This window comes from Miscanthus floridulus, chromosome 16, assembly GCF_019320115.1.
Source record: "Miscanthus floridulus cultivar M001 chromosome 16, ASM1932011v1, whole genome shotgun sequence".
NCBI lineage: Eukaryota > Viridiplantae > Streptophyta > Magnoliopsida > Poales > Poaceae > Miscanthus > Miscanthus floridulus.
Window position 1 is genome coordinate 55,666,520 of NC_089595.1, and position 72,089 is coordinate 55,738,608.

At 43.6% G+C, this 72,089-nt stretch overlaps 1 protein-coding gene and 1 pseudogene across 1 annotated transcript; one reads left to right on the top strand and one right to left on the bottom strand.

Moving 5' to 3' along the window:
* Window positions 1-23,858: 23,858 nt before the first annotated feature.
* Window positions 23,859-29,559, bottom strand: LOC136513050 (TATA box-binding protein-associated factor RNA polymerase I subunit B-like; annotated as a pseudogene).
* A 1,874-nt stretch (window positions 29,560-31,433) lies between these two features.
* Window positions 31,434-39,201, top strand: LOC136513051 (SAGA-associated factor 11-like). The gene is made up of 3 exons (XM_066507051.1): window positions 31,434-32,651; window positions 32,738-33,082; window positions 38,607-39,201. Exons 1-3 carry the CDS (start codon window positions 32,610-32,612, stop codon window positions 38,796-38,798), a joined length of 579 nt encoding a protein of 192 aa, XP_066363148.1. The 5' UTR covers window positions 31,434-32,609; the 3' UTR covers window positions 38,799-39,201.
* The last annotated feature ends 32,888 nt before the right edge of the window (window positions 39,202-72,089 follow it).

Genomic DNA, 72,089 nt, shown 5'->3' on the forward strand with positions numbered 1-72,089 from the left:
AGTAAATATAAAAATAAATCTTTATGCATGTAAGTAAATATAGAAAGATAATATTTATACATGCAACATGACTTGGGGAAGAAATGGTAATTCAATGGAGATGGGTATCCACCTGAGGATCAAGAATGAAAGTTACGATCAAGACACAAATAGTATTTTTCTTAAAAATAGTTGTAGTGATCACAAGTTCATCATTCAATCAAGTGGAGTTCAATTTGTTGCATTTAATTCTTAAAGGAGGTTGATCTCACCTCTAGCAATTGTCTCTTCATGGACAACTCTATCAATTTCATCTATTGTAATTCCTAGTTTAATTACACGAGCAGCTTGTAACACCCCGGTGTTATGACCAGCATTTAGGCACTGCAAATCATGCATATTATGCATCATCAAACATCCTAATCATACATGCCTAATCATGTAAATAATAACTGAAATCCTGCTTCGAAACATATGAAACATGCTCACGGAACATGAATGTTGCATACACTTGTTTGGAGTTGCTTTTGCCCAAATTATGCTTGCTAGGTTAGTAAAACATGTTTGGCTATGATTGTAAATCATCTAGAATTATTTAGCGCAATTTTTAGAGCAAAGTTTGTATTCAAATTATTACCAAATTCTGCTTTAAAAATAATTATCCAAAATTAGGGTTTTGAGTTAAAATTGACTTTAATTTTATAATTCAAAATCTATCAAGAATTGGACTTTGGTCATAAAAGCAAAGTTGTAGAGGATTAAATTCTAAGCAACTTTTATTTTTGGGCCATTTTCAAAAGAAGTCATTTTCTTGCTCAAAAGGGTATTTGAAAACTGATATTTGAAATTTCCTTAAAAATCAAAAATTGAAAAATGCTTTTCTTCTTTGACGGGCCATCGCCTCCCTTCTCGGCCCACGGCCGAAGCCGGCCCGGCCTGCCGCAGCGCCCGCCGCTCGCGCGCCCCGCGTTCGGCCTAGCCCAGCGCCGCGTCCGGCCTGCCCCAGCGCCGCGCCTTCTTCTGCCCGACCACGCTGCCTCCTCCTCATTCCTCCTCCCGCTCTCTCAGACGCAGCGCCAGCAGCAGCGCGCGCCCGCACTCGCCACGAGCTCCGCCACCGCGCGCCACGCCTCTTTGGCGGCATACCCCTCCCACGCCTCCATTCCCCGACTCCCGCCATCAGCAGCTCCGCCTAGCCTCCCTGCTTCGCTTGCAGCCGCCATCGTCGAGGTAAGGACCAAGCTCGGCCGCCTCCTTCCTCTCCGGCGAGCGCGCTGCCGCGGCCAGGTGGTTCGTCACGCCGCCGGCCCACCTCCACCATCCCAGCCGGTGCGGCTCGGCATGACATGCACGCTGGCACCACCCACGCCACCGGAAGGGGCTCGCCGCCGGTGAGCACCGGCCGGCGGAGCACCTCCCCTGCTCTCGGTCGCTGACCCACAGGGCCCAGCCGCAGTGGCGTGGCCTTTGCCCGGCCGAGCTGGGCCAGGCTGGCTTGGGCCGAAGCCCCGAGCCAGGCCGCCGCCCTCCCCTTCGCTCGGTCTGAGCAGGCCGAATGTGGCCGTGGGCCAGTTGGTTTCCACGGGCCGGCCCAGTAGTAATAGGAAAATTTCGTTTTCAGTTTTCTTTTATTATTTGGAAAGAGAAATGATTTGGAAAATGGTTGTATACTCAAATTTGCTCCAAATCTGTTGAAACAAATTTTGCTAGGTTCCTTGTCACAAGTTCTACATGATAAAAATATTGCATGTCATTTTTGAAATACTTTTCTGTAGAGCTTTATTTAATCCTTGATATTGCTGATAACTTGAACAATGTGTAGAAAAACCTATAGGCTTCAGAAAAATATGATTCTAAGTTTGTTAATCTTCTTATATAATGTACTTCCTAGGAAAAATATGTGTCATGCATGTGCTGTAAAAAAATTATGAGGTGTAGTTCAAGTGCCTTTAATGACTGATTTTTGTTATTTTTGCTAGAGAGCAAAATTTGTATAAAATATGCATGTGATAATTTTTGTACAGTGATTATTTGCTGTGTAGAACATAGGAAAAATATTTTCTCTGTTGTTTGACACTTTTCACAGCACAAAGTATTTTTATGTTCATAATCATGTCATAGCTTGTTATTTTTGTGTAGGCTAATCCACTCATTCAAATACCATGAAAATCTGATGGTAGACTACTTAGGGTAGTACTGTGCTATGGTAATTTTCTAAGATTTTTCTAAGCAATAAAAATAGATGTTACTATTCAAACCTATTATTAATTAGGGTTTAATCAAGTGTTGCTTTATGTGTGATTAAGAAATTAGTAAAGCTTTGGTGTATCTTTGAAGCATTTAATAAGATGTGTTGACTTAGCATATTAGTAGTAGAAGAGAATGCAGTAGATGACATGTGCTTGTAGTATATGTTCTTGGATGATGTTGACTACCTTGCATTCAAGCATATCCATTGTATTCATCTCATCCGATGCACCGTTTACATAAGCACTTACGCACATTGCATCATACAGGATCGTAAACCGAGAACCCAGTCATCATACCCGAGGAGCCCGAGGAGCAGCTCGAGGTGCAGCCATAGGAAGTGCCCGAAGCCGACGAGGAGGACGTTGAGGAACTTCTGGAGTGCCCCGATCACCGCCCGAGCTCCTTCGAGAGAGGCAAGCCCCGGAGCATTTTCTCCCCGGTTTGCAAATTGTTAATTAACTGCTTTACTTTAATTGATGCATTACGTTTAGGAGTTGTTTGCAACCGTTGCTGCATTATACCTTGTCTACCTTTGTTTTACTATATCCTTGTTACCCTGGTATCCATAGTCGAGTCAATGCTTAGCTAGCTTAGACCGCTAGAAGTCGGGTGATTTCCTGTCACCTATGAGCTATAGGTGTTTACCTGGATCTGCTTGGATAACTATGTAGTCATGGTATAACTAAGTGTTAAATAAAGTTGAGATCGGATGGAGACTTACAGAGTTTTAGACTGTAGTGCTTTCCGTCTGTGTCGATTAAGGACCGACCGTTGTTGGGCCTCGAGTCATGTTGAACGCATGCCTTACATTTAGCTGGCCAGATAAAGTACCTTCCGACCATGAAGCTGGGAGATTATTCGGGCCGAGTAGATTGCCCGCAGCGCACTGTGCGGGAGCAGGTGTGGTAGGACACGGAGGCGAGATGATAAGACCAAAGTGCAGTCGGTCGGCCCCCGGGTACATGTGGTTCCTGGCAAACTCGAGATACCTGTATAGTTGACTCGGTGATCAATACCTCACTTTAGCGGGTGAGTGAGGTTTGTGTAAGGAATAAATCACTAGCTGGTTAGGAATCGATTCGAATCGCCATCGCTCCTGGATAGTGAGCACTTGACTTGAGTGACTTCATCGTAGTAATGTTGATGGAACACTTGGATAGTTATAATGAATATGACAATATGGAAGTTGTTAATGATCATGGGTTATCATTATTTGCTTAATCGCATGTTGGCTCTAGTATAGGTGCAAATCTAGTCGATAGGTTATAAATAATTAACTTGACAATAATGCTTTTAGAGAGGTTCTTAAAATGCTAAAAATGCTTCTTTTTGCAAATGAGTCAGCCACACTACTATAAAGCCCTTCATAATCCTTGGTGTCACTTATTTTTGGTTATGTCGGGTAAGTCTAGCTAAGTACCTTCTCGTACTCAGGGTTTTATTCCCACTTGTTGCAGATGGGCAGATGTATTACAGCTACTGTATCAACTGCCTTTATCCTGCGATGGGTGATGCTTAGGACCATGGGCATGGTCATTCCTTACATCTCGTCTGATGCTTTTGTTGGAGATGATCATTAGCTGGCACTGTATTTGAACTCTGTGTGAGTGTGTGTGGTTTTGAACAAATGGCTTCCGCTACTTCTATTTGAACTCATTTTGTAATAACTATGTTTAAACTCTGATGTATCTGAGATGCAAACTTTTATGTAATATGCGATGGTGACCGCTAAACTTATTACGATCTTGGCTGGTATGTAAGTTGGTTTGAAATCCTTCGTGATTTCACGGACTACCGGGTTATACGGGCTTAAGTTTGCTAAATCGTCTGCTCTGGCGGATGATTTTCTTACATAATTTCATATAATTGGTCGGTTCTGTTACACAGCTGCATCTAAAACCTCTCTTGCAATCTATAAATGATAATACGAGATAAAGCAGAAAAGATTAGGAAAGTGAAATTATAATGTCATAACTAAGCACTCATTTACACATGCTGGGAACTTACTCGACATGTTTCTCGCATCCTTTCTATGAGTTTAGGGGTCTTAATCTACAGAGGCACAAAGAAAGCAATAGTCATCAGAAATTTGTTCATGGAACATATGTGATACTCAAAAACCTCTGAAGGATTTTACCTCTACTCTTTTCTGCAAATCACTATCTGGTTCAATCTTGGGAATTCCCTAAAAAGTATTACAATGTCAGGGAGATTTGAAAGAGCATATTGCAAGAGATATCACTTCAAGTGGAATGGTGAGATGACACTACATGCATACTGTGAAGGAAGAGACCCTTAAAACAACAGGAACTTACATCAAGCGTCCAATCAGGCTTCTCAATTTTATCTGGCACCACACGCATCTTTGATATTGGATATGGTATCAATGGACTGAAAGACATAATCATTCAGTAAATGTGAGAAAGGTACTACCCAAATAGCTCATTCCTCCCACCCTAGATTATTAACAAAGAATAAAGGTGCATTTATGTTCAAAATTTTCAATTTGTCAATGCTCTATTTTGGTGTGAAACTGTGAATGGAAAGAAATGTTCAACACCATGTTTACTTCATCCATGAAGCCACTTTGTTGCTCAAATATACTAGAACTCTCAAATGCGCAGTTTAATGCTAAAAGACCCATACATGGACAGTGCATAACCAAGTCAAAAAACCTATTGTGGCTATCCAAAAGACATTGGTTCAGTGCACATATATGTTAGATTCACTATCGATAGTTAACTTTTTCATAGCTCATTTGCTGCTCTAAACCTTTTCCATGCTGCCCTAAAACAATCCTGTGTGCTGCAAATGATTTGTGGACACAAAAGAATTTAACTTTTTCACTAGTTCAAAAAGGTGAAGGAGCACACATGAAACATAATTCTACCCTGCACTGGTGTGCCAGCACTTCTAATGGATACTTTGATATAAAAAGATGTGTTTCCTTTAAAAAATCAAAAGATCAAGGATATGAAAAAAATACCATTTCCACTAATAGAGGTATCTACAGATACTACTAACTACATACTGTGATGAAGTTTCCACATAAGGCCATAACTAAATGATACATGCCTTTAAAATATGTAGAAGGTTTTATGCTCTATGTTGTTAAAACAATCAAATTAGTTGATACTCATTCATCCAGAGAGCTTCCTACTATCATGATGTTCCAATGCAGTAAAACGAGAGAGAGGAGCTTGCCACTGACCAGAAAGCTGCGTTCTCACAAGGTAGCTTAAGTTCAGCACACTTGGTGCATCTAAAAATCAACACACCAGAGCATAAGCAATGACTTGAAGAAACCAACATGTCTACTATGTGCTACTTTCCAAAGTATAACTTTGCTTTTCCAGCCATATATATCATCAATGAACAATCAGAGCCACCCAGGTTCTGCTTCAATGTTCTAACTACAATTTTTCCAGCCAATATATCATAGCAATGAACAATCAGAGCCACCCAGGTTCTGCTTCAATGTTCTAACTACAAGCAAATGAGAGCTAAAGACCCAATTTCTATAACTTAAAATAAATATCGTCACAACAAAGCCGCGTCAAGCATCAATTCCTATTACTAGATGGACAGGTGTAGGGCGTCGAAGCAAAACACAGCGGGTAAAACTCGATAGCAGATCACTGGTGGAGACAGGAAGCGATATGTGCACTGGAGCTGAGCGGGCTTGCCGCAGCGAGCGCAGGGGGGCAACGCCTCCGGGGCTCCTTTCTCCATCCCGGCTACCTACACCACGCCAGTTGGATCAGGTAGATCAGTAGACTGCTGGACCCGGGCAGGAAGGGCGCGGAGAACAGCAGAGAAGAGTCCCATTCGGCTCACCTATGGCGGCGGAGGCTAGGGTTCCGGCGGCGCGGGCGGTGGACACGAGGGGAAAAGAGGAAAAAGGAGGTGGACGAGTCAGCCGAGAGGGTTTGCTCGCTGCCTACGTGCTGAGAGTCGATCCGGGCCATGCGCGCGGCTGTGTCCTGTCAGACATGGGCGATGAGGAAGAAGAGAGGCCGATGATGAAGCAAGAACACTGAGCTCAAAGTAGCTCGGGCTCAGGGAGGAAGAAGGGGTATATAGGAGCCAGAAGGGGTATATAGGAGGGGACCTTTAGTCCCGGTTGGAGACAACAACCGGGACTAAAGGTCCCTTTTTAGTCCCGGACGGAGCCTCCAGCCGGGAGTAGACTTTTACTCCCGGTTGGAGGGACCAACTGGGAGTAAAAGTTAACCTTTAGTCCCGGTTGGTAGCTCCAACCGGGACTAAAGGCCCCTGCAGCAAAAGCCTGCCGTAGTAGCCGTTGGGCAGGGATCTTTAGTCCCGGTTAGAGCTACCAACTGGGACTAAAGGTTTCTCTAGTCCCGGGCGCGAAAAATACCGTGACTAAAGCCAAATTTCGAAGTGGATCAAAAGCCGTTTCTCGATGCTAAAAGGCATTGTATCTCTTTGAAACATCTAATTTAGGTGCAACTATAGCATAACATCTTATGCAACTGGTAACCAGGCAACATCATTGTTGGGAGGCTAGATATGGATGCCGAGGAATCAAATCTGGCTACCGAGGGACAACCCTGCTAGTCAGAAACAGATCATATCATGCCGGATGTCGCTGATGATTCTTTTGATGGCAACGATGGTGATGAAGAAGGCGGTGACGATAATGAATATGCATAATTATTCGTGCCATTATTCGGAGCCCTCAATGTTACCTACGAAGGGTATAGAAGACTTGAAGAAAGCAGCAAGAAGCCTTTATACGAAGAGTCAAAGAGTTGTACCAGCGAGTGGATGGTATTTCGATTTGTTCTTCAATTGTTGATGCTAAAAGCTTGATAAGGTTGGTCTGATGCTAGCTTTAATGATTTGATGCATCTTCTAGCAAACCTCCTGTAGAATGAGAACGAAGTGCATACAAATATGTACCATGCAAAGAAATTTATCAGTTGTCACGCTCGGTTGTAAGAACAAAATCAAATGTACACCGTATGTGTACCAGGAAATCAATTTCCACACATGCAACAACGTCATAAGTGAATAATAAAACAATGTTTATTAAATATACGAATAATACATATTTTATTGTCCCAAAATAATTTATCCCCATAAATTACAACACATTCGAAAATAAACATCTTGCAAAAGAGTCTTGCGATAATTTAGCAGATTGACTCACTATTAAGTCCCATACATACATCCACATTTCATAGAATTGGTATTTAGTGACTTAGAGATGTGCAAGGTTCAAGAGGAGTTCTCTCCTGAATAATAACATGTTCAGACATCATGTTGTAGTCTTTTTCCTCTATCGGCATATCGCCTCCTCTCTGATGATCAGCACCGTTTTCAGGAGGAGGAGAGGGCATCAACTTCAGGAGATGTAACATGGATGAGAATCTAGAAACTCCGTGTTCCTCCAAAGGTCCGAGTTTTTTGGTGGCGGGTGGTTAATGGTTTTCTTCCAACTAAAGGGGTTTTGCATCTGAGACATATTGAACCAACTGCGAACTGTGAAATCTGTGAGGCGGGAGAAGAATCCATCAAGCATGCTTTGCTAGATTGCACGGTGGCTAAACTATTCTAGGAGCAGGTCAAATTGTTTACTGGTGTTAAGGTGCCGCCATTGCACCCCCACTACTAGAGAATAGACTTTAGAACAATGTCCCAATTTGGCATTAGCCTCGGCATTTTTTGTCCCCGGGACTAAAGGACCCTTTAGTCTCGGTTGGTAATACCAACCAAAACTAAAGGTCCCTGCCCAATGGTCGTCTGCGGGGCAGGGATCTTTAGTCCCAGTTTGGGTGATGCTCCGGAAATAAAGATTAATCTTTAGTCCCGGTTTGGACCCCTAACCGGGACTAATTATCCCAGTCTATAATTCAGCTCATTTTTCTCCCCGAGCCTGAGCCATTCCATTCAAACTCACTGTCTCTGTTCTTCAGCTTGCTGTTGTTCTTGCTCTCTCTCCCTCCATTGGTGTTGCTCTTCGATTTTGGAGGTAACAAACTTAATCCTCTTATGTTTTATCAGTAGCTTATCTCATTTTGCGATGTAGATGCATGTGTAACTTTATATGTTGGACTTTATTATGATTTTATATGTCATTTTTAGCTCAAAATCACATGATGATTTGCATATATGTTTGGATAAACAAAAGTTAAATTAGTTCATCAAAATCACGCCTCGCTCGTCCTCGCTGGAGCACGCGCCATCCTCGTCCCCGGTGGCTTACGTGATCTTAGAATTAATTTTTCCATAAAATGAAAAACTTAGAAAATTATTAGAAAATTGTAGAAAATCCGTACTAGTTGAACTTGCGGACCGTGTTCAGCTCGGCAAGCATGTTCTCTGCCGAGCGGTAACGGACGTCAAGGAGGAGCTTTGATTCTACGAGGGAAAGCGGCAACGGTCATGGAAGACCGTGTTCCCTTTCTCGTAGAATCGGAGCTCTTCCTTGGCCAAGTACGGTGCCGTCCGGTGGAGAAATGCTCACCGAGTTGATCACGTAAGCAAGGTCAACTAGTACGGATGGTTATTTATTAAAACATGTTTTTGAGCTATAATTTGATGGATATTTGATAACTTCAGACCTATAAATGTCATCTACAAATGTTACTATCCTCGGCAACCTAAACGTCCGTGAGCTCGCTGATATCGAGCAGGTCACTTAGAATTATTTTTTCCATGAAATGAACTACTTAGAAATCATGCCTTTTTTTTAGAATTAAATTTTCCATGAAATGAAAAACTTAGTAAATAGTTAGAAAATTATAGAAAATCCGTACTAGTTGAACTTGCGGACCGTGTTTAGCTCGGCCAACATGTTCTCTGCCAAGTGGTAACGGACGTCAAGGAGGAACTTTGATTCTACGAGGGAGAGCGGCAACGGTCGTGGAAGACCGTGTTCTCTTTCTCGTAGAATCGGAGCTCTTCCTTGGCCAAGTACGGTGCCGTCCGGTGGAGAAATGCTGGCCGAGATGATCACGTAGCAAGGTCAACTAGTACAGATGGTTATTTATTGAAACATGTGAAATCTGTACTAGTTTTATTTAAATATATCATTTTAGAAAATATGAAATTTACACTAGTTTGCAAAAATAAGTATAGAAAGTAGATGACAACTGGTACCGGATCCTCGGCCTCTCGTTCGGTTGCGAAACGACTGAGGCCAGAACTCCCTCTCATTATCTGCGGCAAGTGTAAGCAGAATATTGTGATGGAGTACCGAGTCAAGAGACAGAGACCCAATAAGGGTCGTGTTTTCTACAAGTGCCCGGATCGCGATGTGAGTTTCTTACGCATTTTATAATTATGGCTATTTGACCTGCTTTTCTAGAATATTTTTGACTAAATATTTTTTGGCTTTAATTTTAGTGGGAGGGTAATGGATGTAATGGTTGGTACTGGGAGGAAGATTATGCTACATACGTGCAAATTTGGGTGTGCTTGAGGTAGCGGCTGCTGCTGATGAGTCAGTGAGCCAGCAGGAGAAGCTTATTGATATTCAACAGAAGAATGATTTATCTGTTTTAGTTGCGTACGATCATGAAATAATTATGTTACTGAAGTGCATTGTAGTTTTAGTTTGTTTAGTGATAGTTGGGATTGCTTACGTTGTAGCAAGGCTTAGTTAATTAATCAACCGTGTGTGTGTCATTTATGTTGTGTAATAAAATACTTAATTATGTTCAAGGTTTTCATAATTTGTCAGTGTAATACAGATTATGTCACTGCCATTGGATGTACAATGCCGATCGCCGCTCCCAAGACTTTATTGAGGGCTTGCACTATTTCTTAGGTGTGGCCGAGGCAAATAAGCGGGATGGTTTCATGTGCTGTCCATGTGCCCTATGTAAGAATTTAAAGGAATATTCAAGCTCAATGAGTCTTCATTCACATTTGCTTAAGTCAGGTTTCATGTCAAACTATATATGTTGGACTAAGCATGGAGAAAGCGGGGTAATGATGGAAGAAGGTGAAGGAGAAGATTTAGACATTGATGACATTATTGCTCAGTATGGTGCCTTTGATGATACTACAATGGGGGGAGATGAAGAAGAGGTAGCGGTAGAAGATGATCTCGGTGATGCTCTTGGTGATGCCATTCGTGATGCACAACAAGAATTAGAAAGTGAAAAAGAGAAAGTTAAGTTCGAGCGCATGCTTGAGGATCATAGGAAGTTGCTATATCCGACGGCCTGAAGAGGGGCAAAAAAAGCTAGGGTACAACACTGAAATTGCTACAAGTGGAAGAAAAAGAATGGTATATCCGACAAGGCATTTGGGAATTTATTGAACCTCATAAAGAAGATGCTTTCGAAGCTAAATGAATTGCCCACCACTACGTATGAAGCAAAAAAGGTTGTCTGCCCATTGGGATTAAAAATCCAGAAGATACATGCATGTCCTAATGACTGCATCCTCTACCATGGCAATGAATATGAGAATTTGGATGAATGCTCGGTATGTAAAGCATCGCGGTATAAGATCAGGTGCGATGATCCTGGTGACGTCGAGGGTGAACAACGTCCTAGAAAGAAAATCCCTGCCAAGGTTATGTGGTATGCTCCTATAATATCACGCTTAAAACGTTTGTTTAGAAATAAAGACCATGCAAAGTTGTTGCGGTGGCATAAAGAAGACCGTAAGGTAGACAATATGCTGAGACACCCAGCTGATGGGTCCCAGTGGAGAGCGATAGACAGGGAATTTCCAGAGTTTGCAAATGAGGCTAGAAACTTAAGGTTCGCCTTAAGTACAGATGGTATGAATCCTTTTGGGGAGCAGAGCACTAGTCATAGCACTTGGCCAGTTACTCTATGTATCTACAACCTTCCTCCATGGTTATGCATGAAGCGGAAGTTCATTATGATGCCGATCCTCATCCAAGGTCCGAGGCAACCTAGGCAACGACATTGATGTCTATCTGAAGCCATTAGTTGAAGGAACTTCTAGTTTTATGGAACAAACCAGGTGTACGTGTCTGGGATGAGTACAAACAAGAACACTTTGACCTACGAGCAATGTTGTTCGTAACAATCAATGATTGGCCTGCTTTAAGTAATCTTTCAGGTCAGACAAACAAAGGATATAATGCATGCACACATTGTTTTGATGACCTTGACAGTATATATTTGAAAAGATGTCGAAAGGTCAGTGTACCTTGGCCATCGTCGATTCCTTCCTTTGAATCACCAAGTAAGAAAGAAAGGTAAGCATTTTAAAGGTAAGCCAGACCACCGGAAGAAGCCTCATAACCGAATCGGGGAAGATGTACTCGCAATGGTCAAGGATGTGAAAGTAGTATTTGGAAAGGGACAAGGCAGCGAATCTATTCCCAAAGATGCTAAGGGGCACGCACCCATGTGGAAGAAGAAGTCCATCTTTTGGGAGCTACCCTATTGGCAAGTCCTAGAGGTCCGCAACGCAATCGACGTGATGCACCTGACAAAGAATCTTTGTGTGAACCTGTTAGGATTCATGGGTGTGTACGGGAAGCCAAAGGATTCACTTGAAGCACGTCAGGACTTGCAGGGCATGAAAGAACGAGACAACCTTCATCCAGAGAAGACAGATGATGGACGTCATTACTTAAGTCCTGCTAGCTACACGCTTAGCAAAGAAGAGAGGGACAGCATGTTCGAATGTCTAAGCAGCATCAAGGTCCTATCGGGATTCTCCTCCAATATAAAGGGTATAATAAATGTGCTAGATAAGAAATTCCTAAACTTAAAGTCCCACGACTGCCATGTGCTTATGACAGCAATTGCTTCTAGTTGCTTTAAGAGGAATTCTACCTCCACATGTACGTCTAGCCACCGTGAAGCTATGTGCATTCCTCAATGCAATTTCTCAGAAGGCAATCAATCTAGTGGAACTAGCTACTCTACAGAATGATGTGGTTCAATGTCTTGTCAGCTTTGAGTTGGTGTTCCCTCCATCCTTCTTTAATATCATGACACACCTCCTAGTTCATTTGGTGAAGGAGATTAGTATTCTTGGACCTGTGTTCTTACATAACATGTTCCCCTTCGAGAGGTTTATGGGAGTCTTGAAGAAATATGTGAAAGTCCATTCTAAGCCTGAAGGAAGCATCGCCCAGGGCTATGGAACAGAGGAGGTCATTGAGTTCTATGTTGACTTTATTCCTGACCTTGCCCCGATTGGCGTTCCCGAATCGCGACACGAGGGGAGACTCAGTGGTAAAGGAACTTTAGGGAAGAAAACATATATTGGCATGGAAGACGATTATTTCAATAAAGCACACTACACAGTTCTTCAGAACTCATCATTGGTGCATCCGTACATCGAGATACATAAGGAGTTCTTACGATCCAAGTTTCCAGGGAAGACTGAAGCTTGGATTAGGCGTCAGCACATGGAAAGTTTCAGTGGTTGGTTGCGAAAAGAATGTCAAGGCGATGACAATATTGATGAGCAACTGTATTTATTGGCTAGGCAACCATCATGGCATATCCTCATGTACCAAGGGTACGAGATAAATGGGAATACATTTTACACAGTTGCCCAAGATAAAAGGAGCACCAATCAAAATAGTGGTGTTCGCATAGATGGCACAGATTCCAAATGGGAATATACAAACATATTATGGCCGCATAGAAGATATATGGGAACTAGACTACGCACCTAATTTTAAAGTCCCTTTGTTCTGGTGCCAATGGGTGAAGCTGACCGGAGGAGGGGTAACAGTCGACAAAGAGTATGGAATGACAACAGTGGACCTCAACAATATTGGGTACAAAGACGAACCATTCGTCCTTGCTGCCGATGTGAGTCAGGTGTTCTATGTGAAAGACATGTCTACAAAATCAAAGAGAGGAAAAAACGAAGACATCAACTCAATGATCAATGAGCCAAAGCGCCACATAGTTCTTTCTGGGAAAATAAATATAGTGGGAATTGAAGACAAGTCAGACATGTCAGAAGATTACGAAAGAAATATCCGAATTCCACCCTTCATAGTGAAGAAAGATTCCAAGCATCATGTTAAATGATGAAGACACTCCATGGTTACGACAAGATCATAACCAAGGGTCATACGTCAAGAAGAAATTCACTGTTGTGCCCGCATGATACAACGATGCATGTTTAATATATTATGTTTTAGAGACGGATATTATGTAATATGTTATGACTTCACAATTGTTTTTTCATCTGAGGTCATTTAGTGTCTCATTTGAGCAAGTTTGACCAAGTTTGTTAAACTAAAAAAGATCTACAATTGTTGTTTTGGATCAACTTTCCATTTGAGAAAGTTTGGACGGTTCAAATTTGTGATTTTTAAATTTCAACGCCTACAAACTAGTTTTCGGGACCCTAGATTGTCTCAAATTGAAAAGTTTTGAATACCAAGTTTGTTAAGCTCATCAATATCTACAATCCTTATATAGGCCATTTTTTCATTTGAGAAAGCTTGAATAAAATGTAGTTCAAATTTCACAAGTGTGTGACATAGTTTTAGAAAGTCTATATGAGATTCAAGAAGTTGTGACTAGTGTTTGATAAAAATTTCTCAAATGGGAAAATGAGCTATGTAACAATTGTAGATCTTGCTGAGATGATCAAACTTGGTATTCAGAGTTTTTTCATCTGAGGTCATTTAGTGTCTCATTTGAGCAAGTTTGACCAAGTCAAATTTGGTCAAATGAAAAAACAACACTTTGACTCTAGTATTATGAACTCTAAATGACTTCAAATTGAAAAGTTTTGAATACCAAGTTTGTTAAACTCAAAAAGATCTACAATTGTTGTTTTGGTCAACTTTCCATTTGAGAAAGTTTGGACGGTTTCAAATTTATGATTTTTAAATTTCAACAGCCTACAAACTAGTTTTCGGGCACCCTAGATTGTCTCAAATTGAAAAGTTTTGAATACCAAGTTTGTTAAGCTCATCAATATCTACAATCCTTATATAGGCCATTTTTTCATTTGAGAAAGTTGTAAAATAAAAAATACTACATTTTCTTTATTTTTATAGGTTCAACAAAAATTTTCTAGTCAATTTTGGTAAAAAACTGAGACAAAATTGAAACATTGACGTTACAATAATGTGATAATAAATTTCCTATCGAATAATATTAGTTTTATTAATTTTAAGTTACAAATATATTTTTGCATTAACAAAATACTTAGTATTAGTAGCATTTATATTCTATATTCATAAAAGAAATTAAAAACTTTAGGTTACAAAATTTTTCTATTTACAATAAATAATTAGTTAATCAATAGTATTTTTTAAAATAAATATTGCAAAGTATTGAAGTTGCTATGAAATTAATTGATTAACCTAGTATTAAACAAAATCAAAATCCCAGGCCTTTCCAATTAAGCTGGCGGGTTGCCAAAATTTTCAGGCCTTCAGTCCCAGCCCAGACCAAGAACCGGGACTAAAGGGTTGGCTGCAATTTCGGTGCCCGCCCAAAAACACCTTTAGTCCTGGCTGGAAACACCAGCCGGGACTAAAGGTCCAACCCTTTAGTCCAAGTTGGTCTTACCAGCCGGGACGAAATATCCTTTAGTCTCGGCTGGTGTTACAAGCCGGGACTAAAGGGTCCCGGCCTATATATATCGAACGTCTGTTCTATTCATCTTCGATCTCGCCTCTGTCGCTTAGCCTCGCCCGGCCGCGCCATCCGCCGTCGTCGAGCTCGTCTCTGCCGCGCCGCCGTCGTCTACCCCCGCCCGGCCGCGCCATTCTCCCAGCCCACAACGCCGCATCCCGTCTCCGCCGCCGCACCCGACCACACCCTCTGTCGCCGACGCTTCCCGCGCGCCCACCGTACGGCCTTCGTCGAGTACTGCTTGATCTGCTGCATGCTCTCGATCGGCCATGCTTTTTAGATTTTTTTTACAAAGTCTTGGCTGTATGTTAGATTAAAATATATTAAATTTTAATTAGTAGTTTATTATTGTTAGTTTTTTAGTTATTTCTTAGGTAGTTTTTGATATATTAGATTAAATGTATTAAAATTTAATTAGTATTTTATTTAGATAGTTTTTTAGATAGTTTTTTATTATAGTTTTTGATATATGTTAGATTAAAATGTATTATCTATTACTAGTTTATCTAATTTCATGTTAGATTTATTTAATTGGATTGAGTAATTATATATTCTATATATCTCTCTCTATATATATTATATCTAGAGAGAGATTCTATATGTATACATATGTACTTAATTATTTCTATATGTATATATACATGTACTTATTTTCATGTGTTGAGAGAGAGAGAAAATTGTATCTAGAGAGACATTCTATGTGTATCACATGCATATCTAGAGATATAGACATATGCACTTATTTCTATATGGTGAGAGAGAGAGAAAATATATTGTATCATTATATGTGTATATATATACATGTACTTATTTCCATGTTTTTGGATCGAAAGTGTTTTTCATTCGATTCCAAAGCCTATACCTTATTATTGTTTATCCTTATGAAATATTATGTGTTATTATATTTAATTGGATTTAGTAATTCTATATGTGTTATCACATGTACTTATGTTATGTACCATAGTAATTCTATCTATGTGTTATCTTGAAGATACAAATGGCTGCTCCGGATGATAACTTGAGTGATGACATAATGGCGGATATTATCAACGCCGGCACCAATATGGATGTAGATGACACGAGTCAGTACTTTGCTGATTATGAGGATATCCTGAATATGCCGGTGGTTGAAGATCAACAAATTGTCGCGCAAGAAAATACTGGCGAGGTATATTCGATTATCTATCATCTCTTATAGATGCATGCGTACGTATATTTGTTGTTAATCATTGTGTTTCTACTCATGTAGCCAGTCTCTGGATCTACATCAACCACCGACAAAAGTAGGAAAGTCCAAGGGCCAAAAAAGCCATTAGAGGGCCGTTCCATAATATCAGAATTCGATACCGACACTGGCAAACCATTGGGACCACATGCTCAGACATATGCCAATCAATGTGGGTTCATTATAAGGGATAGGATCCCAGTTAGTGCTCGTGAATGGAAGCAGAAGATATCCGCTCCTAATGTTAGTTTTGTATCTGATCGTGACAAGAATCTAGCTTGGAGAGATATCACTCAACATTTCACATTACAAGCAGATGATGCTTTGAAGGAGCTAGTGAGGGATTGGACAATGAAGAAGATGGCAACATTGTTCCAGAGTTGAAAGAAGACATTGTATAAAAAGTTTATCTTGAAGAATGCTACGCCGAATTTCAATGCTAAGACGTTTGTCAAGTTGGAGTCTCATTGGGATGCCTTCGTAGAATACAAGACATCTCAAGACAGTGAGGAACATGTGATGAGGAATCGACAGAATGCCCGACAGAAGCAATACCATCATCGCATGGGATCAGGTGGTTATAGGAGTGCTATTTCCAAGTGGCAGAACCTAGAAGCAGAGATTACTACCAAGGGAATCATACCTGAAACAATAGAGAAGAACTGACCTCAACGCGCGAAGAATTGGTTCTACGCTCATGGGGGAAGCCTAGACCCAGACACTGGCAAGCTAATTTTCAGCCAAAAAATTGAGAGAGCAACACAGAGACTAGCTCGTGCTAGGAGAAAAGCTGATAGTAGTGTTTTCAAGCCCAACGGAGAGAAGGATGAATTGACATATGCCCTAGAGAATCCTGAACACGGTGGTCGAACAAGAGGCTATGGGGCGGTTCCGTGGCTACACGCATTCCTAGCAGACAAGGATACCTACAGAAACCGCCAGAGAAAGAAGGATGAGGAGGCAGAACGAATCCGTGCATTAGAGCAATTTGTTGATGAGTCACGACAAGCATTGCTTGAATCACGTGAACGAGAAAAATCTCTTGAGGCAAGAATGCAGGAGGAGATCAAGAGGCAAGTGCAGCTAGCAATGAGTCAAATGCAATCGCAATCAATGCCGGGAGTCACCATTAGCCCCGTTGGTCAGATGAAAAGCAGTTGTGCTTCTACGGAGCTGCCAGTTATTCAAGATGACGCTGGGTTGCGCTTCCTTGTTGATGACATTACCGAGCCTCTAACAACATGTGAGCTGCACATTCCAGATGGTAATAATGCATCAATCATGGTGGTTGTCGGGGTTGTATCTCCAATAGACCGAACGAAGACACCAAGAATCCATGGGTCAGTTATTCAACCTGGATATGCTAGCGTCTCGGTCGATAGAGTGCTCAAAGGTTACAACAATGTTCCTCTTGACATTGAAGGCGGTGATGGGGAGAAGACACTAGGAGAAGCAGAGAAGACATTTATTCAATGGCGCAAACGCTTCATCATCATTCCTGGGGTGCCACCGCTTCCCCTACCTCACCCTAGGTACGAATGAAAGTGAATGAAATATTATTTTCCATTAATTTTCTATTGGCTTCAAAAATAATTGACACACAACTTGTTTTTGTAGCAGGGTCTCCCCCCAGCCTAGCCTAATCATTCATTCCCTATCTCATCACAGCGTCGCGGGGGGCGAGACGACTTCATCCCCACGGCGATCGCCAACTCCTACACCGGCCCCATCACCTCCACAACGATCTCCAACTCCTACACCGACCCCACCGCCTCCACAACGATCTCCAATGCCTCCACGCCGATCTCCACCAACACCGGCCACATCGCCTCCACGCCGGTCTCCAACACCGCCCCCACCCCCTCCACAGCGACGCACTACAAAGACGTCTAAGGTCCCGGCGGCAAAGAAGACCCCGAGAAAAAGAGTTATTTCTCAAGAAATACTTCCTGAAAAGACTGATGAGCAAATAGCAGCTGAAGAAGACAAAAAAATGAAAGATTTTTTATAGATACCAAAAACAAGAGTCAAGCGAAGCTTAAGGAGAAGCCATACTTTTACCTACCACGAGAGGTGCTGAGGCAGAAGGTCGATGCTCACAAGAAAAAGATGATTGAACTTCATAAGCCTTCGCCACTATCAGACTATGACCGCTCCCTCGTGAAGTCACATGATGCAGGTAAGAAAAGGAAAAGAGCATCAGGAAAGGATGTCCCACAGCTCGGACAACAGAAGCAACCAATGCAAAATCTTGTTGTTGCTAATGAATATGGTTCCAACATAGAAGTCTATCGATCAGACAACTCTGGAGAAGTATCGGTTTAAGCCCTTAATGCTTTTTTTAAAGATACTGGTTTAACCTTGGATCAATTGACAGGCAAAGCTCCAATCCAGAACCAGGAAGTTGATACCTGGAAGACTTATAAATATGGTAAAAGTCTGTACAACCCTGCGGCTCTGAATGAATTGGATACGCAAATGTACTTGCTCAACAAGTGGTACATGCAGACGTGTGGCAGGAGTGAGTAGTGGATCTTTGTCAGATTTAGAGACCATCATTACTTCCGTGGCGATGACATCTTACATATTAGTTTCGAAGAATTGCATCAACTATTCCACTTAGACGCTCTGGACAAATCAATCATTAGCTCCTTTTGTTTGTAAGTGATTCTTACTTTTATTTAATAAACTCACTTCCATGCGTACGTGTATATAATTATCCTCACATGTAACTTATATTTATATACAGATTCCAGATGTCAGAGCTCCAAAGAATACAAGACACCAGTGTTGGCTTCATTGATCCTTATATCGTATTCAAAACCGGTATTATTGTCAAGGAGCGGTGGGTATCTGAAGCACAGGAGAATATCATGATGTTCTTCGTGAAGCAGCACGACAAGACAACAATACTTTTCCTGTACAACTTTGAGTAAGTGTTAATAATAATGTAGTCTACACATTTTATGTAATATCAATACAACTTATATGCATGTACGTGTGTGTATAAACCAATGCAGGTTTCACTGGATACTCATTGTCATTGAGTTAAACTCAAGTCGGTTAGTAATATTTGACTCGTTGAGAAAAGAGCGGGCACTATACCAAGATATGATAGACATTATCCAGGGGTAATTTCGATCTCTCGCGCACAACTATTATTGAATAGACTTTGCCATAATTTATTAACGATCGTACATTATTGGTTGCACAGGGTTTGGAAAGAGTTTATTTGACAACATCGCAAGGATTGCAAGGCACCACTTAATGTAGTTGAAATACCAGTAAGGTGTACTATATACACTTCCCCACGTGTTTAATTACTATATCGTACTTCAATTTACGTGTGAGATGATGAGAATAATCTTCTTCTCGTACAGTGGTGTTTGCGGCAGGAACCAGGTAATAACTTGTGTGGATACTACGTTTGTGAATTTATCACTGCGCACATAAGAAGAACTCCTAAAGATATCCTCAGAGTACGTATATATCAATTTTTATTTATTTTTAAATGAATATATATATATGTATTAATACTTTTCCTTTTATTTCAAATGCAAGACTGAATGGTTGAAACGAAGGGTCATGCAAAAAGACCATCTGAAAGCAGTTCAAGAGTCAATAGCAGGATATCTTCTAGAAAAAGTGCTAAATCCCAACGGCGAGTTCTACTTTGATGCTAAGGAATAAATGATGTAAATTAAATGTTTATTGATATCGTTATTTTCGAGAACAAGATTATGAAAGTGTTGTATATATACATATATATATATATCTATAATATATATAGGTTCATACTTTATTCGAATATAATAATGCTCGAGATGAGAATTAGATGTAATTATATGCGTGCGTGTATTTATATTAGCAGCGTAGAATACGTACATAAAAATATATTATATATTAAACAAATACGTGTAACTGAACTGAAAACAAATTAAAAAAAAGAAAAAGAAAAGGAACCTTTAGTCCCGGTTGGAGTTACCAACCGGGACTAAAGGATGCAGCCACGTTTGCTCGACTGGAGGGCCTTTAGTCCCGGCTCGATGACCCGGGACTAAAGGTGGCACCTTTAGTCCCGGGATCGTTGTCCCGGCGCGGTAACCGGGACTAAAGGCCGTTACCGCCCAGGACAACAAGTCCATTCCGTAGTAGTGCCCTCACCTGGGCAAGGGATCTAGTTGACCCCGGAGTGATCACAGCGAAGGATGCAGCAATCATCTTGTGTGGTATAGTACGTGGTCGCTGTGGATGACACGGAACAGGAGGCAACATGGTGAACAAGGAGTGCCTGTGAAGGTTGCAGTCCAGTGGGCGACGGATACGGCCTATGATCTTCGGACGTGGTCGCTGTGGATGACACGGAACAGGAGGCGACATGGTGAACAAGGAGTGCTGGTGAAGGTTGCAGTCCAGTGGGCGACGGATACGGCCTATGATCTTTGGCAATTGAGCCATCCGATGAAGGTTGCTGTAACTACAAGCTCTCAGCAGACTTGGCAAAGACCGGAGCTGGGATGGGTCAAGTGCAACGTTGATGCCTCCTTCTATGCCGGCGACGGGACTGAAGCATCAGGAGTGGTACTTCGTGATCAAGATGGAAGAACTTGTGGCGGGAAAGCAGTCTGGTATGAACACTGCTTGAGTGCGCTAGCTGCGTAGGCTATGGCGTGTCGGGATGGCCTCTTATTGGCATGGGAGCGAGGCATCAGGAAGCTGGAGACTGATTGCCAAGTCCTTGCTAGTCTATGGGCAAGCCGCACTAGTCAAAAATCAGAAATTGATTCCCTTCTGAAAGAGATGGATGCTCTGAGCCGGAGTTTCGAAGCCTTTGATTTAACTTTCATTAGACGAAAATGTAATAGGTTAGCTCATGAGTGTGCTTGGTTAGTTTTCCGTGATCATCAGGTGGAGGAGTGGCTCTTAACCCCACCAGGTCTAGGGAATATTGTAATCTCTGATTGTAACTTACTCATGGCTAGTATATGATGAAGCTCCGGCTTCCCCTAAAAAGTCTTTTTCCTCTATAGATTTTCCTTCCGCACAAAGTTTTCTCATAAAAGATTTTTAATGAGGTAATATCAATACAAGAATGTGCTATATATCCTATTTTCTCATCGGGGTTTTTAAAGGGGATATTCTAGATATCTAGTATGTCATATCTTCTATTTTTCCCAAAGAGGTTTTTGAGAGGATATCAAAGACGTACATCCCTCCTCATATTTTTTCCATTGGGTTTTAGAGGATGTTATTCCCATTGTGATCTACATATCATACTATTATTCTCTAAACTTATTTATGAGTTTTCCTGTTAAGGTTTTCTCATGTGAGTTTACAATGAGGTAATAAAAATATATGTTGTATCATTTTCTCCTGACTTTTCTATTGAGTTTTACAGGTGTTTTGGAGGGGTTTTGATATTACATGTTGTATCTCTAAAAAAAATTCTCACAGGGGCTTTTAAATGGGATACGGAAGACAGTGATTTACAAATCACACCTATTGTTCTTTAAACTCATTTATGGTTTTTCTTTCACCCGTATAAGTTTAAATTGACCAATAACATATATATATATATATATATATATACACACACACACACACGTGCTTCTGTAGCCGGCCGCAGAACAAGTTATTATGTGGCCACTTTGAGTTACGATAATTACTATACTAATTTACAAGATTATGGTAACTCCCTTATAAGTGATTTACTATATTATTATGGTAAGTATCATCTTGAATTATAGTAACCCATGTATCGTAAATGTGTATTGTCATTATCGTAAATTGGTACAAACATTATCGTAAATCAAGGTGGCCATAGAATAAGTTATTCTGTGGCCAGCTGCAGAATAGCCTTACACTATTTTCTTCTTATTTTTTCCACTGGGTTTAAGAGTTCAAATGGCACAACAATATATTGTTCAGATTTTTTCCATAGGGTTTTTGTGGAATTTAAGCTACATAATTTCACCTGCATTGATCTTAAAGGAAGATTCAATTAATGGGGAGTGTTGTGAAACATGTGCCTCTTTGAATAAACATCTCTTCAAGATGCCTCCAGAAATAGACACCTCAAGGTGCAATAGCCTGCTAGACAAACATACAAACATTAACCATTGAAGCCTACATCTCTAGTGCAACCAATTTCTTGTCACCTTTGAAACAGTCAGCTCTAGTTGCGGGAGGCCCTATATCTCAAGTACTCCGCAGCTCTGTCCAATGTCTAGTTGGAACAAAACAGATGTTGCCAGCAAGAGGCTGCAGCAGCCTAGCTCGCACACCAGATCTAGACCCAATCACCATGCTCAATTATACCAAGTGTTGGAAGGTACATCAAGCTGATTCCATTGGAAGCTGTATACACTTCAGTCAACAGCAAACAAATACAGATGAGAAGGCATAGGCAATTCCACCCTTGGGTGTGGGCAGGGCATAAGATTCTACCCATGGGTATAGATGCAGGTATGTTGCCTCACCCATTAATGCTAAAAATACAAAGAACTCCATTTATTGTAGTGATAATCTAATTCGCAGGTGAAGGTACCCATGGATATCGTACCCAACATGTGAGGGTGCAAGTTTAAAATTTTACCCGCAGGTACAGGTGCGGGTTTCAGTTTTACGCAATATGCATGCAATTTGCCATAGGCAGCTCTTTACTCCACCTGCAACTGATCCGACCCGCTGCCCCCTATATCTAGTTCCTCGAGCTGCATGCCTGCATCAAACTCCACCACAACCTCTGCTGGATTAGTAAAAAAAACCTCTGCTGGATTTTTTAGTTCTGTCAGCAGCTTTGACACTACCAATTGTCTTAACCCTGACAATGTCATAAATGGAAGCAAAAATGAAAACATCAGATAGCAGGTTAGTAGGTCAAAAAAGCACCCAATGGGAGAACCATCAAACAATTTCATTGTCTTCTGAGTAGCTACTAGATAGGACGGAAAAAGTCATCTAACTTCTGCAATCCATCAAGGACAACATTTGTGTTTCTGTTTCCCAAGATGCAAAAGTGTAATAGTAAGATAAGCGTTCAGTGCAATGTGATGTTTTCTGGTCAACTCAAAGTTTAGTTTCAGATTCAAAATCATCATTGTGCAATTGAAGGCATGCAAGTGAACTATTATTGTCCAATGATTCAGAAAATGGTTGCACCAACAATCTCTGAGAAATCACGTAAACACCATGGTCTTCAAATTAATGTTGAAATTTGATTTTGCAACATAACTAGAGAACAGAAAAGGTTTGTCAAATTCACTTGTTAGGTTCACCCATTTTCTTTGCTGTTTGTGCCACCCAACCAGTGGTCCAGATTCCAGCCTTTTTTTTTTGAAAGCCCAGATTCCCAGCCATTTTCCTCTTGCCACTCCAGTTCCCAATCTGAAACTGGCAAACTGCCTCATGATTGCAGATCCCGAAGTATCATTGCTGCCAAGCAATGAGGTCTACTACTGGAACTGTTGCTGAATCCACCACAGTACTGATTAGGACCCTGACATAATTATGTTAATTCTAAATAAGGGGAGCATAATTCTTGGTACATATTGCTTCAGCAAATAAAGACCCACATCCTGCCCTGCCCTTCTTGTGCTCGGGTTGCTTACCAATGCCAAGAGGCCACAGAAAGAAGCCCTTCGAAACCACAGCTACACAATGTGACTCTTTTTTCCAGAAAAGGAATGGAGGGGGTATTCCTTTGTGTGACATCAGTACACAAACACATTCAAATAATACTCAAAAATCACATTGTATTCCTGGATTGTTAAGTGCATGAAACTAAATTCTTGTATACGTAAAAACAGCAGTACTGGGAGGCATAATGCTCAAGGACAATTATGTTTCTCAAGATGCCAAAACTTATCATGTTAGCAGAGTATGAGACTACACTAGGAACTTCAGTCAGATACAGATCTTAGCTCATCTCCTGTTCCAGTAGAAAAGTTCTGTAAGGTGTTCAAGCTTCTCTCAATTCGCTCCTCAATACATGCGAGTCTCCTCTCAAGTTTTAACACACTAATATGCATGATACGAATATCAATTTCTGCAAGCTTTGCAAAAGCACGTAGCAACATGTAATAATCAGCATGTGCAACATAAATAAAGCCACCGCTTAACCGCTTCCTCCTATAACTGAAGATAACCATCTGATTTCCTTGGTTTCCTAGGTGGCAAATAATGAAATCCATGATCTTGCATCTCTGACTTGAGCATTTGCATTGCATCAATGACCTGAAGATGCAGAAAAGGAACTTGCTTCAACAAAAGCTCCATCTCGGTAGCAGCTTCTTCACTCCATTTGTAATTGGAATGTCTTCAACAGAACTGAGACTGGGATTTTACATGATCTTTTGGATTATCATCCTGCAATGAAACACCATAAGCATCGAAATAATTTACAGTTCGAAAAAGTTTGTGCAAGCCAACAAGAATGGTGCTATCATAATAAAATCTAACCAGGATCCTACACCAAACAAATTTCAAGGTTCAAGGTCCAACTCAATTTGTGCTTATAACCAAGTGCCGCAAAGTTCTGCAAATAGAAGTCCCCACTCCATTCCTCTCGTTATTTTTCCCTTTTTTTCAAATATGGAGATTAAATTTGTATTCTATAGATAGTTTACCGTAAAATTTACCTGATGTGCTACACTTATCAAGTCGTTTAAAGCTTACATAATTACCTAGCAAGGACAGGAAGAACTGCGCAAGAGTATGATAAGGGAAAGCGATTGATCCATAATGGGCACAATTTAACAGTTACATATACGATATTTTATCCACCTCATGCAAAAGGAAAATAGGTAAGAATTAACAATATTGCCAATCAAAGTGCAGTACCTCTCTGGCTTTGTACATATCCCAAAAGATCTCTATAAGATGATTCTCTTCATCTGAAAATGTAATCCCAGTAAAAATAACTTCCTTGCAGTATTTGAGATAAGAGGGCAGATCACACGAGTAGTCTGCAAAAGAAGAAAACTTCAAGTCAGTGTCCTACCATTAAGAAGTATTCCCACCAGACGCAAAATGTCAACCAAGATCAAGAATATGTCCAGTCAACCCTTGAAAACTCTTATCAAAGATATCAATTCAAATATAGACTAGAATACAATGAAGTCAGTAGTTTATTTGTAATAATCTTTCACAAAAAAATCAACAACAACAACAACAACATAGCCTTTCAGTCCCAAGTAAGTTGGGGTAGGCTAGAGTTGAAACCCACCAAGATCCCCAAGTCACGGTTGAGGCACTTCAATAGCTGCTTTCTAGGTACTCCTGTTCAAACATAATCTTTAAGTATATCTCAAGCTTTCAAATATCTTTTTATTGTCTCCCCCCATGTCAATTTCGGTCTTCCTCAACCTCTCCTCATATTATTAGTTTGGCTTAGGACTCCACAATGCACTGGTGCCTCTGGAGGTCTTCTTTGGATATGGTCAAACCATCTCAACCGATGTTGAACAAACTTTTCTTCAATTGGTGCTACCTCTAGGCGATCACGTATATCATCGTTCTGAACTCGGTCCATTCTTGTGTAACAGCAAATCTATCACAACATACGTATTTCTGCAACACTCAGTCGTTGAACATGTCGAATCTTTGTAGGCCAACATTCTGCTCCATACAACATAGCCAGTCTAATCGCCGTTCTATAGAACTTGCCTTTTAGCTTTTGTGGTACCCTCTTGTCACTAGAGAATGCTAGAAGCTTGTCGCCACATTGATCCACCCTGCTTTGATTCTATGGCTAACGTCCGCATCAATATCTCCATCCCTCTGTAGCATCGATCCCAGATACCGAAAGGTATCCTTCTTTGGCACTAGTTGACCTTTCCAAACTCACATCTCCCTCCTCCTGTGTACAGCTCCGCCAAAGTCGCATCTCATGTATTCGGTTTTAGTTTTGCTCAATCTAAAATCTTTAGACTCAAGGGTCTACCGCCATAACTCTAGTTTCCTATTTACTCCCGCCTGTCTTTTGTCCACTAACACTACATCATCAGCGAACAACATACACCAAGGGATATCTCCTTGTATGTTCCTGGTAACCTTATCCATTACCAAGGCAAAGAGATACAGGGCTTAAGACTGACCCTTGATGAAGTCCAATTTTAATCAGGGAAGTAATCTGTGTTACCATCGTTTGTTCGAACACTAGTCACAACATTGTTGTACATGTCCTTGATGAGGGTCACGTACTTTGATGGACTTTATGTTTGTCCAAAGACCACCACATAACATTTCTTGGTATCTTGTCATAAGCCTTCTCCAAGTCCCATATTATTTTATTCATGAAGTAGCATCTTATTGACTTTGCAAAGTTCTACTTTCTGTAACTCAAAACCATAGAAAGATTCTTGCACTTCGCATTCCAATGCTGAAACAAAGTTACTCAACCTCTTTAGAAAGAAAAAAAAAGACAAAGGTAAAACTGTGTCTTAATTGAAGAACATGGCAAAGTGGTTCAATGTTCTAAATCAGTTTGCCCTGTTTGTGCATGGCAAAAGTTGATGCTAATTGCTTTATGTTAGGGTATTACTAGAGGAGTTAATAATCATGTAGTGTAGGACAGTTATGCACATTTTGTTAAGTTTTGAAACACAGAATGATTGACAGAAAAAACCATATGTTACAGTCTTGGATTCAACAGATGTGAAATATGCAATCGACAATTCTTACATTTAGTATAGTGTATAGCAAGTTGAATATAAACTACCGACACAGTCAGCATAAGCATGCCACAAACTACCATATGTACTACAAGATAAACATAATGTGTAGGAGAGAATTATCTATTTGGCACTGATACAAATCAGTCTTCCGTATTTGGCACTCGAAAATTTGAACTTTCTTATCAGGCACCAAGTTGAAATTTCCTTTCTAAATGGCACTGCCGTCCATTTTCACTGGTCATTTGTTAGTTGACTGGTTTGACCTTGTCAGTTTTTTCTCCCTATGTCCAACATACCCCTTTGTTACAGAAGACTGAAATTTGGCAGAGTCCCCAGATCCCGCGACCTTCTTCCCCGTCGGCCGAGCGCTCCAGCGAGCTTCTCCCCCGGTTGTGCGAGGCCGCCCTGGCTCCATGGCCGGAGCGCGAGCAGGCCACCCCGCGGGAGGCCGCGCCCCGTCCTCTGCTGGACGAGCCGCGGCATGGGGAGGGGGGCCCTGTGGCATGAGCCGCCACCGCAGGCTAGTGAGGCTGCTCGACGAGCCGCGGCCTGGGGTGGTGGCGTCGGAGATGGTTGTGGCCGTGCGAGCAGCTGTGAACGCGATGGCGGAGCTCGAGCGCGGCAATGGCGAGCGCATGGCGCGGACGAGCATTGGTATAACCACAAGGGAGAGGGAGAGCAGCAGGGTTGCGCCAGCGGTATCTCGACGGGCTGCTGCACAGGGCAAGGGCGTGGGTCCGGGTGCGTGCGGCGCAGGCACGTGTGACAGCATGGCCGCGGACTCGTGGCGGCGGGCATCTGTGCGTGGGGCTTCGACTTCGTAGGGGACTCTAGGGAAGAAAGGAAGATGCCCTGTGGGGCCCGCTTGTCAGAGAATAGTAGAAGGGCAGTTCATGTCATTTTACCAACCACTTGACACCGTTAGTGTCCTAAATGGACGGTAGTGCTATTTACGAAAGAAAATTTCAACTTGATGCTAGATAAGAAAGTTTAAATTTTCGAAGTGCCAAATATGAAAGACTGATTTGTTTTAGTGCCAAATAGATAATTCTCTCAGTGTGTAGACAAGGCAATGAAATTCAAATTTACCATGTGTCGTATTGATTTTATCATAGGCAGCTGCAATAGCACACAACAGTTCTCTTGTGCCAAACTCCTCACTGTTACTAACCTCAAGCTTCCTGGAAGTTGATGAATTTGTATCATGGTGAAGATTCACTTGGGTTTCTTCCTTCCTCACAAATCTTCTGCAAAGAAAGGTAAATTCAGGACATATGCATTTATCAAGGACCTAAGATGTTTTGAAGAAAGGTAATCAAATGTGACAAACACACCTCCCATATCCCTTGACCGTTGATGTTATAAAGAAGTCGTAGGGCCACAATTAGGATAGCCATCACACAAACCCGTGTAGGGACTCTAGCAGGATTACTAGACAACCATAATTCTGCAGGCATTGCCCACTCATAAATTCGGCATGCGTGGGGGAGGATTCTATCTATAGGCAGTAACAAGTCCTTCAAACAACGTTGAGCAATTGCATAGAAGTTAACTGAAGGAAGCCTCAAGCCTACTTTTTGTGCTATGGATCCAGCTGCAGCTTCCAGTTGCCATGCTCCGATAACTCGCACCGGCCTGAAAAGCTGCCTTCCATCCAAAGGGCAGTCTTGGAAAGAGCTACCAAGGAACCTGTCTACTTCGGTAAATGCAGCCACATAAGGGATATTCCCCTCCATTGCCCACCTGTAAATGTCGCTTGGCAGGATGGTTTCACGGGCAATATGACAGGCCAAGAAACAAACAGCCAACGTTGAGTACACTGGCAGCACCATCCTCAACGAGCGCAAAAAGGCAAACTCCACCTTGCGCCTGTCTTTTCGTTGCAGCAACATTTCATCATCCGATTCATACTTCACCTCATCAGGTTTCTTGTTATCTGCAACAAGAGATAGATGTATGTCAGAGTCTGTTCAGTTCTTCCGATGCCAATGACTAACAAGGGCTAGCATAACGGCTCACCTCCGCTGCCAGAACAATTCTTTCTCCCCGCGGCCTTGTGGTCCTCGAGCACCTGGCGCGCCCAAATTCCGTCAAACACCCTGGATGCAGCAACCAACTGCACCCAGACAATGCCGGCGACAGCACACACAAACGCACCTACCTGGTGCCGCTCCACCAGCACCTCCAGCTGCCGCTGCAGGATCACCTGGAGACCCCGTACATAGCGCCAGCGGACTCTCACTGCCAAATCCTCGGGCTCCCCCCACGTTCCAGATCCAGGAGCAAAGTCCCGCGGCTCACTCAGCTCCATGAAGTCGTCAAAAGCGGCAGCAGCAGGCACGGGAGCAACCTGAGGGGTCCTTGGGTAGGGGGCGGGTGTGCGGGCACCAAGCTTGGGGGTGGGCTGGGTGGCAACACGGCGGACAGAGATGTTGCCAGTGACAGGTAAATCATGAGGGTCAGCAGCAGTTGCCTGTGTGGTGTGCACAGCAGAGCACGTACGGCACGTGAATTGGCCATCATCAGCGTCGTCGGTGTTGTAGTTGTCACTGGTGCTGCAATGATCACACACTAGGTGGATGCTTCCACCACCGCCACCATAGGGATCGGGGGAGGTGCCACCAAGGTTGTAATCCATGTTTTCACCTGAAGAAGGTGCACAAATTTAGAGTTATTTTACCTGGAAAAAAAGGTGTGTTACAGACACAGATTCCAATTGCCAATAAAAGATTCAAGTATCTCCTCCTATGGGACCTCTTATCTGACTTTGAGCTGCAGCCTGAAATGGAAGATAGGCACGTATTGCGACTTGCTTCAAATGGTCAATATTCTGCTAAATCAGTTTATGAGGGCCTATTTTTGGGATCTATTCTTTTCGGGCCATGGGAAAAAATTTGGAAGACTTGGGCACCTGCCCAAATGTCGTTTCTTTCTGTGGTTGGTTGCTCATAATAGATGTTGGACAGCAGATCATTTAGCTCGCTGGGGTCTCCCTCATCCTGAGCGCTGTCCATTGTGTGACCAAGCTGCCGAAACCATTGATCATCTCCTCATTGGTTGTGTCTTCACAAGAGAGTTCTGGTTCCGTTTCCTGTCACAAGTTGGCCTGCAATCCCTCTCCCCTCAGCCCACTGAACTCTCTTTTCTAGATTGGTGGGATAGAGTGAGTAGTGCTACTAGTGACATACCAATGCAAGGAATCAATTCTCTCATAATTCTTGGAGCATGGACAGTATGGACTCATCACAACAGGTGCGTTTTTGATGGAGCAGCCCCTGATATTGCAATAACTCTGATCGTTGCTTGAAGAAGAGCGAAAAGTATGGTCGTTGGCTGGGGCTCAAGGAATTTCCCTCCTGACTGCCCCCCATTCAGAAAGTTAAGATCCTAGTGCTGCTGTTGGTCGCCCTTTGAAACAGACACGGGCACGCTTATATCCTAAGGACCAGAGAGTTTGGAGGAGTTTTGTGTGAGTTGGTGTGAGTTGGTGCGAGTGTGTGGGCTTGCCTTTTGGCTGGCCTGGGGTGTGTTGTATGGGTTCTTTCCCTTTGTTCACTTCTTAATATAATGCTGCGCAGCTCCCCTGCGTTTTTCGAGGGAAAAAAAACAAAACAAGGAAACCGACACTTTTGGCAAATGATAAAATTGAAATTCAAATATAGTGAAAGCATGCTCAGCTATCCTCCACAGTCCACAGTACCACACATATTCACTCCAATTCAACAACCCTAACCTGAGAGCAGAAGCTATAGACATGCATAATCTCCCAATTAAACCAAACAAATAAATAATTGGAGCAACTAGCATTAAGATAAAATTGGATCCACAATGAGTTTAAGCCTTTTTCTATTAATTGCTGATCAAAGCACATATAATCTCCGATAAGTGTTTCTTTTTTTAATTAAATAGTGGCATGGTACCAGCTCCATCCAGAAGCCTGTTTCAAAATCAAAACAGGGGGCGGGGCAGTGTCAACGCTAACATGAAACAGAACAAATTATGAGCTTCAAGTACATTATTTGGCTAATGATGAACACTTGAAATTTCCATTTTTTTCATAATACGAATGTATTGCCCTGAAATAGGTTATTTGTTCAGAGGCAGTAGTATGATCAAACAATCAGTCAATACTCATCTGTAATACGGAATCAGCAACCAACAAGACAAATCAGATTCAACGAGTACCTAATGATATAAGAATGGTGTATAACATCTTTCTTTTTTGGAAGTCATAAAATGGATGGTTATTTTAGAAGAAAGCAATAAACCATAAGTGCCAAAGTTTACAGATTAAAAAGGAGAAAATATACACCCCTGAAGGCAAGGAAGACTACAGCCTCAAAGAATCATTAACTCAAGGCAGACTTTCCCTTTCATCATGCACGTAGATGTCGAACAATAGATAAGCAACACGACTATGTACACAATAGGAGGATTAGCAGGCGATGCGAGTGATTGGCATAGCATGGCAATCTAATCTGGCGGTAGAGCGCACGAAAGAAAAATATTTCTTGTGCACAGAAGCAACGACAGCTAGATATGGATACATGTATCGGTATCGACAGATACAGGTATACGCAGATACCTTTTACAATTTTTAATAAAAATAATAATTCATATTCTAAAAGCAGTAAATTATCTTGCAAATGCAATCGCTGGCCACAGTGGAGGATCCAGAAACAGACCAGGGGAGGGGGGGGGGGGGGGGGCGCTAAATAATAGGAGGCTAGAAATCATACTAGCCATAGACAGTATAAGGTTTCCATCAGTTAAACAAGATGAGCAAGTATACAATCCATCTGACCGTGTTCATATTAGCAAGTTAATATAACAATATGAATGTATGTACTATATTAGCTGTATAGGGATTCAGAACGAATGCAGTGTATACAAGGTTACTAAAATTATGAGACAGGTGAAAGCATTATTTTTGATGAAACAGGTAAAATCTTCGTCTAGAAATCAAAATAGATAAAGAACTCGTCCTCTTTGTGGGACACACAATGTATAACAAAACAAACTACAACCCTATGAGGATTCCATCTCTGTATACATACAACAGTTTCCCTACATATGAAATATTGCAAAATGAAATCACTGAATGTCTGAATCACTAATACAACCTCAGTACCTCACTAAGGAGACAGGAGAGTGAGGAGCTGGCCGCCATGGGCCTGGCCGCTGCCCGCTGGGCGGCTGGCTGTGGCCGCCGGACGCCGCCCAAATGAGGAGACGCGGAGGCCGTCAGGCCGGACTCCGAAGGGCTGAGGCTGGGGCGCACCGGCGCCGAGCAAGCGGGCAGGTGGCCGGCGGAGGGCGCCAGGCGTAGCGGCGAAACCGGCCGCGGAGGGCGGGGCGCCGGGGCCAGTCGCGACTCGCGACGCGAGGACGGCGACGGGGCGACTCGCGAGCGCGGCGGCCGCTCGAGTCAGGGACGGGACGCGAGCGCGGCGGGGGCTGAACCTAGGGATACTGCTGTTTTTGGGCTATGAAGACCCGCTCCCTGTTAATTCGGCCCAACCGGTGAAGGATAGGTTCGTCACCGGCGACCGGCAAGCGGCGGCGCTCCTCCGTCGTACGTCGGCGGCGGCTCAGTGCTCGTGCGTGCGGGAGGCGGATCGACGAGTCGTGCAGCGTCGGGGTCGAGCGCTAGGGCGTAGGGGGCAGGTAAGGAGAGCTCGCTCTCCTGGGCTAGGCTACGCCAGAATGGGCTGGGTCTTGTGGGTAGCATGGGCCATCACCTATGCACAGTCTGGCACTATGGCTATTGGGCCCTACCAGCCCGGCCCTAAGCAAACGTACCCTGAATGAGTGTCCCCTGTGCGTCTTGAGCCGAGCACGGAGTAGTGGGTACTCCGTACGTCAGAAACCGGCCGGAAGCACGAAACGAAAGGCGGCATGTCGTCGTCCAAGGACGCTCCCCTGAGCCCTAGATCCCAGGTACGCCTCCCCTCCTCCCTCTCACGATCTCACTCCCAATTTCTCTCGATCCGCGATCTGACCGGTAAACCTCCCGGCGCCGGCAGCTGGCTCTCAGTTGCTTCGAGGAGCTCCTCGACTGCGCCGTGGCGGACGTCGCGTCGGAGTGCCACCGCATCGCGCGCCTCGGCCTGGACCGCAGCGTCGACGCCGAGGAGGAGGAGCTCCGCGTCTGGGCGGCACGTGCGGCGGCCGCCGCCGCCGCCGGAGGCGACCACCATCACCACCCCGGTGGAGGCGGGGCCGCCGAGGAGGGCGGGAGCAAGGGCGGGGTCGACGTGTTCGGCCAGACGCACCCCGCCATCGCCGCCGATGTCGTCGAGTGTATGAACTGCGGTCGCCCTGTCGTCGCCGGCCGCTTCGCCCCGCACCTCGAGAAATGCATGGGCAAGGTAAATCAATCCACCACCGTTGCCAGTCCCGTCCCTTTGGATCTCGGCTGCCTCATATTTAGTCCCTTTTGCTCCTAGCGTTCGTATGTTTATGCCGTTGAACTGAGTCCGAAAGAGAGGGGGCGATTGGACTTTTCAAGGAATTATTAAATGGATTCTGCGTCTGCTGTGTCGTCTGCTGTGTCCAAGAATTTTATTGTTGGCAGGACAAATGCTCTTGTGAGGATGATTGTTGCAGGTGTTCACTGCAATTTTATTACCTGTGAGGTGTGAGCTGAGGTCAGTGCCCGAAAAAGAAATAAGCAGGCAGTTAGTTCAGTTTTGTATATGTTTGTAATGCACAGTAGTAGGTAAAATAGCAGCTACAAGCAAAATGAGGTCTGGGGACCACATTACACTGACGCCCGCGTCGCTCCCTCACGCGGGGCGACTCCGGCGGCCCCTGCCGCGCCGCCTCCCTCTCACCCCTCTCCTCGCCCCCGCGCCGCTGCCGGAGCTGGTTGCCGGCATGGCCGCCCGGCCGGCTGTGATGGTGGCGGCGGGGCTCTCCCTCCTCGTGTTGGAGGCGCACCTGCAGCAGGCCGGCGGTCCGGCCCCGCGCGACCGGCGTGGTGGTTGACGAGGTGGCTGCCGCGGCTGCTGCAGCGCCGACTGGTGTCCGTGCAGGCGCAGGGGACGGCGGCGAGGTCTTCTTCTTCTCCGCGTGTTCCCCTTCTCCTCTCCTGATGGCGGTGGCGGCGCTGGCTGAGGCCGCCGGTCCGGGGCCTAGTCGGACAGATCCGGTGCCCGGGGGGCCAGATCCGGACCCTAGGCTGCCGGATCTGCCTTGGCGGCCGGCGGCGGTTGCTGCGGCGGCTGCGGTGGCCGGGGCCCATGCATGCGCTGGGGGGCGGTGCTTTTCTTTGCCGTCCCTCCCCTCATGGCCTTGGCTGCTGCGGCTCAGGGGCTGGCTGTGCCCGGGGCAGCGACCTCTGCCGGCCAGCCTGCCTGCGGCGGCCGGTCTGGCGGCCAAGGCGAACGGTGTCTGCAGCTATGGTCAAGACGGAGGCATCGGCGTCGGCAGGGGGCGCCGGATTCGGGGCTTGGCGTCTGGATTCGGCGGCCTCAGGACATGGGGCGGAGCCCGACATGGTGGGGCACACTGGCTGTGATGACGGCAGCGACATCGGCAGGTGCCAGAGCCGACGACGTTGGTCAAATGCGGCCTCAGCGTGCGGCGGTGTGACGCGAGCGGCAGAGTCAGGTCCGGCTCTGCGTGGCCCCGTTGGAGGGGGTGGCGGCCGACGCAGCTGTGCGGCTACTACGTGCAGCCGGCGTGTCGATGCCCCTCTTAAGGGGTTTCCGTGGGGCACCGGGACAACGGCAATGGCGGTGAAGGCTGGCACGGGTCCGGCTTCGCGACCCGGCGAAGCCTTGGCGACGGCGACGCCGTTGGGCGCCGCTTCCCTATTGGGGGCGTCGTATTTCCCCACTAGCATGTCTTCCAAGGGTGAAAACTCAGTCCACTTTGGACGTGCGACGGTGACGCCATTGGCGTCACTCCCTTCCTGAAGGCGTCGCATTTGGATTATTGTCGCGGTTTCGATGCGGGGCGATGGTTTGCGTTTGGAAGTTGGAGCTGCTCTTCGGTGTTTGAGCCTGGCAACGATGACCGGTGGCGGCCATTAGCTTCAGACCCGTTGGGGGGTGACTAGTGGGTGGCCTGCCATGGGAAGTCGGAGCTGCTGGCAGCTTGGCTTCCATGCTCGGCAACGATGACCCATGGCAGTGTGTCGTGTTTGTGCTCAGCTGCGTCGCGTGGGGTGGTTAGCCCTTCGGGTGCCTTTCTGGCATCTCGTCCGGCTAACCTTCTTGTACATAATATTCTTTCGGCTTAATTGAGCGGCAGAGCTCCTGCCTTTTGTTAAAAAAAAAAATAGCAGCTACATTGGGCTCTTGAACTTACAAAATTAGTTGAGTTCAGCTTAATGAGCTCTATTCTTTTTTCATTCTAACCGTGAACCTGGATTTGAGTCAAGCCTATTATTTGTAGGGTCATCCACCTTAGCTTCTTTCTAGTGTTATGCCCATGTGGCTAATTATGTACCTGCTTCTATGTATAGCTGTAGGATACTTTTGTCTATTTGAAAATCCTACGTTGTGCACATGCCAGGTGGCTTGATAATTGCTAGAAATAGTTTGCCTCCCCCTCTACCATTACATTAACTTCAGAGCTAAAATGATAGCATTTGGGACATGATTTCAAACCATTTAACTTCAATGTATTTAAATTGGATGCTTATACCTTTTAAGTCAAAAGATGTGATAATGTAGAATTATTTCTACACTTAAACAGGTTAACGATTGGTTGCTCACCAATTTTTACTTGTCATTTAAGACAGTTACACAGTCTCCATTCGTTTTAATAGATATTTTGCAGTGAAAATTGCTAAAAAAAATAATGGTACAATTTTTCTTTATGGACTTACTAGCATCATTTCCATGTACTAAATTCTAAAAATATGTGTGTATTCTTGGTCAAAGTTTTTAGGTTTGACCGCACCTTCTAATGTAACTTCTATTTCAGAACAAAGAGAGCAGAATTTAGTCTGTGGAATTATCATTACAAACTGGTTTTTATGCCATGTTCGAAAAATCACTACCCTTGATATCTAAGAAATGTTATAGCTACATCATAATCATTCTTGCGGATCATGATCAAGCTGTAGACTCAATTCTAGAGTGGTATATGTGGTGTGAATCCAATTAAAATATTTCGAAACTCCATTCTTATTCCTAAATTTCTGTAAAGTTCTGGATTGATCTGGAAGAAAGAGATAATCCCTTTATACCACTACTTTGGATGCCAATCACTTATGTACCTTCAATCTTGGCATTCAGGCTTTGCTAGCCAAGATCCCTTACAGATGGTGATCAGCTGTTAAGTAATAGTGCTGAAAATACTACCTTGGCTTTTGAAAGCCATGTGCCCACATTTGGCATTGACTAGGTCGCTGACACAAAATAGAAGGGGTGTTTTCTTTTCCACAAAATTTTGTTAAGACCTATCCTTTCATGCCATTTGTTGACACACCATTTTGATTAGTTTGCCAGTTGCCGCGGTCTGCAACACTAATATGACACTGGGATTTACGCCATTGGAAATACAAATACTCCTGTCTTTCCAAATTTCCTAGGTCACTAGAATAATAAGGGCGTTGAGCCCTTTTCTGATTTCCTTTTGCACCTACTTGATTGCATGTCACCACCAGCTTGAGAAATGGCTGGCGTTGGGCTGTGACGAGATGGAAATCAAACCCGGCCTCTGAAAGATCAAGGACCATACTTGCCAGACAAAGACGCAGGTGACTAGAATGTGTTGGATTGATTCTTGAGCTTGGTCACAATGGGGCAGGCATCTGTGTGGTGTGGCAACCTTCGTTTAGCGGGGCGATCTGCAGTCCAGCAGCGGTTATTAATGGCAAGCCAAATGAAGAACTCGCAGCATAAAGGAGTAAGTTTTCCAAATTTTCTTGATCTCTTCCACGGAGTGAAATGGATTGTCCTGAGGAAGAAGGCGCTGTAGGTTGATTTGCTAAATAATTGCCTGAACTCGAAAGCCTCCATCGATGTTGATCCTCTATGCCTTGCTTCAGGTTCAAGCCATCCACCAAATCCCAGATAAATAGGTGTTCTCTCAGGATAGGAACAGTGAGCGCCCCTTTGATATTACCAACACAACTGCCATTATCTAAAGCCTGAGCCACAGTGCACCATTTGATGGTTCTTTTGGGGATCCTTTTTATGAGATTTGGGTCTAAATCAGAGATTGTTCTGCCGTCTATCTATCTGACCAGAACAGGGTGGATTGATCATTACCAACAATTAATTCATGGCCACGTTGAATAAAGCTTGGACATTGCACAACACTTGAATGGGCAAACCTGCTGATGGTCGCGAAGCATCAGTTTTCTCCAACCAAAGCCACCGTATGCGAAGACACCACCCCAAGACCTTAAGGTTATGAATACCAAGAGTCCAAGACCCCTATATTTGGGGTGGCCAATTCACTTGTTCCCAAGAGAAAGACAAATGCCACCATTTGCCTTCTCCTGTGCAGTCCATAGAAAACCTTCCATCTCTTGTTGTTGGTTCTAATCACCAATTTGGGGAGATCCATTGCAATCATGAGATAGGTGGGGACAGCAGTCAGCACCACCCAACACGGTTCATGAGGGACACTTTCCAGTTTGGAGGGTTATCCGCCACTTCACCGATCGAAGTATGCAACTCAGCTTTAGATGGTTTTCTGATGTCCAGTGGATGACCAAGTTAAGTGCATGGGGGCTCCTCACAAGCTAGCCTGCTATCCTCTTGCTTGCACTGAAGAGGTGTTTGTGAAAGCAAGGTGATCACCCCACACCTATTACATAGATTGGCTACTGATTAAGCAATTCAATTGAAATATTAGTAGGTTTCTGTGCTCAGCTAAAATTATGATCACTGTCAGATCTATTTGTAATCAGAAGTTTGGGCACCTGATTCGATTTTGTTCGTGGTAGTTCAGGCTTCACTATTCATATCTGCTCGACGGGTGAGTCTTGCAGTCAAGCTCCCTTCTGCCTTTGCACTCGAGGACCAATGTCTGTCTGGCCCGAGGAAACCTTTGCACGCCTCTGTTACCTTTTGGATTATGTACTCCGTACTTGATTTTTGGTGCAAATCTACATTATGACATGACAATGGATAAAGCAATCCAAGAGGCTAATTGAATTCATGGTACTGGAATGAGATGACACAAATTTATCAAGCGGTTGGTACGAATTGGTGTTCATGCTGAAGGGGAATATGAATTTTCATGGTAAGTTCTTAACATTTTATGTTGACCCCAGATGGAAACAACCACATTTCTCTAGCATGCTCAACTATAAAGGTAAGGTCTTAAAAATTCCTTAAGACCATCCATGCAGAACTTGAGTTTGTCAGCATCTCAAAAGAATCATCTCCTACACTACAATAATAGGTTTGAGGATTGATGCTCTTGTCCAGCTTTTGAATGGGGCTCATGGCATGTAACCAGTTCCCAACTATCGATGTGAACTTTTATCCTTGCTGCCCCAACCAGTCAACATGCCTCAGATGGTCACTCTTCTTTTTTGTTTGCAATTGCATTAATTTTGGGAAGCTCTTCATCTTGGGTTTACATTTGCAGTGGTTGGGATAATTTCCTTTCCCTTTCTGTAGACTTAGGTTGACTACATCCTGGTTTTCCCTGTCTGGGCCCTGGGCCCTGTTTGGCAAAGCTCATTTAATCTAGTTTTTACTAGTTGGAGAATGGAGTATTGGAAATAGCTTCATGTAGATGCAGCATTTTGGTCATGCTAATGATTGTCTTATTGTCCAATCATTTATGTGTCAACTATACCTACTTTCTTGTTGGAACTTGGAACTAGTATTTCTTGCATAAAGAAAATACATTTTATTTTTTGTCCTACAGATTGTAAGGCTCTGGTCCACTGACACCTCTGATCATTTGCTATTTCAGGGGCGGAGAGCTCGAACGAAAATTACAAGGAGCAGTACAGCTGGGCGCACGAGAAGCAGCAATGGCAGCGCTGCTACTTCCTACTCTCCATACCCCACCACGGCAAACCCAAACAGGGGGAGCATCCCTAATGGTGTGACTGACGGTGGCAGCGGCCGCGCAAGGGGAGATTACAGCAACCATGCGCCGTAGGGGTGCTGACTGAACCTGTTCTCAGGTTTGATTGTGTTGTTGTGCCGTAGGGGGTGCCTGACTCAGCCTGTACTCAGGTTGCCTCGCCGTGGATGGCATGAAATCCTGTTCGCTTGGGCTTGGTTGGCTTATAAACCATACTTTTTTAGCTAACAAACAGTATTTTTCTCTCACCCTAAATCAGCCAGCCATGGCTTATCAGTCAAACAAGTCTAAGCGAACAGGGCGATGGCCTATGAACCACGAATACCACTCTGGTGATCAGTGAAGGTTAGGAGCCATGTGTGAAGGTTGAATCCTGCTTTTAAAGCCCGTCGAGAAAATCACCTGGTGATCAGTGGATTTCACCTTTTGTACAGCTTGTTGATTCGATCAGTATTCAGTGTCTGTTTAGTTCCAAAAATTTTACAAAATTTTTTCAAGATTACTTGTCACATCGAATCTTTGACGTATGCATGAAGCATTAAATATAAATAAAAAATAAAACTAATTACACAGTTTAGACAAAATTCACGAGACGAATCTTTTAAGTCTAATTAGACTATGATTGGACACTAATTGTCAAATAACAACGAAAGTGCTACAGTACCATCTTCTAAAAAATTTCGTCAACTAAACAAGACCTTAGTACTAGTTTGTTACTCTACCTTTTGTAGAGCACTTTGTATGACTTAGGGCTTGTTTAAATTCAGGGAGTAAAGTTTAGGGATGTCATATTAGGTGTTATTTGAGAGTGTTCGATAGTAATAATAAAACAAATTATAGAAGTTCTTAGTAATTTGCGAGATGAATTTATTAAGCCTAATTAATTAGTCATTAGCATATGTTTATTGTATCTCACATTGTCAAATCATGGACTAATTAGACTTAAAAATTCGTTTTGCAAATTAGTTGTAATATGTGTAATTAGTTATTTTTTTAGTCTATATTTAATTATCTAGGTATGTGTCAAACATTCAATGTGATAGAAAGTAAACTCTAGTGGAGGAACTAAACACAGCCATCTATACCATATCTAAGGATGGCAACGGGGATATACCCGTCGGGTATCGCCGGAACGTTTTCTTCCCTGTTACGGAGAATTCATTCCGTCCTCATCCCCATTAACTGTCTCGGGTATAGATTTTTGTCCATCCCCATACCCGTCGGGTATCGGTCAGGTAACAGATACCCGATAAACAAGGATACTTGGGGTCGTAGCTTTGCAATCGGAGACGTTTCTTCTTCACCCGGGTATAAGTGTCGGAGTCTCGGAGATGCCGAGGAGAAGGAGCGAGGTTGCGAGGAGGACGAGCAAAGGTGGCAGAGAGACCGAACTGAGGAAGCGAAGGACACGAGCGCTCGTGAGACAGGCGTGCTTGTGCTGCCAGCGGAGATTGTGAGGAAAAATTGAACGAGGGTTCCTAGAACACACAAACTATATATATGACTGTTCAGATTTGGACTAAAATACCTATGTTGAGTTTCTTTGGACCTAATAATCGCATGACAGCTCAAATAGTCGGGTTCCCCAACGGGTAACGGGGACGGGTAAACAGGGAACGTTCCCGTACCCGCTATACCCGTCGGGTATGGATTCTTTCTCATTTAGATGCCCGCGGATAAAGATATGATCACATCCCGTCCTCTAATGGATTAAATACCCGTCGGGTATCAGGGCCCGTTGCCATCTTTAACCATATCTGGGTATGCCAGAAGGAAAGTGAGACGGACCGAGCAAGCTGCTGAGCTGTTCCGTGCCATCATCGCGCACGTGAATAAGCGAATTGCAGGCCAGCCATTGCTGCTTATGGTGGCGAACAAATTAGGTTTTCTTTTCTTTTTATTGTCCTTTGTGCCTGCTCACAGGCCTTGCCGTGCTGTACAACGTCGGCCAGTTCCCAGGCTCCCAGCAAGATATTTCTGGTTGGGAATTCGCCAACACCAACATGATGCATGCGTATCCTAAATCCTTAAAAGAAAATATACGCACGTACGTACGGTTTCTTGTCATGATCCGAGAAGAGGGGCATGTGCTTCTCAACTATCTCAGTTTGCACACTGCAGCAGTGCCGCTAGAGTATCTTTATGCTTTGAGGGCATGTTTGGTTCAAATAAGTCACATACTTATAAATTAAAAAAATAAAATAAGTGATTTATTTTGTTAAACACCACCAACTTATAAGTCAACCCTGCTTATAAGTTTTAAGTTAGTTCACCCCTACTTAAAACTTATAAGTCACTATTTTTTACGTGGGGCCCACACCTTTAATGAGCTTATAAGTTATCTACAACCAAATAGATATGACTTATAAATTACTAGTTTTCAGGGCTTAATAAGTTATCTGACTTATAAAAACCAAACGGCCAACCTGGTTCTTGTAAGAAAAAAGAATAAAGAATGGGGAATGTGCGTTGATTACACCAATCTCAACAAACACTGCCCTAAAAACCCCTCTGGCTTACCTCGCATCGACTAGGTCGTAGATTCTACAACTGGTTGTGAGCTTCTGTGCTTTCTAGATTGCTACTCTAGTTATCACCAGATCATGCTGAAGGAAGAAGACCAAATCAAGACATCATTCATCATGCCCTTCCGCGCCTACTGCTACATGATCATGTCCTTCAGACTCAAAAATGCGGGCACGACTTATCAAAGAGCCATCCAACGCTGTCTCAAGGACCAAATTGGGAAGAATATCGAGGCCTACATCGATGATGTGGTAGTTAAGTCCAAGACTACCGACACCCTCATCGTCGACCTCACTAAAGTTTTTAAAGCATTGAATGTGTACCGATAGAAGCTAAATCCCACAAAGTGTTTTTGGTGTTTCATCCAGTATACTTCTATGCAACCTCCTTAGTCGCCGCGACATCGAAGCCAACCCAGAGAAGATAGCGGCGGTGACCAACATGAAGCTAACAACCTACATCAAAGATGTCCAAAAGCTAACAAGGTGCATGGCGCCTTTAAGTCATTTCATATCCTGCCTAGGCCAAAAGGGACTCCCCTTCTTCAAGCTACTTAAAGCTCAAGAGAAATTCGTCTGGTCGGAGGACGCTGACAAGGCATTCACCGAGCTCAAGCGGTTCCTCACCACACCTCCGATCATGGCTGCCCCCCAAAAGGATTAGACCCTGCTAATCTACATCACAGCGTCCAACTAGGTAGTCAGCACCGCCATCATCATTGAGCGAGAAGAGGCCAGCCAGTCATACAAAGTCCAACGCCCAGTCTACTTCATCAGCGAGGTCTTAAACGAGTCTAAGACTCACTACCCACAAGTCTAGAAGATATTGTATGCCATCCTTATCACATCCTAGAAGCTCCACCGCTACTTCGATGCCTACCACATTGCAGTAGTCATGGAGTACCTGCTCGGTGACATTCTCCATGATAAGGAAGCTAGCGGCCGCATCATCAAATGGGCGGTCGAGCTTGGCACCTATACCATCGATTTTAGGCCCCGCCACATGATCAAGTCACAAGAACTCACTGATTTCATTGTTGAGTGGACAGATATGCAGACTCATGTCTTGGTCGACCACCCTGAGCACTGGATCATGTACTTCGATGGGTCTCTCAACCTCAATGGTGCTGGGGCAGGCATATATTTCATCTTGCCATTGGGAAGAATGTCGAGGCCTACGTTGGTGAAGTGGTAGTTAAGTCCAGGATTGTCAACTCCCTCATCACCGATCTCACCAAAGTTTTTAAAGCATTGAATGTGTACCAATGGAAGCTAAATCCCACCAAGTGTTTTTTGGTGTTTCATCTGGTATACTGCTATGCAACATCATCAGTCGCGGCGGCAGCGAAGCCAACCCAGAGAATAGAGTGGCGGTGACCAACATGAAGCCACCGACCTATGTCAAAGATGTCCAGAAGCTAACAGGGTGCATGGCGACTTTAAGTCATTTCATATCCTGCCTGGGCAAAAAGGGACTCCTCTTCTTCAAGCTACTTAAAGCTCAAGAGAAATTTGTCTGGTTCGACGATGCTAACAAGGCATTCACCAAGCTCAAGCGGTTCCTCACTACACCTTCGATCATGGCCACCCCCCAAAAGGATGAGACCCTGCTAATCTACATCATAGCGACCAACCAGGTAGTCAGCACCGCCATCATTGTTGAGCGAGACGAGGCCAGCCACACATACAAAGTTCAACGCCCAATCTACTTCATCAGCGAGGTCTTAAATGAGTCTAAGACTCGCTACCCGCAAGTCCAGAAGCTACTGAATGCAATTCTTGTCACATCCCAGAAGCTCTACCACTACTTCGATGCCTACAACATAGCAGTAGTCATAGAGTACCCACTCAACGAAATTCTCCACAATAAGGAAGCCAGCGGCCACATCATCAAATGGGCGGTCGAGCTCAGCACCTATACCATCGATTTTAGGCCCCGCCACATGATCAAGTCGCAAAGCCCTCACTAATTTCATCGTTGAGTGGATGGATATGCAGACTCCTGCCCCGGTCGACCACCCCGAGCACTAGACCATGTACTTCAATGGGTCTCTCAACCTCGATGGTGCTGGGGCAGGCATATATTTCATCTCTCCATTAGGGGATAAGCTTCGCTATGTCCTCCACCTACACGTCCCAGCATCCAACAATATGACTAAATACGAAGTGGCACTTCACAGTCTCCATATAGTTGTCGAGCTCGGCATTAAACGCCTCTAGGTGTACGATGACTCCACACTCATCATCAATCAGCTCAACAAAGACTAGAATTGCACCAACGAGGAGATGGACGCTTACTATGCCACGATAATAAAGTTAGAAGACAAGTTCTGTGGCATCAAATACCACCACGTGGTCTGGGCCAATAATCAAGCAACTGATGAGCTGTCAAAGATAGGATCAACCTAGGCCGACATTCTAGCCAGAGTGTTTGTCCAGAACCTTATGGCTCCTTCCATCAAGTAGGAACAAGAAGTCGTTGAAGAAAAAACACCTGTCGAACAGATAGTCGTAGCGGTCCTTGGTCCTAGCAGCAATTGGAGTCAACCTTTCATCAGGTATCTAACCACTATAGACGTCCTAGTTGACAACATAGAGAGTGAATGCCTTACCCACCGCAGTAAGCAGTATGTCCTTGTTGACAGGAAGCTGTATCACAGAAACGCCAAAGGTGAGCTACTACAGAAGTGTGTCTCCATGGAAGAAGGCAAGAAGATACTCAACGAGATCCATGCCGGCACCTACAACAACCATGCAGCCTCTAGAACACAAGTTAGAAGGGCTTTCCGAGCTAGCTTCTATTGGCCTTTCCGCCATAGCCGATGCTAAAGCCCTTGTTCGCTGATGTGAGAACTGTTAGTTCTTTGCCAAACAAATCCATGTCCTGGCTCAAGTCTTGCAAATGATCCCCGCGTCGTGGCCCTTTGCATGCTGGGGACTGGATATGATTAGACCATTCAAGCCTGCACTGAGAGGTTTCCGCTGGGTCTTTGTCTGCATTGATAAATTCTCCAAGTGGATCGAATACAAACCCCTGGTCAAGGCTATAGCAAAGAAAGCAGCCGAGCTGCTTGACATCATCCACTAATTCGGTCTACCGAACAGCATCATCACTGACCTTGGGTCCACGTTCACCAGTAGTGACTTCTGGGATTTCTGCAATGAAAGATGCATCTCAGTCAAGTATGTCTCCATGGCACACCCAAGGGCCAACGGCCAAGTCAAGCGTGCCAACGACATGATCTTGGATGCATTAAAGAAATGACTCTACGAGAAGGAATAGAAGCACCTAGGAAAATGGCTCAAGGAACTACCAGCCATAGTCTAGGGACCTAGGGACTAAGGACCCAGCCCAGTCATAACACCGATGTCTCCCCATACTTTATGGTTTTTAGCTCTGAGGCCGTACTGCCTGCTAACGTGTCCCATCAGTATCCCCCCGAAATTCATATGTAGGGTGTGCCCTATCCTTGTTGGGCTGGCATCACCGAAAAGTAAATTTCATCACCACTATGACCCCAACTACTCTCCTTTGGTCAATCAATGCCAAGAGCTCCCTCACCTACTCCATTCCACTAGCACTAGGTCTCTCCGACCACCTGGCATTACTCACGGGAATCTGATCAATGTCGCACGCCACATAATGTTCCTCCTATGGCATGTAGAACCATCGCTATGCCCAATACTTCACCTTTGTGTTCAATGAGGTAGCGCTGTACTGCCCAACCATCCCATCCCACAGCTACAAGTATGCGCTACCCACAACCCTAGATCTAGATCCCCCACAAGATTTCAAACAGAAAAAGTGGCGGAAGAGATCAAAATGTGGGAGAATGCCAAGATAGGCTTTGTAGAAATGGATGAAGACAGAAATGTGAAGGATGGAGTTCGGTCCTAGATTGCAAAGACTAATGGCGTAATACTCAATCAATCCGTAGAGGAACGGATGGATCGGAACACCAAATCCGTGATAGAAATAATCTTCAAACACGACCAATTCATCATAGCGGGGGGTAAGAAAGCTCTCACCATGAGCAGGATGCCATCCTACCATCACCCTTTCTGGCAGCACGCCATCCACCACCAACTGGTTGAGCACCGCCTCATTGCTGATGGAGCTCACCCATTCCTCGGCATGATTAAGCTCGCATGATGCCTTGCTCGAGCTAATGTGAATTCTCTTGGGGGCCATCTCGCCGATCTGAGGAATGGCGGGAGATTATGAGCTTGCGGTTGCTAAGATGGTGGAGCAGTTGCCAGGTGATGTGGTGCAGGCGCAAGCAAGAAGACGAAGAGGTGAGAGCAAGGTGGAGAATGTGGGTTGTGGCTGTGGCACTTTATAATGGTTCGACCCCTGACCCTTTGCCTTCTAGGGATTTTGGAAAACCGTGCCTAACCTACCGCATTCCCTGCCAAAACCGCCGCATGCTGATGGGTCACCAAATGAACAAGGTGGGCCGCAGCATTAAATCGCGTTGAATGCGGAACAACGAAACGAATCTCCAGACTCAGCGCTGGGTCAATAGAATTCGTTATGCATCTATGCCAAGATATTTTTCCTTGACATTGCTATAATATTTCTTCATCATCTTTCAGCAGGCTCGGGGACTAAGTGTGTACACTTCACCTTACGGTGAATGTAGTGGTTCCCTGATTACTCGATCTTTCGGTAATAATGGGGACTGCATATTTTTCTTTGACCCTACGACAAGATTCCTTCATCATCTTCCAGTAGACTCGAGGACTACATTGTGTACAATGCACCTTGTGGTGCATGCACTTTTTCTTCTTCATGGTGTTTCAACTTCGTCAAGTCTCCACCTATGCTCTGCCCTGATGACCACGTCATCAGGACCATCAGAATTAGCACTTAAGTGTGTACACTTCACTGACCAAGACTTTAAAATTTTTACTTAAGCACCTTACATCCTTATGACAAACCATGACTTTTAGTGAGTCTGAGCTTGATGCCTAGTTAAACTGGTTGGACGCCTGTCTCAGCTGCTCGGACACTCACTTCGACAGCTCGGATGCTCGTTCGAAGTGCTCGGATGCTTGCTTCAATAGCTCAGCCCCTATTTGAACTGGTCGAAAGATTGATCCTGATGAGTTGTTGCAAGTTGGATAGCTCGGATGGACACAAGATGGTGTTGCTCAGTGGATGCAAGGTGCTCGAGGACTAGCTGTGGGGGTATGACCCCTGGTACCCGCAAGGCTCCACGTGGGCTGAGCCGCTAAGGGAGGCCCAACCCACAAGACTATGCATAGGTTGCGCCAAGTATGCCACAGGACGACGTGCTTCACAAGGCAACGTGAAGATCCTCGGTGATCTACGAAATCTGCTCGGATATGATAGATAATGTAAGATCTATAACTTCCAATCTTGTAAACCGATCAGATTGGAAATAACCGATCTGTAACCCTACCCCCCAAGCTATATAAGGCGGGTAGGAACCCCCCTCGTTTTCATCTAAACACATGCAATACAATCCACAAAGACACAGGACGTAGGGTATTACATCAAGACGATGGCCCGAACATGTCTAATTGTTGTCTCTTGCATTCTGTGTCACTATTCGATTTCCTCATGTGCACCTCCACCGATTCATCTACTACCATGGGCATACCCCTCGGTAGACTACCGACCAGATTTCATCGATAGAGGGAGCTGGGCCAGGGGAAGGTGTTGGGCCGCGGGAATGAAGGAAGGGAGGAGTTCTGGCCCAGCGTAGGAAGGGAGGGCTTTTCAATTTATAATTCAAAGAGATTAAGAGATATTCAAAGGGAAGGGAATTTGAGATGAATTTGCTATGAATTTGAGCTGGATTCAATGAGGGGATTCTTGATATGGCTTGGTGCACTCCAATCGAAACTAAAATCCAAAACCAACTCAAGAACACAGGCACACTCCTACAATCAAATCTAGATGAATGCAACAATTTATCGGTAAGTTCTCCTAGATTTGACTAGGGTTTGAGCCAAGGACTACATGCTCCACACATTGTAGGAAATTTTTCAAAAAGCTCGTATTTTTTGTTGCACGAAATCCCAGGATGTTACAGTGATCCACTTGTCATATTCATTTAACAAGATCACCATTGCAAATATTTATCATGGATATCATGCTAATTTTATGGGGAGAGAGATGGAAGAGATGAGCACTCACCCTGTCGGATCTACACTTTCAACTTTGAAGAAGATGGATGCAATATCGATTTGGGCAGTAGAATCTTCGGAGAAGATAGACTTGTGTTGATCTGACGAACTCAGGGCGTATGTAGACCTAGGTGGCAGACGCAATGGTGGTGATGTTGTGTAGGCTAGCCTCGCCCTTGTCAAAGGTAGAGGACGGGAAGAATTCGTCAAACCCACTGGAGACACCGAGGAAGGTCCAAGACACCATGGCGTGGTCGGTGTTGAACTTGTTGCCAATGATGGTGATGCCATAGAGGTTGGCCTCGCCCTCGAAGGAGGTGGAGGAGGGGAAGAGGATGAGGAACCTGTTGGAACTAAGGAAGGGTAGTGGAGGCAATGGTATGATGGGGATTTTATGGGGGAGAGATGGGAGGGGCAACGGCTGATAGAAAATGAGAGTGGGGAGAGGTTGTTTGGTTATGGTTCCTGATAGTTTTAAATGTGAGCAGTTTATCTCAGTCCTAGGAGTGCTGTCTCCTGGGAATGGGCTTGGACCTCTCTTTAATAGGTCTGCTCTAAAAATGACCCTTATTTTTAGAGACGGGCCCATTAAAATGCTCGTTTTGATTAATTAATTTTATGAGGCGATGGATTGTTGAACTGCCTCCGTAAATAGATCGACTTACTATGAAAATAGCTAGGTATTTTTGGAAACAATATTAATTTTTGCTCGCCTTTGTAAATAAAATGGGTTGTCTCCTAAAATCAATATTGCAGTAGTGATCTAGCCGTCATATGCATTTAACAAGTTCACCATTGCAAATATTTATCACGTATCGTGCTAATTTTCTAGATTAAGATATGTCATAATTTGTCTAAATTTCTACCATATATAGTGGCTATGGAAACTAATGGAGACAAAATAAAGAGCAACACATAACATAAAAAAAACTGCGGGTAATCTGCAATCATCATGAGATAAATATATTGGAACGGTCTTCGACCACACATAGGCTGCGTTTTTTTTTTGGTGAAGACACATAGGCTGTGATTTTTTTTTATGAAGACACACAGGATGTGGTACCTTTGCATAAATAAAAGATCAAACTTGGAATCCCACGTAAATAGGCGCGGTACGCGTAGCGGGACTCAAACCGGAGCAGGAGTTCCTGGGAAGAAATTAAACCGTTTCCGCGTTCTTTTTTTTTTGTTAAATATAAAAAAACATGCCTATTCATCGTCAGCTACAAACATCTTTGCTCGTTCCCAATGCATTTGCTCCACTGTCTCTCTCCATCGGAGCTTTTGCGAGTAGCATAGTATACTTTTTTTTCTCTCTCTCTCCACTATGTCCACGAGTATCTGTCACGTAACTCGAACTGTATATCCATTTTGTAACAAACAAAACAGTTAAACAGACCTACACATCCACGAGCTGAACTGTCCTGCGTACCACGCCCAAAGACACATACAAAATTCATATTATTTTTGCACATTATTAAGACCAGCAAACATGTTCGTGCATTGCATGAAACTGAATAAGAAGTATGAGTCTAAGAGCATCTCCAAGAGATTAGCAAAAAAAAAAAACTAACTAAATTTACTGATTTAATTACTCTCTAAAATAGATTTGACAAGAGTACTCCAACAGACTCCGTAAAACCAAGAAAACGGATGGTTACTGAGGTAGGCTATCCAAAAGTAGAGAGCAAATGAGGTGGGATGAAGAGCTACTAAATTTAGAGTCATTTACAGAGTCTGTTGGAAATGTTTTTCCTTGAATAATAGCCAAATTTACTTTTAGAAAATGATTTGGCTAATCTCTTGGAGATCGAGATGCTCTAAAGAGGCCGTATAGAGGTGATCACCTTAGGATGCTCGTCTCAAAAAATCATACAGTCGTTTTAAGGGTCCATCTCTAATAATGATTAGAAGAGGAGGGCATTTTAAGGGTCCATCTCTAAAATAGTTGCATCACCTTAGGATGCTCCTAGTCGGATAAAGATAAACTTTATATCAAAATTGTAGCTCCCGACATGATATGTAACTTTGTCATTGAGAAGTTTTTTATTTGAATTTATTTAGAGTTCCAAAATATTATTGTAAATTCACAAATTTTGAAATTTAAAAGTTTCAAACAAACATGGATGTTGACATGGCGTATACTAAAGTTGTAGTTCTCGATACAATATCCACATTATAGTTGAATTTTTTTATTTAAAGTTTTCTAGAGTTCCTGATATGTGTTTTAACTTTATAGATTTTGAAGTTTAAAATTTAGAATTTCTTTAAATGTTTACAAAGTTAATTCCAAAGTTGCAGTGGCAAACCTAATCTACATGTTTGAAGTTTTTTAGTGTACCAAAAACTTATTTTAAATTTACATATTTTAAGATTCAAAGTTTTGGATTTTTCAAACAATCTCGGATAGAGGGACATCCTCTACCAAAGTTTTAATGCTTGAAAATATTTAAAACTTTGAGTTGAAACATTTTCATTTAAGTTAATTTAGTAGCCAAAATATTTAATAAAAGATTATAAAATGTTGATGATATAAAAGGATAGCATCCTATATATACTCACAAATTACTATATGGTGTAGCGGTACGAGGTGTTGCTATTGAGGAGGACATGCTGATCTGCTCGCCCATATTTAATTAATTTTCATAGGCGGACATGTTGACTATCTTGTAAAGAAGCAGTTCTTTGAAAAAATGCCCTGCCTTTGAAAATCTTTTCATGTCAACAGTTTACAGCATCATGCATATGGCCAAGGGCATCCTCAACAGTACAAGACAGTAGCTAGCTTATACATGCCATGTCATTACCACTTGATTACGTGAACTCCACATGTAAATGATTTTTTATCCTCTGTCTTCTCTCCTCCCTCTCTCATTCTTTATGAGCAGGTCCACAAATTACCTTGTTTTTCTAAGCGAGATAGGTGTTGAGATAAGAGATAGTCTCTTCTGTTTTCCATCTTCTGTCTTCCACATCAAAAAATTGTTGGCATGAATTCCTATGAGCTAACTGAAGTGGCACGGTTGGGGAAGCCCTAAGGCCAGTCTCAATGGGAGTTTCATGTGAGTTTTATTTGCATTAAATTGGTAGTCACATAGGCATTTTTTATAACATGCATGATAGCATATTTAAGAAGATAGAGAAGAAATGAATTTCATCTAGATGAAACTCTTTTGGCATGTTACCAACTATCTATGAGTCATCAAATTGAATGCCTATGAAACTATAGAATGAAACTTTGCATTATGAGTGAGTATTTTATCTAAGTTTCATTGTCTTGGAAATATCATGAAACTATCCACTGAGACTGTCCTAACGAAAATGATACTACAACACTAACTGTTGCAGATGCTTAAACAGACACCAGCGCGCTGCATATTATTAAGAATAAACAACTCTTTAGGATCATACAATACATTCAATGATAATTCATTCATACCCCTACACATTAACATTAGCTAGGGTTTTGGAGTGGCGGGTGTATTTAGCATGGGGTGTGGGGAATAAGTATTTCTTTCCCTTAAAAACGTTAGGACTCCAGAGGATGCCAAAGTGATGTGTGTGTGTGGGGGTGGGGTGGGGGGGGTGATCTGGTTTGTCCGTATGTACTGCATGCACCTGCTTGGCTGCTTTTGGAGTCTTCCATCTGCAGCATGCTTCGGTGTGCATCATGCAATGCATATGGTTTGACGCCTTTCCTTCCTGGGAAAGGTAGATTGGTAGATGAAAAATATGATTATGTTTGGATTTGTAGGACTAACAACTAATTAATTAATTAATTTTAGTCCTAAGGATTTAAATAGATGGACTAATGTTTCGTCGATCTTAACTAATCGTTAGCTCACTAGTTGGCCAAACCTATCTATTTGCGACTAATAGAAGCAACAAAACACAATGCAAAAATATTCATAATGCCCTCCTACCAACCACATTTTCCCTCTCCTCCATGCACTGAGTGCCATTCCCCCTACGGCTCCTGCCTCCTTGCCCAACCCACCGCTATGCCACCATCACCCTCCTGCCCAAGCGCCACCGTCTTTGCCTCTTGCCCTGGCTGCCACCTCCAACTTCAACTATCGCCACCCTTGTGGATCTACCCACCCTGATTGATCGACATTGCGGCCCCATGCCTCCACCGCACCTAGTCTATTTCAGCCCTTGTCACGGGCCCCGTGCCTCCGCAACAATCACTTGCACCTCTCGCATCCGCTGTGGCCTGTCTATGCCCTGTGCCCCACCCCTACTGTGGTCTGTCTTTGCCATGGCCGACCTTGTCCTCTAATCCTGCCTCGTCAAGGGAAGGGCATCATGGTGTGGCCGAGGGCGTTGAACAAGAGAGCGAGAGAGAGAGAGAGAGAGAGAGGAGAGAGAGAGAGAGAGAGAGAGAGAGGAGAGAGAGAGATGAGAGAGAGAGAGAGAGAGAGGAGAGGTAAGGACTAAAAAAAGCGATGGGTGAGGAGAGACAAAATAAAAGGATACTGTATGAGGTGTTTGGTTCCTAGCCTTGGATTGCCACGCCATGGATGTAGCTCACCACAAAAAATCAGGATGTTGTGTGGTTCCTGCGTAAAGTGAGGCTCACCACAGGAATCTTAGTTCATTTGCACTAGGTTTTTCGCCACAGCTGCGGTGAGCCTTTTCTCTGCCACAAGACTGCGGTGCAGTGTGCCACAGCCTGTTGTGGCTTCCAACGGCTGGCATCCAAATAGCCCCCACATCCAAATGTTGCATATAACTAGCTAGGATCTAAACACCCCTCAACTTTGGCTGTCAAAACTTTAGATGGCTAATTTTAGCTAGGACTAACAATGAGTTCTAGTCCATGCAAATAGGCCAAATAGGCCCTAAGCCACGGTGGTTGTGTTCGATGAATAAAAGATGTATATTTTACACGATACACTACTGGAAACAGTCGCTTTGCCGAGTGTCACAGGCACTCGGCAAAGCCCAAAAAACACTTGGCAAAGGGTTTACCTAGTGTAACACTCGGCAAACAGCACATGTCATCTACAGTGCCAGCAAACGGCTCTTTGCCGAGTGTTTTCTATCGGGCACTCGGGAAAGACTTTGCTGAGAGCTAAAACCGACGCTCGGCAAGAAAAAGTAACGTGACGGAGCAGAGACGGTCACGGCCCATTTGCCGAGTGTCAAATCTCGGGCACTCGGCAAACATTCCTAATTTGTCGTGTGTCCTAGTCCAGGCACTCGATAAACACTTCATCCTTTAACGTGTGTCTCAGTCCAAGCACTGGTCAAACTTTGCATCTTTGCCATGTGTCCCAGTCCAGGCACTCGACAAACTTTGCTTCTTTGCCATGTGTCCCAGTCGAGGCACTCGCTAAATACTTCATACTTTGTCGTGTGTCCCAGTCTAGGCACTCGGCAAACTTTGCTTCTTTGCCTGTGTCCCAGTCCAGGCACTCGGCAAACACTTCCGCATGACACAAAATTTTGGCTTCTTTGCCAAGTGTCATAGCGCAGACACTCAGCAAAGAAGCCATTTTAGTCCCAGAATGCACAAAATTTTGCCACGTGTACACTCTGCTGAGTGTTTTAACCTTGGCACTCGCCAAAATGCCTCTTTGCCGAGTGTTACACTCAGCAAAGCTGCCACAAATAATCGATTTATTAGGTTCGGTCACAGCCACATACCACATTCAAATAAGCATCACATCCATCACAGATAGTTCACAATAGGCATCATAGACAGTTCATATAGATATATCGACAACACATAAATGCAAATAAACTTTAGAATCACAAGTAGGTTCATTCACAACCACAAGTAGTCACAGGTAATCCACAAATGCAAATACAAATAAAATCACAAGTAGTCACTTAGGCCATGAGTTCCACTGCGACAGGGCTAGGTCATGAGGCTCATTCGATGCCGCTGATTGATGCTGCACAAAGGAGAAGAGATTGCATGTGTGAGACAAGATTAACATGTATGGTCTCTCTGCTGCCTAACTAGTATAACCCTTGCAACTATCAGCAATATCTTCTCAGTTGCATTGTACTCTAGTATGATAGCTTAAGTACTAGTTGGTAGCAAACATATAACATTAGTCACTAAGTTTCTAGCGTCTTGGCATTTTTGTAAGATTGATTCTGCATAAACTAGATTATAAGGTTGTAAAGCGGCTCATAGTGCCTGAAATAGTATTTGCAGCAGGAGGAGGAGGGACTGGAAACGGTGGTGGAGGTTGACCGATTGCAGCATAAACACCCCTCATATATTCAAACATCTGCAGCTCCATCCTCTGTCGCTCTGCCTCCATCCTCTGCCGCTCTGCCTCCATCCTCATCCACTCTGCCTCCATCTTCGCCTCTAGCTCCTCCCAACGCCTCGTTTCTTGTTCTAGCTGAGCCTACAATATTTCATCCCAATGTTACAATGCAATGCAAAAGTATGTAAAATCAATGAACGATAAATAAAACAAAAATAACCTAGAGTGCATTCTTCTAGAACCGTGTAGAGTCCGGCCGTGGGCGTATCGCTAGACTAGAACCCATGCTCCTTGCTTGAATCTAGGAGAGAGTGGGAGTACTGGTCGTGTCGATGGTGCCATCGCCAATCCAAAACTGGCCATGCTTCTTGCCTCCTCCTGCCCTCATGACCACTTCTCCATCGAGGTCATGGGCGCTTGGATCATACTCTGAGCCATGGACCAGCCTTGCCATCGATGTGTATCCATCGAGATGGCTGTGGATGGACTCATTGTTGTACGCCGAGGGTGGGTCCTCCGGGTTGTAGGCGTCATCGGATGTCGCCTTTCCCCTTGTGGGCCAAAGCATATGCTACGAACTAGGAGCAAGGCTCGCCACCATGTGACGCTGACTGCAAAAAAGCAATATGATTAGAAATATGTAGAGTTGAGTGTTAGAATAAAGAAATGAATTCACGTACCCATCTAGCCGCGTATTCTGAGAGGTTGAGGTTGCCTTGATGGTGTGGTGCACCCGGCATCAGCAAATGCCACTCCCGGCAAGCGTTGTGATTCTCCTCCCACGCAGGGTCGCACCATGTGTCCACCATCCAGGCCTAGCACTGTAGATCATAGGCGCACCACCATGGAGGCACCTACGTCATCAAGTATATGACATATAAGAAGATGAAATTAAGAGTAATTAATCTTAGAAAAAAAGTATTAATATTCTATATTTACCTTCAGGTATTGTTCTGAGGTCAGACTCATGGTTCTTGCCGCCCCTTTAGGGATCCTCTCTCTAAGAAATTCCACGTGGTATTGGATCATGGCCTGGATGCGCGCCTCATAGTGCATGTCCTTGTCGAGTTTCTTGGTGGCTTTGTTAGCAACAGCATCCGCCTTGGCCTCGTATCCCTCCTCGCATCTAAAGAAATCCCGCATATAGACGTGATGTATCCAGTCATTATTTCAAGAATGTCCAATCAATACGATGTATTAAGCAATGTAGTGCGAGAAAGACTAACCCAAAGCTCAACCTTGACATACTGTGCCTTGTCGGTGAAACACCTACCATCCCGATCAGTGGTGTTAGGGATGATGGCATAGTGGGCCCACGTGTAGGTGAAAGGTCCTAATATGGCTAGAGGGGGGGGGGTGAATAGCCTATTTAAAAATCTACAAATCAACTAGAGCAATTTGATTAGTATGACAAATAGCGTAAGCAAACTTGCTCTAGCTCTACAAGGGTTGTAAGCCACCTATCCAACAATTCTAGTTGCAATGATTACTTAGGCACACAAACTTGCTATGTAATTACTCACTAAGAGCTCTCAACCTTGCTACTCTAAAGAGCTCAACTAGATGAATATAAATAATAAAGCAAGCTCTCAATTCTAATTACACTAAAGAGCTTGTGTCAACTAGTTTGTAAGAATGTAAATAAGTGAGTAAGGTGATTATACCAATGTGTAGGGGATGAACCAATCACAAGATGAATATATAGCCAATCACCGGGAGAATGCCAAAGACAAGAGACAATCGATTTTCTCTTGAGGTTCACGTGTTTACCAACACGCTACGTCCCCGTTGTGTCAACCAACACTTGGTGGTTCGGCGGTTAAGAGGTGTTTCACAAACCTCATCCACACGATTAGACACCACAAGAACCGACCCACAAGTGAGGTAACTCAATGACATGAGCAATTTACTAGAGTTACCTTTCGGCGCTCTGCCGGGGAAGGTACAACTCCCCTCATAATCACCGGAGACGGCCATGAACAATCACCAACTCGTGCTGATCCTCCACCGCTGCTCCAACCGTCTAGGTGGTGGCAACCACCAAGAGAAACAAGTGAAATCCGCAGCGCAACACGAATACCAAGTGCCTCTAGATGCAATCACTCAAGCAATGCACTTGGATTCTCTCCCAATCTCACAAAGATGATGAATCAATGGTGGAGATGAGTGGGAGGACTTTGGCTAAGCTCACAAGGTTGCTATGTCAATGAAAATGTGCAAGAGTTATCCCTTGAGCCGGCCATGGGGCTATACATAGAGCCCCCATCAAATAGAGCCGTTATACCCCTTTACTGGGCAAAACGCGCTCTGATCGGACGCTCTGGTCATACTGACTGGACGCTGGCCCTCAGCGTCCGATCGCCCGATGGACGCCACACGTCACCAACTTCAAATGCCATTCGTCAGATTTCAACGGCTACGAAGCTGACCGGACGCTCCGGTAAAACTGACCGGACGCTGAAGCCCCAGCGTTCGGTCGTTTCCAGTAAGCTCCCCGAGGCATATTTTTTCGACCGGACGCATCCGGTCCACCTTGACCGAACGTAGCCAGCGTCCGGTGCTCAACCCTAGCCACTGTGCCGTCTGATAGCTCGACCGGGCACAGCCTTTCAGCGTCTGGTCGCTGAGTGACCCAGCGTCCGGTCAGTAGACCGACGCCAGCATCATTTCGACCAACTCCATTTCAACTCTAACTTCTTCACCCTTGCTCAAATGTGCCAACCACTAAGAATTTTGCATCCGGCGCAATAGAAAATTCGGCGCTTTCAGGAAAATGAAATGCCTATTTTCTATTACGCCGGATGCAAAATTCTTGGTGGTTACCCCAAACTCATCTCAACCCTGCAAACACCACCTCCTTTGTAGATGTGCCAACACCATCAAGTGTATCACCTTGTGCACAAGTGTTAGCATGTTTTCACAAACATTTTCAAGGGTGTTAGCACTCCACTAGATCCTAAATGCATATGCAATGAGTTAGAGCATCTAGTGGCACTTTGATAACCGTATTCCGATACGAGTTTCACTCCTCTTAATAGTACGGCTATCTATCCTAAATGTGATCACACTCACTAAGTGTCTTGATCACTAAAACAAAATGGCTCCTACATTTTATACCTTTGCCTTGAGCCTTTTGTTTTTCTCTTTCTTCTTTTCCAAGTTTAAGCATTTGACCATCACCATGCCATCACCATTGTCATGATCTTCGCCATTGCTTCATCACTTGGAGTAGTGCTACCTATCTCATAATCATTTTGATAAACTAGGTTAGCACTTAGGGTTTCATCAATTAACCAAAACCAAACTAGAGCTTTCAGTAGGCCAGCTCGACAGTTCCGCCAAACTACACCAGACCAGGGAACTTTTCCTTGATCAAAAGACCAAGGATGTCGTTCACATGGCGTGCGTGATCACCCCCACCGACCTTCCTCCAATCCTTGCCCAAGTGATTAAGATAAATTATTAGTTTCTATTATAATTTTGAACATATCAAACAAAAAATTAGTGATAACATATAAAGTTACTTACTTGTCTCCATCGGGTCGAATCAGCGGGCGTCTCTCAAGAGGTATTGGTCACCTTGGGAGGGTCGAGGGACCTCACAACCACACATGCGATGAAGTAGAGGAAGAGGTACCCCCTATCTCCTCCTCCATCCCTACCTCCTCCTCCACCACCCCTGCCCCCTCCTCCACCTGTACCTCCTCCTCCACAGAGGATGAGTGAGCGGAAGGTAACATAGACGGTGACGAAGGTATAGGCGATGATGGCCTCATCTTGCCTCCACCCTTCCCTCGACCCTTGGGTCTACCCCGAGGTCTTTTCCCAGACCCCTCAGCTGCATCGGACCCTTTACTCGTTGTTGTTGCTTTTGAGTAAAGCGAGTTATCCTCCTCATACCACCCACCATTGTTCAATCACCTATAATTAAAAGAGTAAACCAATTAGCATAGATAATACATCAAAATAGATGCAAAATAAACAAAACATACTTAAAAATAACATGGTATGACAAATAATAAATCAATTAGTATGGATCATACATATATTAGAAATAATCGTCATCATCGGGATTAGATGGATCATAGGTCTCATCATCACTATCATGCATGTCGATATAATCATCCCCATGCTCCGAAGGAGGAATGTCGTCATCACTGTCGTTGCTTAGATGTAATCGCTGAAGTAATTCTAAGTTCTTCACATTGTGAAGTTTGACACCTCCTCCAGAATGTATGCCTCTCCTATGGATGCTTCAATTTTGCATTTATTTTTACATTTAGTTCGAAGAACCTTTTGAAATCTCTCAATTGAATAGCACCAACGACCCTGCACAGGCCCCCCCATTCGTGCCTCATACGGAAGGTGCAAAATCAAATGCTGCATCGGATTGAAGAAGCCTGGTGGAAAGATCTTCTCTAATTTGTAGAACAACACAGGCGTCATTCTTTCCATGTCCGCAACCACAGTATGAGATAACTCCTTAGCACAAAATTAGCAGAAGAAATTGCTCAACTCCGCAAGCACTATCCAGACATGCTCAGGGACACAACCTCGAACCATCACTAGTAGTAGCCGCTCAAGCCATATGTGGTAGTCATGACTCTTGAGCCTGTTGATTTGCAAAGTAGATAAGTTCACTCCCCTCTTTAGATTCGATGCATACCCATCAGGGAACATTAACGTTTGGAACCATTCTAGTACTTCCCTCCTTTGGGCCCTTGTTAGAATGAAATTGGCCTTAGGCTTTCTCCATGACTTCCCGCCTCCAGGAGGCGCCATGTCTAGTTTTTGTCTATTGCATAACCTCGCCTGATCCACTCTAGCCTTAACATTATCCTTTGTCTTATCAGGAATGTCCATGATTGTACCAAAAATTGCCTCGGCGATATTCTTTTCAGTGTGCATTACATCAATGTTATGTGGAAGTAGAAGGTCATCAAAATAGGGGAGGTTCCATGAGCACGACTTGTGAGTCCATGCATGTTCCTCACCATATCACATGATATGATCTCCTTGGTCATTGACCTCGAGAGCATCTAACTAAGCACGAACCATGGCACCAATCATCATCTAGGTGTAGGGCCTTCAACTACTACATCTTTCGTAAAGTTCTTGATGTCTCGTCTGAATGAATGGTCAAGAGGAAGGAATTATTGATGTTTGTCAAACAAAGAATACTTGCCACCCTTTGTCAACCAAATGAACATCAGAGACGCCTTGCATACTGGGCATGAGAACTTTTCATGAACACACCAGTCACAGAATATCCCATACGCTGGAAAGTCATGCAGGGAGTGCTGGTACCAAACATACATTTTGAAGTTTGTCTTTGTAGCTCGGTCATATGTCCATACCCCTTCCTCCCAAGCATGGACCAAATCATCAATCAGAGGCTCCATGTACACACTCATATTATTCCCCGGGTGTTAAGGAATTATCAACGACAAGAACATGTTTTGTCATTGAAAGAGGATGCCAGGGGGGAGATTGAGAGGGATAACACACATGGGCCAACAAGTGTATGAGGCAGCCGCCATTCCATAAGGACTAAACCTATCTATTGTCAGTGCAACACATACATTATGAGCCTCTAGAGCTTTCTCACAATGAATCATATCAAACCTTGTCCATGCTTCACCATCAAATGGATGCACCAGCTTCTCATGATTGTATCGACATCCGTATTTGTGCCATGTCATCTGTTTTGTGGATTCCTCAGTCATATAAAGCCATTGGATCCTCGGTATGAAAGGAAGATACCATTGGATCTTCACGGGGATGGCGAGTTGCCTCTTTTGACCATCACCAGAGTCTACCTCCAAGAACCTAGATGATTTACACTTCACACAGTACTTTGCTTCCGCATGTTCTTTCCTAAATAAGATGCATCCCTTCGGACAAGCATGTATCTGCTCATATGGCATCTTAAGTGCACGAAGGAGTTTCTTTGGTAGGATGTGACCATCCGGGAGCAGACTACCAACAACTATCAGCATAACATCAAAGGCTTCTCGACTCAAGCTAAATTGGGACTTTATGGCCATTAGGCGTGCAATGGCATCCAGTTGAGAAACCTTGGAATGCCCATGAAGGGGTTGCTGTGCCACAGACAACATATCATAATACGCCTTTGTGGTTGGCTCTGGCTCCTCCTCCCTATGTCCTTCATCAAGTGTGCTTCATGATAGTCATTTAACATGTCTCCTACCCTGGTATCAGAATCAAAATCCTTGATGCGTTATCACACGACCTCGTCTCTCACATGATCAAATTCACCATGGTAGATCCACTGGGTATAGTCCGCCATAAATCCATTCTTGCAAAGATGTTTACCCGTGACCACCTTTGTTTGTCGACATGTATTTGCAAAAATGCTGTAGGGACACCAAGTGGCACGCGCTCCTTTAACCCTTGCAAATGCTAGTTCTAAGAAAGCATGGTCTTCTCAACACTGGTAGAGAACCGAGTTTTACTCCCAGTGGGGAACCCCCTCTAGTCCCGGTTCCCCACCCGGGAGCAAGCATCCGGGACTAAAGGGGGGTCCTTTAGTCCTGGGTCAGGAACCGGGACTAAAGGAGGACCTTTAGTCCCGGTGGGTAACACCAACCGGGACTAAAGGTGCCTCCTGACATGCCACGATGGCCGGCACCTTTAGTCCCGGTTGGTAATACGAACCAGGACTAAAAGTTGTTTTCTTTTTTCTTTTCTTTTCTTTTTTTTGTTTTCTTTTCAAAATAGGTTTTCGAAGTCGTATTGTACGCTGCTAATTATACATTTATACGCGCGTATAGTATGTTTCGGTTCAAGCACAATGAACGTATTAAATCACACACTTCAAGCATAGAAATATATATATATATGCATGCATGCATCATATATATATTTACATGCATGCATGCATATGTGTATTTTACATTATATTATTTCATGTGCATATATTACAAAAGATTGCATTACAGTTGTTGTGACATAACAAGTTTCCTCTTATCCTCTAGCTTGGCTTCAATGGCAGTGTTGGGTCGAAGTAGAACTCGCCCTTGGAATCGATGACCTGCTCATTAAAAAATCCGGCTATAGACTCTTGAATTGCTTTGATTTGGTCTTGCCGTATGACCTTTTCCTCCAACCATCGAGTCTACAGGTTTGAATTAAAGGAAAATAAATTAATATATGTACATATATATATATAAAGATATAGTAACACAATCAATAATAATAATTAAATGAATATATAGTGTATTTTTAACGTACTTTGAGTCTCTTTGTAGGAGTTCTTTGGGAGACCACCTTGATAAACTTGCAAACATAGTAACCACAGTAGTTGTTCCCCTGTTCCTGCCTCAGACACCACTTTATGAGAAAAAGATTTGTCATCCAATCTGGTGATCCAGTGAAAGCTATATGTTTAATTAATAAAGATGATACGATTCAGGGGATTTACTTTCAAAGGGATTACATTCAATGGCGCTTTGCATTTTTCCATGTGTTGCTTCTCAATAAAGGTTTTCCAAACACTACCCAATAAAAAATTTGCCACGTCATCAGATATAGTTAATCATCATGTTTGTGTGTATATATAGTTGCTAGAGATCCTGAAATTATCTCTGGATAATATCTATCATATCTTGGTAGTCTTGTTGTGGTTTTCTCATCGAGTCATAGATTATCAAGTGACTTTTCACCAGATCGATGTCCATCAATATCTAGTGATTGCTGCATGTGTTTATAGGATATAACGCATAATACTCATTAATTAACTAGAATCAACATATGAGCCATTAAGGATGATCGACATGATTAACACTCACTTGAAGTTATAGGGAAAGAGTATATCCTTCTTGTGGCGTTGGTTCACTAAGAAGTTCATGAGGTTACTCTCTGACTCATTCTTCCAATTAGTCTTTGGAGTAATTGAGTCTTTGAATACTATATGGGGATCAACAAAACCAATTTCATTGCAGCCTTCCTTTCTGAGCTCTGTCATTGTAAATCTACATATATATAGTACTTGTTAGGATAATTTATATGCATATACACACATATGATGAGTTTAATAATAGATCGAAAGAATTATTACTTATAGGCAATAGCAGCTAATGATAACTTTGTCCAGAGAGGTCAGGTGGCATAGTTGATGAAATTCTATAAAGTCAACATACATAACATCATCGCCACAGAACCAATGTTCGTCTCTAATTCTGACACCAACGCAGAAGTCTCCACTGGTAGACGCCTGCATGTACCACTTGTTTAGCAGGTACATTTGCGTCCCCAGATCAGATAAGGCTTGAGGGTTGTATAGACTCTGGCCTAGTACAAATTTTTTCTTCTAAATATCAACCTCCGCCGCACTCTCAATGTTTCCATCACCAAACATCTGGTAAAGGTCGAGACCAGTCTCATCAATAAATTCACCAAGGTGATCCAAATCGACATCCGGAGGTATGTTTGCCTGATGTATTAATCCTAAATTCGAACCATATTCATTACCAACAACTAGCGGGGGGATTGATTGGTGTGCTTGTTGTCCGAGTTGGGCAACTCCTTTCCCTGCCTGCTTCTTTTTCTATGCCACCTCAATTGACTTGGTGAGAGTGCGGTCATAGTCCGATAACGTTGATTTGGATGGCTTACGAGATTCCTGCTGTTGTTGCTGGTAAGAAGTCACCTTTTTTCTTAGAATATCTGGAGCTACGAAGAAGTACGGTTTCTCTAGGTTTCTCCTTGCTTCTTGATTCATTTTAAGTTTGTCATAGAATCTAGACATGTCTTTTTTATATGAATCAGTTCCTTCTTCCTTCTCTTCAGATATTATTTTAGGAATAGCCCTTGGTTTCACGGTGGCTTTCTTTGCAGGCGGGGACTAGTTCTTCGTTTGAGGGGCTGGCCTCTTGCTAGGCTTCTTGGTAGGTGGGGGCAGGGGAGGCGTTGGAGACCTCCTTGGAGGTGTTGGCAGTGGCGTTGGAGACCTCCTTGGAGGTGGCGGCTGCGGCGTTGGAGACCTCCTTGGAGATGGTGTGGATGTAGCCTCGTCTTCCAACACAATGTCATCGTATAGAGCACTATGATGATCTGGTGATTGAACAATTGGATTTAGGTTGGGGGAGGATCTGCTACAAAAAAAGGAATGACATATTATTATGAGCAGATTGTTAATTATTTAAGCCAATACAAATTAATGATGTAGTGTTTTCATCCGCACGTACCTATGGTGAGGTAGTTCAGGAGGAGGTGGAGCCGACATCCCTGGAATGATGATGTAGCGCTTGCGCCATAGAATGAATGTCTTCTCCGCTTCTCCTAGAGTCTTCTCGCCATCACCTCCAGGAATGTCAAGAGGCAAATCACTAAAACCTTTTTCAGCTTTATCTACCGAGATGGTAGCATATCCTTCTTGGATTATATTCCCATGAATCCTTGGTGTCTTGGTTCGGTCGATAGGATTAACAAGACCGATAGCCACCTTGATTGTGGAATTCTCCTTCAGAATGTGTAGCTCACACGTTGTACAAGGTTCAATGACGTCATCCATAGGGAAGCATAGTCCTGTGTCCCCTTGATTTGGTATCTCCGTGGAAGCACAGCTGCTTTTCAACTGAACAGATTGGCTAATGTTGATTCCTGGCTCTGATGCCTGCTTGCTTGCACTCACTGCTATTTGCACTTGCCTTCTGATTTCCTCCTGTATTCTCGCTTGCTTCACGCACCACTTCCTCTAACCTCTAGAGCCGTTGTGCCTCTTCTTCCTTCTTTCTCTGGCGACTTATGTAGGAAGGTTTGTCCTGAGGGAATCCATGCTCCCACGAGACACTTCCTTTGCCTCTAGTTCGTCCACCATGTTCAATAGTCCCGATGGCGTATGTCAGCTTATCCTTCTCTCTGTTGGGCCTGAACGCACCACTAGCAGTAGCTCTCTGAGCATAAAACAATCTTTCTGCTGCTTCTTGCAGTCTTGCGCCATAAACGCACTTCCTTGTCTCCTGGTCTAGTGTTCCCCCATGAGCGAAAAACCAATTCTTTGCACGTTCTCCCCACTCGAGTGATTCTGGTCTGATACCCTTGGCAAGAAGGTCTGCTTCCTTTTTGTTCCACTTCTTAATGGTAGTCGGGTAGCCACCTGATCCTAAGTTATGGTGGTATGTCTTCTGTTGGGCATTACGTTGGTTCTTTATCACCTGACTCACACCTTCTTCCAAAGTCTTGTACTATACAAACTCATCCCAATAGGGCCTCTACTTTGAGATCGGGCCTAAGACAGCAAAATCTAGTGCTATGTTCTTCTTGACATACGTCGTGTATAGGTGTTTCTTCCAAGTCTGAAACTAGGTGGCCATCTTCTTCATTGCCCAATCTCTAACTCGCTCCTTCAATTCATCACCATCTATTATATCATCATAACCATCTGTTTGGAGCATGAAATGTACCAAGACATCTTTCCAAATTAATGCCTTGTCACGATCAGAGACAAAACTAATATGAGGAGCATTGGTCTTCTTCTTCCATTCACGGGTACTAATTGGGAGCCGGTCCTGTACAAGGTAACCACAGTGGTGCACAAATTTCATTTTATTCGGCCCCCCCTGGTTCTCCTATTTCCACATTGAACTCTGAGATGATGAAGCGGCCCTCCAATGGCTTTTTGGGACCTCGAACATTTTTACTCTTCGTTGTAGTTGTTGATGTCGATCCAGAGGGCTACAAAACATAAACATTATTTTTAATGTCATGAGCACACATAAGACATATGATAATATATATAGCTAATAATAAAAAATATATACTTGGCCAATATGTTGTTGCTCATTTTGTTCAAGAGCTAAGTACTAACTCCCGTCATCTACATCCTCTTGCACGTTATTTTTAGCACCATCGTCACCGGCAACTTGAGTGCCAGTGTTGATCAAATTCATCATCAACTCCTCCTCATCCATGTTTCTCGGGTCAGCCATCTAGCTTCAAAAAAGAAAACAAATATATAGTACGTCAAATCTTTGCTTACATGCGTAAAATCTACGAACAATATGCATTATTAAATCTTGCCCCTCGGTCACGGACGCAATTCGCCACACTAGGGTGAACTACGTCGGTACTAGGGCGAATTAGGGCTATACATAAACGGCCAAGGGCGAATTGCGTCGGTGACTAGGGTGAACCACGTCGGTGACATCAACAGCGTGGTTCGCCCTGGTGTGATTGTTTAGCATTAACAATAACAATAATACGAATGTTGATCAACTAGGCCATGAGAGAGGGCGGTGAGACAAGAGTGGTGGTGCTCCACTCCGCCGTATATATGTCTGTACACATGGGTGAACGAGGGCGGTGGTGCTCCGCCATATACATAGAAACGCATGGGCGAACGAGGGCAGCGGTGCTCCGCGACGTATATATACATGCATATGAATACAAATGACGTATATATATGTGTCGGCGCGGTGGCCGGTGTGCTGACGATGACGACGTGAGGCGGGCCGGCATGCTAACGACGACGATGACGTGAGGCGGGCCGGGGCGGTGTCGGTGCGTGATGTTGTGATCCTATGTACCATGTGAACCATGTAGTCATTCATCATATGAGAAAATTCTATGCTGATAATGTAAGTATAAGTCATTATGAAATGTAAGTATATGTGTCTTATTGCTAATATAACCATTACTATTTCCAAAATGATAAGAATTTATTTTCTTCTTCTACAGGCGATCTCTGATGCTATAATATAAAGTTTGAAGATAGTCTTCCCGGAAAAAATATGTAATGCTCATATTACTTTAGCAACATTAATATATTATATCTGTATATTCAAAGTTCACAAATGAAGAAACGTTGAAGTTTTCCTTCATTGTCTGTAGCCATGCATGCAAGTCCAACCATGCTTACATCATCACATGTGATATTTTTTATAAACTAAAAAACACTTAGTTTACAAACTGGGTATCCAAATTGAGTTCCTATTTGACCATTATATATCCTACAACAAATCCTTCAAAAAAAAGACCCTACATGAATATATTTGGATAAAATTTTGTTAACAAACATTGATCTATGAATATAGAAAAAATTCTTCTATTGAGCAAAGGTAGTGTTCTAGATTCATGAAACAATGTTCAGTTTCCGGCCACCGTCTGAGAATGTACAAAGAGATCGACGAACATATCACCTCGAGCTCGGTAGTGGAGGGTGCACGGGTGCGGTGGAGGGCCTCGGGCGGGGAGGAGGGCGCGGTGGAGGGCCACGGGCGCGTGTGGAGGAGGGCCACGGGCGCACGCGGAGGAGGGCCACGAGCGCGCGCGGAGGAGGCCGCACGAGGAAGAAGACGGCGTCGGTGTCACAGAAGGCGAACGGACGGCGGCGCGAGGAAGAAGCTAGAGGGTGGCGGTGTTCGACGAGGAAGAAGAGAGCGGATCGATCTGCGCCAGGCGCTGGAGGTTATATACCAGGGAGATTTACTCCCGGTGCCAGCCACCAGCCAGGAGTAAAGGTCCTTTACTCCCGGTGCGTCTTACCAACCGGGAGTAAAGGTCTTTTTACTCCCGGTGCGTGTTACCAACCGGGAGTAAAGGTATACCTTTACTCCCGGTTGGTAACACGCACCGGGAGTAAAGAGTTTTTTTTGGCGGGCCACGAAACTACAGCCCACCTTTACTCCTGGATGGGCTTCCCACCCGGGAGTAAAGGTGGCCTGCAGTTTCGTTTCCCGCCTGTTTTGAGCAGACTTTTTAATAGAAATATGGATTTTCTTGTTAAATACATAGTAAATTAAATAAAAGGCATAAAATTATTTTGTTAAAAATATGGATTTTCTTTTTCTTTATTGCACATAGGAAAAATCTATAACCTAACTTTTTTTATTTTTTGTTACAATTATAAAATATAATGTAACTAATATTTATTATTTCGTTAATGCAAAAATGTAGTGTTTAATTAAAATTATTAAAACTATTGGTTTTGGACAGGAAATTTGTTTTCACATCATTTTAACATTAAAATTTTAATTTTTCATCACTCAGTATCCTAATTTACCTTTTTGAGAGAGAAATCCCACCAAATGAAACATTGATTTAATTTGAAACATGACATAATAAACATCTGAATTCACAATTATTACATAATATCTCAAACACACACTACATTAAATCACTATATCATCAAGTGGGCACAGTAGTGAATTTCTTCTTTACGTATGTCCCTTGGTTATGATCGCTTCGTAACCATGGAGTGTCCTCATCATTTACTAAGATGCTAGGGTCTTTGTTCACTTTGAAGGGCGGAATTCGGTCATCCTTTTCATAATCTTCTGACATGTCCGACTTGTCCTCAATTCCCACGATGACTCTTTTCCCTGAAAGAACTATATGGCGCTTTGGCTCTTTGGTTGAGTCATTATCGTTTTTCCCTCTTTTTGGTTTGGTAGACATATCATTGACATAGAACACCTGATTCACATCCTTGGCAAGGACGAATGGTTCATTTTTGTACCCAATATTACTAAGGTCTACTGTTGTCATTCCATACTCGTTGTCTACTGTTACCCCGCCTCTGGTCACCTTGACCCATTGGCACTTGAACAATGGGATCTTCAAAGTAGGTGCATATTCTAATTCTCATATTTCATCTATGCGTCCATAATATGTCTACTTATTCCCATTCGGGTCTGTGGCATCTATGCGGACACCACTATTTTGGTTGGTACTCCTTTTATCTTGGGCTACTGTGTAGAATATGTTCCCATTTATCTCGTACCCTTTGTATGTGACGATATGCCATGATGGTTGCATAGCCAATAAATACAGTTGCTCATGGATGCTCTCATCACCTTGACATTTTTTTCGCAACCAACCGCCGAAAGTTTCCATGTGCTTACGCGTAATCCAAGCTTCAGTCTTCCCTAGAAACTCGGATTGTAAGAGATCCTTGTGTGTCTCAATATACGGATCTACCAAAGAGGAGTTCTATAGAACTATGTAGTGCGCTTTATTGAAATAATCATCATCCGTACCAATATATGTTTTCCTCCCTAGTGTCCCCTTTCCGCTTAGTCTCCCCTCATGTCTTGATTCAGGAACACCAATCGAGTCAAGGTCAGGAATAAAGTCAACACAAAACTCAATGACCTCTTCTGTTCCATAGCCCTTGGCGATGCTTCCTTCTAGGCGAGCACGGTTGTGAACATATTTCTTCAGGACTCCCATGAATCTCTCTAAGGGGAACATGTTGTGTAGGAACACAGGACCGAGAGTGAAAATCTCCTTAACTAGGTGAACTAGGAGGTGTGTCATAATATCAAAGAAGGAAGGAGGGAACACCAACTCAAAGCTGACGAGACAATGAACCACATCATTCTGTAGTTTAGCTAGATCAGTTGGATCAATTGCCTTCTGAGAAATTGCATTGAGGAATGCACATAGCTTCACGGTGGCTAGACGTATATTTGGAGGTAGAATTCCTCTTAATGCAACTGGAAGTAATTGCATCATGAGAACGTGACAGTCATGGGACTTTAAGTTACAGAATTTCTTCTCTGGCACATTTATAATACCATTTATATTCGAGGAGAATCCAGATGGTACATTGATGTTGTTTAAGCATTCAAACATGATTTCCTTCTCTTTGCTTAGAGTGTAGCTAGCAGGACGTAAGTAATGGCGTCCATCATCTGTCTTCTCTGGATGCAGGTTGTCTCTTTCTCTCAAACAACACAGGTCCTGTCGTGCTTCAAATGTGTCCTTAGGCTTTCTATACACACCCATAAAGCCTAGCAGGTTCACACAAAGATTCTTCGTCAGGTGCATCACGTCGATCGAGCTGCGGACCTCTAGGACTTGCCAATAGGGTAGGTCCCAAAATATGGACTTCTTCTTCCACATGGGTGCATGACCGTTAGCGTCTTTCGGAACAGGTTGGCTTCCATGTCCTTTTCCAAAGACGACTTTCACATCATTGACCATATCGAGTACATCCTCACTGGTTCGGTTGCGAGGCTTGGTCAGGTGGTCTGCCTTCCCTTTAAAATGCTTGCCTTTCTTTCTTACAGGGTGATTTGCAGGAAGAAATCGATGATGGCCAAGGTACACGACCTTTCGACATTTTTTCAAGAATACACCTCTAATATCACCGAAGCAGTGTGTGCATGCATTATATCCCTTGTTTGACTGTCCTAAAAGATTACTTAGAGTAGGCCAATCATTGATTGTTACGAACAACAATGCTCGCAGATCAAAGTGTTCCTGTTTGTACTCATCCCACACACGTACACCTTCTTTTTTCCACAAAATGAGAAGTTCGTCAATAAGTGGTCTCAGGTACACATCGATGCCATTGCCAGGTTGCTTCGGGCCTTGGATGAGCACAGGCATCATAATGAACTTCCGCTTCATGCATAACCAAGGAGGAATGTTGTAGATACTTAGAGTAACAGGCCAAGTGCTATGACTACTATTCTGCTCTCCAAAAGGATTGATACCATCTGTACTTAAAGCAAACCTTAAGTTTCTTGCGTCATTTGCAAACTCCAGGAATTCTCTGTCGATTGCTCTCCACTAGGACCCATCAGCAGGGTGTCTCAACATATTGTCTACCTTACGGTCTTCTTTGTGCCATTGCAACAATTTTGCATGTTCTTTGTTTCTGAACAGACGTTTCAAGCGTGGTATTATAGGAGCATACCACATAACCTTGGCAGGGATTTTCTTACACGGACGTTCGCCCTCAACATCACCAGGGTCATCTCGCCTGATCTTATACCGCGACGCATGGCATACCGGGCATGCATCCAATTTCTCGTACTCTTTGCCACGGTACAGGATGCAGTCATTAGGACATGCATGTATCTTCTCTATTTCTAGCCCCATAGGATAGACAACTTATTTTGCTTCGTGGGTAGTGGCGGGCAATTCATTGTACTTCGGAAGCATCTTCTTTTGGATTTTTAGTAACTCTCCAAATCCCTTGTCAGATACACCATTCTTTGCCTTCCATTGCAGCAATTCTAGTGTGGTTCCCAACTTTTTCTGCCCTGCATCACAAGTTGGGTACAACAATTTCTTGTGATCTTCTAGCATCCGCTCGAACTTGATCTTCTCCTTTTCACTTTCACATTCTCTTTGTGCATCATGAATGACCTGAGAAAGATCATCAGCCGGCTCATCTTCTGTGGCTACCTCTTCTTTAGCTTCTCCCATTGCAGTATCATTGAAGCACGCACCATCATGAATAATATCATTGTCGTCTCATTGTTCTTCTTCACCTTCTTCCATTACAACACCGGTTTCTCCGTGCTTTGTCCAACAAATATAGTTTGGCATGAAACCCGACTTGAACAAGTGTGAATGAAGAGTCCTTGAGCAAGGATATTCCATCGTATTCTTACATATGGCACATGGGCAACACATGAAACCATCGCGTTTGTTTGCCTCGGCCGCACATAACAAAGAATGTATGCCATCAATGAACTCTTGGGAGCGGCGATCAGCATTATACATCCAATGACGGCTCATCTGCATTACATGACATAAATATCATATTAAAACCTAGATCATAATTAATTATTTATACAACATGTGTGCCACCACAAAAGATACAAATTTATGAAAGCATCGCTACAATGTAGACAATCCCAACTACCACTAAAAGAACTAAAGCTAAAATACATTTCAGGAGCACAAGGATTTCGCGACCAATCTCAACTAAAACAGACAGATCCCCCGATTGTGCAACATCTTTGGGCTTCTTCGGCTGGATCACTGCCTCATTAGCCGCTGTATCTGCCTGTTGTGCAAGATATTTTTGCACGAGTTCAACATACTCTTCCTCCCAGTAGAAGCCTGAACATCGTCCACTGCCATCCCACTGAAATTAAAATAAAAAATTAGAACTTTAATCACAACCATCATGAAAATAGGTATAAACTAACCATAATCATTAAATACGATAAAATAACTCACATTGCGATCCGGACACTTGTAGAAGATACGATCCTTGTTGGGACCCTCCTTCTTCACTCGGTACTCTATCACAATCTTCGTCTCATCACGACACTTGCCGCATGGAATGAGAGGGAGGCCCGACCTAAGTCGCTTTGGAAACCCATGAGAGGCCGAGGACCCAGAAGCAGTTGCCATCTACTCTCTATACTCATTTTTTAATACACTATAAATTTCTCCTTTTATAAACAAATAAAATTAAGAAACTATAAAATTATCTAGATCTCTATACTCATTTTTAATACATTATAGCTCAAAAACATGTTTTAATAAATAACCATCCGTACTAGTTGACCTTGCTTACGTGATCATCTCGGCGAGCATTTCTCCACCGGACGGCACCGTACTTGGTCAAGGAAGAGCTCCGATTCTACGAGGAAGGGAACACGGTCTTCCACGACCGTTGTCGCTCTCCCTCGTAGAATCAAAGCTCCTCCTTGATATCCGTTACCGCTCGGCAGAGAACATGATCGCCGAGATAAACACGGTCCGCAAGTTCAACTAATACTAATTTTCTATAATTTTCTAACTATTTTCTAAGTTTATATTTATATATACTACGTTTAGGTACGGTGATTGACAGACTACTGCGACGATATCGGGACATGTGAATAAATAACCATCCGTACTAGTTGACCTTGCTTACGTGATTATCTCGGCAAGCATTTCTCCACTGGACGGCACCGTACTTGGTCAAGGAAGAGCTCCGATTCTACGAGGAAGGGAACACGGTCTTCCACGACCGTTGTCGCTCTCCCTCGTAGAATCAAAGCTCCTCCTTGACGTCCGTTACCGCTCGGCAGAGAACATGCTCGCCGAGCTGAACACGGTCCACAAGTTCAACTAGTACGGATTTGCTATAATTTTCTAACTATTTTCTAAGTTTATATTTATATATACTTTAACCTTCTTTCATGTAAATATGCAAGCTTGAAGTGATTTTGAGCTCAAATTGCTTATAAATGAAAAAAACCACAATAAAGAACCATAAATATATATAGTGAACAAAATGGCATAAGAAAATGGTGAAAAATGAGAGTATGAGATTGGTAACCTTTACAACTGAAGAATCGACGGAGGAATCAAAGAAATCGACAGAGGAATCGAAGAATGGATGGGGGAACAATGGAGGGAGGGAGAAAGCAAGAACACTAGTGCAGTGAGCTTCAAAATGTGCTGAGCTCGGGCTCGGGGAGGAAGAAGGAGACGGCCGATATATAAAGGGAGAATATTTAGTCCCGGTTGGTGGATCCAACCAGGACTAAAGGTAACTTTCCAACCCCGGGCGCAGCCACGGCCCGGGAGTAGACTTTTACTCCCGGTTGGATCCACCAACCGGGACTAAATGTTCCCCTTTAGTCCTGGTTGGTGGCTCCAAGCAGGACTAAAGGTCCCTGCCACCTCTGTCTGGCGCAGTAGCCGTTGGGCAGAGACCTTTAGTCCCGGTTAGAGCCACCAACCGGGACTAAAGG

Coding starts and splice junctions, on each gene's coding strand:
- LOC136513051 (XM_066507051.1), top strand. CDS start 32,610: ATGTCGTCGTCCAAGGACGCTCCCCTGAGCCCTAGATCCCAG. Junction 32,652..32,737: donor CCCTGAGCCCTAGATCCCAG/GTACGCCTCCCC, acceptor CGGCGCCGGCAG/CTGGCTCTCAGTTGCTTCGA. Junction 33,083..38,606: donor TCGAGAAATGCATGGGCAAG/GTAAATCAATCC, acceptor TTGCTATTTCAG/GGGCGGAGAGCTCGAACGAA.